General features: G+C 38.2%; 3 protein-coding genes across 4 annotated transcripts; all 3 read left to right on the top strand.

Moving 5' to 3' along the window:
- Positions 1-12,368: 12,368 nt before the first annotated feature.
- RGS17 (regulator of G protein signaling 17) lies at positions 12,369-39,905 on the top strand (the record flags this gene model as incomplete). 2 transcript variants are annotated; one of them, XM_079550217.1, is made up of 4 exons in its annotated part: positions 12,369-12,487; positions 33,388-33,465; positions 36,851-37,085; positions 39,717-39,905. In XM_079550217.1, 4 exons carry the CDS (start codon positions 12,369-12,371, stop codon positions 39,903-39,905), a joined length of 621 nt encoding a protein of 206 aa, XP_079406343.1. The 2 variants fall into 2 exon arrangements, with proteins under 2 accessions (XP_079406343.1, XP_079406342.1); XM_079550216.1 differs by having other exon boundaries at positions 33,376-33,465.
- A 5,210-nt stretch (positions 39,906-45,115) lies between these two features.
- On the top strand, positions 45,116-57,993 carry MTRF1L (mitochondrial translation release factor 1 like; the record flags this gene model as incomplete). The annotated part of the gene is made up of 7 exons (XM_079550718.1): positions 45,116-45,413; positions 47,840-47,919; positions 49,136-49,316; positions 54,457-54,620; positions 55,447-55,564; positions 57,407-57,543; positions 57,790-57,993. 7 exons carry the CDS (start codon positions 45,116-45,118, stop codon positions 57,991-57,993), a joined length of 1,182 nt encoding a protein of 393 aa, XP_079406844.1.
- Positions 57,994-63,570: 5,577 nt separating this feature from the next.
- FBXO5 (F-box protein 5) lies at positions 63,571-67,432 on the top strand (the record flags this gene model as incomplete). The annotated part of the gene is made up of 4 exons (XM_079532645.1): positions 63,571-64,286; positions 64,958-65,048; positions 66,105-66,266; positions 67,181-67,432. 4 exons carry the CDS (start codon positions 63,571-63,573, stop codon positions 67,430-67,432), a joined length of 1,221 nt encoding a protein of 406 aa, XP_079388771.1.
- Positions 67,433-72,089: the final 4,657 nt, after the last annotated feature.

The following is a 72,089-nucleotide window of genomic DNA, read 5'->3' as shown; positions in this document are numbered from 1 at the left end:
CCTGAAGTTCTGAATGAGAAATAGGAATTTAATACTGTAGACAGTGAAGAAAAATATAAAATGCATTTTAAATGTAGACTTGAAGCATTCAAAATTAATATGCAGTAGTGTACAAGTAATGCAGATGTGGTTGCCTAGCATGGAAAAAATGAAGGAGCTGTGTTAGAATATGCTGTTAGAGAGAATATGCAAACTTCAAGGAAAAAATGATGAATGCAAGGTGACAATCTGACTGAGTGCACAGGAGATAGTTTGCTATCAGTCCTGGACAGCACTGGAATAAAAGATGACCAGGTTATTGGCTGCAAATATATGGAATCTCAGCTGTCAGTTGAATGCTGATGTCACACTAGTGTAGTGCTGGAAGTGCTAGAAGTACCTCAGAAGGAGAAGCAGTAGACGGTAATGCGTAACTAGGAAACAGGGTTTGCATGTTGACCTTTTCCTCTGTTAAAGGACAACTAAACAATGAACAGAAAAGGTGATACTCGCAATACAGCTGGGGAAAACTGTTCCTGTTAGAGCTATCATCACTCATACCTTTTCTTGTACATCAGCTATCCTTCCTTCAGAAGAGGCTCCAGGTGGAGTTCCAGAGACCTCTGCCACAGAGGGTTCTGAGGGTGCCGCACTGGCTGCATCACCCCCATTAATTTCTATATCCATAAATTCTTCTGGGCACTGTATGGTAGTTCTTCTCCACCAGTTGTCTCCAAATATAATTGAGTAACTCTGCTGGGATTTATCATTCTTCTTGCCTTATAATGTGTTATGAAGCCACTTCAAGAGGTGTTTGTTAGAACAAGCAAGGACTAGGAGATTGGCATTAGGCATGCTGACATATGTCAAATGTGCTAAGAGGAAAAGCTGAGCTTTGTCTTTCCAGTTCTCCATTTACTGAATATGCCAAAACTTTGCAAAAGTCATAAGTCAAAAATAAAACAACATGAAAGCATCTTTAGTTTGAGAGCTCTTGAAACTAAGCAGTGTTCTCTCTTATTGAGAAATGTTGTCTTACGTGTCCCTGTGTGAAGTCTCTGTTCTTAGTTATCATTGCACTTAGTTGCACATCTCCTGTCAAGAAGTACATTGTAGAGATCTGAGGCTACACAATTGTGTTGAAAATTCATCTTTTGCCTCAAAGAATATTTTCATTTATTTGGCTGGAACAAACAGTGTTTTTTTGCTTAGTAAAAAAGTTAAAATGTCAAAGGAATCTGATTCACATCTTGCAACCTTAGAAACCATCCTCCCAAAACAACTTTGTCTAATACTAAAAATGTAGGTAGGTTTCCAGTAATTAAAATTAATTCCAGAGTTTCCCAGCACTCTTGCGCATATCTTTTAAATAATGGAAACAGTATATAGCCCTCTAATTACTCTAGATATAACTTTTTTATGGTTCAGACAGGAAACAACTTAAGTAGATTTCACTGTCTAGAGGAAATACAGTTCTTTATGCAATGCACTCTCATTTATTTAAACACTGTGCTACATGTGATGAAAAGGTGCTAAGGAACTTCTCTCATGGAATCTATAGTCTAGCAGTAAAAACAGGAGGGCATCAAATAGTCTGCGCTGCCAGTGAGCATGGAGTTGGTAGGAAGAGGAGTGATATACCAGACACTGCATCAAGCTTTGTTTAGACATCTGTGAAGACAGCGTTCCAAGAGATGTTATCTGTTGATCTTTCGGGTGCTATTTATCCAAATTAAATAATTCCACTCTACCTCTTTGCATACTCAAGTGCAAAAGGTATTTGAGTGTCTTACTGTACAGTAACATAGTTGGTGATTGTAAATCAGATAATGCTAAGCAAAAGATTAAAGTTTCTAAGTATTCAAATCTGGCTAGATGTGACACCTTCATACCAAAATTTGTATGTTCCCAGAGATTAGAAAGGTTTCAAGTTTTCATAGCATGTTTTTTTGTCCCATCCATTTGAGAATTAGGATTATTAATTTTTAATAATGGCGTGATAACTAGACTTGGGTTATGGTAAATCATGAAGGTTATAATAAATCATGAAAGCAGAGTAGCTTCAAGTTTAAATTTTCTAAAAATAAGGCGTTACATATCTTGTATACAACACATTTTTGAAGTTCCCTTATAAGTGGTCTTCAGAAGGGTTTTCTGGCTTTTTTTTTTTTTTTTTTTTTTTTTGCTCTTTTCTAAGCAGCAAATGATTTGCAATTCTTTTTCTCTTCTTCAGCTTTGAAACAAATACAATAGCTTCGCAGCATTTCCTTATCACACACTGCTTCAAGAATAGCATCGTACTCTGAGAGGGGGGAAAAAAATATCTTCTGGAAAATTACTTACTCTTGGTGCATGAATTCCAAATTCAAGTATCTTTTTCCAAGAGGGAAAATAGTGGATTCTTTCTGGATAAACCTATATTTAGCATTTGTACAGATGCTAAAATAGTAAACTAAAAAAAAAAAAAATATATCTATATTATTGTTGTTTTTCTTTTTTCTGAAATAATATGAATATTGTCCATACTGCACTAGCTATCAAATTCTACAGGAAGACATAATTTATTCTTTTCTGTTGGCAAACATGGAATAACATGTGGGTAGCTTGTTATGAAAACTTGTTTACTAGTATGGTTGGAAATCTGTAGTTTTTAAAACTGGTGTTTAAAAAGTGACCATAGGAAGATAAATGATGGGTGAGTAAATCATAATTGCTTTTGTTTTCTTTGTTTGTACTTCCATATATTCCTTCTGGCACACAGCATGCTAACTTACTCCCCATACTAGCTTCAGAATGTCTCAAGCTCCCTCAGTCTGGTATTTTGTGAATCTCTGAATTTAGAGATACCTGTTCAAATGTTAGGCCTTCTGTGTATCATTCAGACATTTATGCTGTACCATTCCATCACACCACTGTGATTAGGAAGAGTGATTGTGCTACAAGGGTCCACTATCTGACATACCAGCAGCCACATCAGTTTGTGGTGGTAGGAGAGTGAATTTAAGGGAATGGGGAAGCCCATCCTCCCAGATAAGCTAGCAAGTCAGAAGTTAATGGGGACTAAGGCAGTTAAGGCAAGTGCTCAAGCAATGAGACATTCAGAGGAGCTTGTCTTTTTCTATTTGTGAATCCTTCCAGCAAGGAAAGGGATTAAACAAGTATGCAAATAAAAAATAAATTTAAAAAAAAAAAAAAAGCTTGAAAAGCTTCATTACTGTGAAAGTCACCATTGTGTTCTTTTTTGCTGTCGGGAAAAATTGGAAGGAAACAGCTTCAGGGCTGTGACTGGTGGTTTCCACTGCCCAGAGATGTGTAAAAATGTGGAGTGTGCCTCAGCTTTTCCATGAGATCCAAGCAGAGCTTTTACATTTTTGACCAAAGTAAATGTTGTTGCTGAAATGTTTGTTTTGTTGACATATACATAGCTCAAGACACACGGAAATTGAAAGCTGTGCATCTATTTTTGTGTACCTCCATGCAAATACCAAAAAAGTCTCCCGTACAAGTAGTGGTGCTTTTCAAGTCAAATAGTTGATACTGCTCTAATTTTTTTGCTCCAAAGTGGTTCTAACCCAAGATTTAGTGAGATTAAATCCATGCTTTCTGTCAGATTTGTTCATTTTTCTCTCCATTTACCCATTGCCCTCAGCTCCCTTTTTTACTTCAGGCTGTTTGTTTGTTTGTTTTTGTGTTGTATTTGCTGACTGCCCACCAAGAGCAGAAAGAGAGAAAAGAACTCCTCTGAATGACTGCTCCCATGCTTGTGGCTGTGAGCTGGGGAGTGCATCTGTTTCAGAGATTTGGAGTAACCCTGAGGAAGTCTGAGGACACAGTGCTTGCTGCAGATTTGGCACATTCACAAACTGCTGTTTAATGAGGAAAAGACACTTTATAAGTGGGAAATCCTTGCATGTGATGCTGCATGTAGGACACAAAACTTGGAAGCAGCAGATGGTAAAGTGAGAGTTGTTAGGAGGAATGTGTGACTAACAGCAAGGGAAAGCATCATCCAACACAGAGCAAGATAGACCAGCACAAATGCAGGAGTTCAGGCAAGAAGCCTTCTCCAAGTATGGAAGTAAAAGCTGCTTCTCTGGAAAGAGATAAAGAAACTTTGTTGTATTTTTTGTGGGAAGAAAGAAAAGCAGATGGAAAGGGTCTAAGGCATCTATGTTAGGAATAGTGCCTGAAACATAAAAAGCTGATACTCAGCATTAGGAAAAAAAAAGAATCATGAGGTTTGTTTGTTTTACTTTCAGCCTAATATCTGGGCTCACAGGGAGCTGATACATTGCAAGACAAGACTGGCATAAGAACTTGTAATCTCAAAAATTACCATGGTTCTTATATGATTCCCTGATTTAAAAACACACAATTTATAGAACATCTGATTACAATTTATAGTGAAGATTTGGCTGACAATGGTAGGTTTCTTCCTAGAGCTTCAATCTAAAAAATTAATGGCAACAGAATCATTCAGAAAAAAATCAATGTCTTCCTAAATTGAGGATTAGTTATATGTATAAAAGCATAAAAATTAAGATGTATTTAGCATGTTGCAACCAATCTTGAAGGAAGTCTAGTAAAAAACCGTATTTTTAATGATATGAATGACTGTTAGTCCATATCCCAAAAATGAGTCAGCTATCTAGAATACACTCAGGTAAGGCTGTGATTATGATTTTGTTCTTTGCAAAGCACTCTTATCATATGCAGTGACATTGCACTGATGGTGTAGAACCAATCCTAGTACCAGTAAGCACAAATTATCTTTATCTAGACAGTCACAAAACAGCAGAAAGATCTTGTCAGCTGGAAAGGTAACTAAGAGATTGGCAGATGACAAGGAAGGGATGGAAGGAGATCCCTTCTATGTCATGCTGAATCATTCCTTGTACCTTATCAGATTCTAATTATAGACCCATGTTTTTCAATATATAAAGACCTGCCTATGACAGTCAAACACATAATGAAAGGCTTGACGTGACAGAGATGTAATTATAATAATGCTGAGGAATAGTAGTGCCAAAAATCTGAGCCTGTTGTGCAAGTGAGCAGGCAGTTACCCACACCAAGGGCTAGAAACCAAAAACCCAAGCTTCCAGGGACTGCAGCTACAGACTTAGGATGGTGGTGGGGCACACTATAGAGTAATACTAGACAGTGTCTTACACTATCACACAGATACAGCAGGTACTCTTAAAACAGAATTAACAGCTAAGGAAGAAGTCAGAAGAGAGAAGTTTGCTGTCTAGAGGAACAAGAAAGGTAAACGAGCAGAGAAAATAGCAAGGTGGAATCAAGGACAAGGTGGAATGCAATGAGAGAGTCAAGTCTTTAAACTTAGTTCTATGAATCTAAATACCAGCATGGTAAGAAAAAGCACATCCCCTGCTGTGAGCAGAAACTGGTTTCCTCTCCCTTTCTCTTTCTTCTGTCTAAAGTTGAAACTTCTATTTCTGGAAGGAATTTGGGGGGGAAGGGGGGGAAAGGAAAGTACTTGTATGAGGATGCAAATGTTCATTTTACAGTGAAGAATGATGATTTTCTTCATTTCAGAGACTAGAACCATGTCCGAAATGGTTTCATAAAATCCATTTTCACTCTAAAGCCATTTTTCTAATGCCTTCTTTGTTTTTCAGTTCATAGTAACATGTGCATTATAAATGAAATTTGTGTGCATTTATTTGATTAAATGCTGCATCATTTATGTACAGTTGCTGCTGTTTCTTGCCTGTGGAAATTTACCAGTGTAGTCTTAAGTGCAGAAAATGAAGTTCACCAGCATTGAAGCTTGTTGGATAATTTCCTTGCACATACGAATATTTTTCCTCCTACATTTGCTACAAATTCTACTGACCCTATAACTTTTCTTGATTTTTTTTTTTCTTTTTTTTTTTTTTTTTTTTTTTTCACTGAAACTTTACAAAATCTGTGCAGTTGATATCACCAAAAATGACTTCTGGCTTTCCATACAGAAAATTGGCTTTAAGCACAGATAAACTCATTTAGAAACCAGAACCCTAATGCTTGCAGTAAAGCTGTTTGTGTTCTCTAGTGTATCATAGTGTCCTTTTATGATGAATGTCATGGACTTTAACAAGCATCTATTTAATTTTTTAGCAACAAAGAAACTAATTATTTTCTCTCTGAGGAGAATATCTTTGCATCTTTCAAAAGCGTGGTGGCTTCATGTGTCTTAAGTCAGATGCAACCATGCCAGCTACAATCAATAGGTAGATATATGGCATAATAGGAGATTCTCAATAGCATAATAGGAGATTCATTTTTGAGATGTTAAAAACAATACATTTAAAAAAAAAAATATTAAAGCTTTCCTGATGAGTTTTCTTTATTTTTTTTTTTTTTTTTTAATGGAATCTTTCTGAAGGCTGTAGAGTGCTCTTAATCATTTTTTGGTCATAATTTTGATCACCTCATAATTTTGGTACAGCTCTTTAAAAAGCCCATACAGGCATCTCAAACTTTTCGATAATGTATATTACTGTCAGACTTAATGTTTTGTTTCTTAGCAGTAACATCTGATTCAGAAGTACAAATGCATATCTAGTTGATGAGTATTGTAGAAATTTCAGTTGGGCCTCCTAAGTTACTAAGTTCACCACAAAAATAATAAAAAGAACTCTCAGAAATCCTTTATGAGCACACAAGATGCCTAGAAAAGTCATAAAAAGAGTATTACAGTATGCAAGGAGAAGATTTCAAAATGTTAGCCAAAATTGCAGTTTTAAGTTAAATGAATGTTCATAGAGCAGTGCTCTATTCTAGTGACATGTTTAGTGTCTTTTTAGAACTTAGACTTGGTGCAAAATATCGTTGTTGTTTTTTTTTTTTCTTTTTTTTTTAAAGAACATGGGAAAGCAAGTCTGTTAAAATTTGGAGTTACATTTCAAAGTTCTGACATATCTGCTGTTAAACAGAGTGGTTTCTAGAAATCAACTTTGATCTTTCTTTATGAAATGCTTATTTTTCACAACAGAAATATTTAAAACTTTCCATATTGCTGTAATTAATTTAAATTTTACAAGTAAGATACGTTCAGAGTAATTAAGGAGCAATTAAGTTTCCATTGTTACCAGTAGTTTCTAATACTCTTTAATGGACTATAGGTACATTAAAATAAGTAAATGGAGCCCAAGGTAACTCAATTACATTGCTTCTTCTGGTAACCTTATTTTACTCTATTACTTTACATTTATTTATTTGTGAAATACTGAGTGGTTGTCAAAATCCAGTGCCACAACAGAGAATGTATCTGTGTTAAGGTATCTCAGATAGAGAACAAATGTCATTGCTTCATGAAGCATGTATAGGTAGTCAGTAGCACTTCAAAAGGTAACTGTCTGCTGTCTTGATTTCACTATTCACTCAGTATTGCCAGGAGCACATGGAAATCTTTATAGCTCATGGACATTTGATAAGATCTTTCAATAGTACCCCTTAGACACTCCCTTAAATGAATGGAGAGAGCACAGATAAAAGTGTGAACAGTCTTTATATTTCGTGTAACAACATAAGCATCTGTGAAGATCAGTAGAGTTGTATCTGGGGCACGTATCAACTGGTATAAGGTCTGAATTTATCTGAGCAACACAGATGATGTTTTGGTTCCTTAACTGGAAAAGTTAAAAGAAGCAAAGCAATGTAGAAGAGCTGATGTGCCAGATCACCTAAGAAAAGTATTTTAAGAGCTAAGTTTCTTGCCTGCAGACTAATTTACTCTCTATATCCTTGTAATTAACTGCTCCTTTCTGAGGTGAGGCGATTTTATTCTTTTATTGCAAAAGTTTGACAAAAGACAGATTGCTTTAACAAATTCTGCTCCATTTCTGTCCTGAAAACTAAGCTACTATGTGTCCTACCTGCAACAAAAGACATAATGTTACTTGCCTGCTGTACAGACATAGCGCATTTGTCTGCACCCTCATACGATATCCCTTTTTCAAAACAGACACTAGGGTATAGCTTGAGAAGATATGATTTAAAAAAAATAAAAAAATAAAAAAATAAAAAAGTCAGTCCCTAATGGAATTGCAAGAGGTTTCTATGACTTTCCAGAACCTGAGCTGTTCCAGTGAATGCTGTTTCAATCCTGAGAGGGGAACAGAAAAGGTTACAGAAGGGTCGTGTACGTAGGAAAGTTACAACGCTAGCAGATAGAGCTGGATGGGGCAGTGCCAATAGTAAAGTTCAGATAATTTGAAGGGCAGTAATGTCAGGCTGTTGAGGACACCAAACAAACAAATGTTCTTCTTTCATTAGATGATGGATATCAACAGAGCCACTGTAATGATGCTGCCTGTGCTTTATGCTGCATCTAGCATCTTGGGATTTTCCCAGGAAACCATTTTAAAACCTAAGTATAAAGAGATGGAGAGACAGAGGGGTGGAAACAGAAGAAAAAATACAGGTGGAATTCAGAAATTACCTTCTTTTCATTTACTAAAGGCAGTGTATAGAATTTGACTGCACTCATTATTCAGTGGGACTTCCCAGTTAAAAATGTAATAAACAAAAGTTTTTTGTCAATTTTTCAAGCTATCTTCCCAAGTTACACATTATTCTGTGCACAAGGGAATTTCTCTAGTAATTACTCCTGAGTACCCACAGGAATAAATGTTAATTACACCACTCAAACACAAAAATAGATCCTTGTGTCATCAGTTCCATGACTGACAGGAAGCCTTACTCCAAATTTCTAGGTGGTTGTTTTGTTTTTTGGTTTTTTTTTTGTTTGTTTTTGGTGTGTTGTTTTTTTTTTTTTTTTTTTTTTTTTTTTAGTTTTCATATTCCTCTTGCACTGCAATATTGAGGGTGCACAGAGAGCTGTAGGGACTTTCTTACTTTGAAGTTTATATGAGCTACCTGTCTCGTAACAAGTATAATAAGTGCTTGCTGTATCCTGGAGTTACTTTCCTCAGCTGAAGAGTAGAGGCAGCAGATGTTGTGTGAAATGAAATCCTCCATGACTACGGTGTTGCTCTGAGGGACGTAATATCCACTCATCCCCAAGAGAATAAATCAGTCAAGCAAAATGGAATACTGCTGTGATTTCTGATCAGCATAAATGGACATCGTAACACTACTAATACACCATGCCACCAAACAGGCTAAGAACCAGGTGCAAAATTGGCAGAAGAATCTTGAACCTGTGTTGTGATGGTCTGAGAAATCAGAAAGATTATCAAGGAGAAATACTGCCTCTACTAGATAAAGGTCCACCTTCACCACTAGGCAATATTGCCAAGCTAGAGAAGAATGAAAATGTTGAAAAACATAAAAAGCAAACTGATCTCTTGGTGACCTATATGTAATTTGTACCATTGTCCTAGAAGATCTGGTTAATATCTGGTCACAGTATTCTTTGTACTTTTGTACTAAATTTGGAATTGTTTTCATTAAAATAGTTTGTTTCATTAGACTGACTTGCTGAATTAAAGATTCTAAATGTATTTGTCATACCTTGGAACAAGGCGTCAAATAGAAATCCTCTGTCTGTGATTCAGTTCCTGAATATACTCAAGAATTAAGATATTCCTGCTTCTGCATCATAAATAATCTAACAGAATCAAATACAGTCTGGCATAGATGACATCTGATATTTGGAAATGTAACATGAAACCTAAATATTATGAAACTAAAGTTTCCGCTCAGCCTACTTCATCCACAGTAAATATATTTATTGTTTTGCACCATGGGGTGGAATTTTCACATTCCTGATAGCTTTAGATTAGAAGCTTTCCAAAAAGATGTAATGCTAGTTATAGCAAAGGGCTGATATGTGGTCAGGAACAGGATGCTTCATGGCTCATACTCAGAGGATAGCAAGGTAAGCAGTACCACTCTAATGACCAGCTAGCCTGTGTTCTGAGCATCCTTGGAGAACACCATGTGTCCAAAAATGCTTTGCACTGAAGGTCCATGATTCCTCACAGCACCATGTAGTGCCAGACTTGCAAGACTCTGTGAAGGTTGGATATGCAATCAATGGTAGAAGTTGCTGGGCAAGGCTGAGGACATGGACCACCCCTGTGAAAACACAATTCTCCCTCTGCCCCAATATATGCCTGGAAAGGTGTGTTGAGAATTACAGTTGTGGGTTCTATGTTTATGCAGCTGAATATCTCCTATCTGTTCCATTTGATGATCTGGATTAATTTTAAAATGTGTCTGCAGTTTTATCCCATTCGTCAAGTGCCTGCACGGGTGCTTCTGCCAGCACCCTCAGGTGAGGAAATGAGAGACTGTGGGCTCTGCAGAAGCAAAGGCAGAGGGTCATCTATCTCAGCAGCAGCTTGTGCTATGTTAAAGTTATTTTAAAAGTACTGCAGAGTCACAATTGTCATGAATATGTCTGAATGGATAACCTTTATCCTGCCACCTTGTATTTATAATGAAGCAGGTTTTAGCCATTTTTCAGCAATGGTAATAGTACTTTTTATATATCTAGCTAAAAATTTGTAATAAATCACAATAATCTCCCTGGTTTCTGAAACTTACACGTCTTTGTGATTATATAGTAATGTTGTGAGAACCTCTGTCTTACAAGAAGCAAATGTTCCCTGTGAAAATATCTGGCTTTAATTCCTTTACCCATAGTTATTGCACCTACTGAATTAAGTACTACTCACAGCATGGCACAGCTATCTATGAAATAAATTAAATGCATCATGCATAGTCAGCAGAAGTTCAGCACTGCAATTTAAAGAAAGTGGCTTTATGCTATCCTTATCTAAGTTATGCTTTGTGCTGCAGTACTTCTCCTTTGCTTCCTAACTACTGTAGAAATACAGGTGTTCTTCCAGTTGTGTCTAAGTATCTCATGTTAACAAAATGCAACGGATAGAAAAACAGGATTTTTTTAAAATGTAATTTCAATCTTTAGTAATTCAGGAACAGTAATAAATAACATCAATAACCTAAGTAGGTAGTGAATTCTGGAAGTATATCTGAATGATAGAAGTGCTGGGGGTTTGGTTCCACTTAAATAAAAACCATGTTGTGTGAAACAAATATAAACTGATTATTCACTGTTTAGTTTAACTAAAACACCATAGGAATGACTCAGCTTTTCAATATATGCTGAAATGTTAGCTGCGCAAGAAGTTGAAATGAGCACCAAACCTAAGTTATGTAGCATGGGTTCAAGTTCTAAGGCTTAGTGTTTTTTGCTACAAGCCATGTAGATGCAAACCCTCACAGCTGCTGTTTGAATGCATGTAGAAGGAGTACAGATGTACTGCTGTATGATATACCCCAGTGCCAAATTAACTTGAGCCCACCTTTCCTCAACACTCCTGGCTGCTGCAGAACGCCCATGGGTAGGAGCGGAGCATATGCTGCTGACACCATGTCCTCTCCTAACCACATTTGCTTAAAACTGAGCTGCTTCCTACAGAAAAAAATGTTTTGTTTTTTTTTTTTTTTTTTTTTTTTTTTTTTCCAAAGACAGAAGTACTACATTTATTCTAATTTGCATTTGCTTGTAGTAACTGTTACTCTGGGAAAGCAACAGTTGTTGTAGAAAGATGTGAACCATTTAGAACGACACTGGCATCTAAACTTTCCAAAGTAACATAACCTGGCAATGGATATTCTAGCTTAGTGATGCATGGAATACTACTTCCAGCTGTATAGTGCAGGTCACTGGAAAGAAAATTACCTTGGCCTAATGAAATCTGGGAAAGACCAGCAATGAGCAAAAGCAAATCTTCTGACACCAGAAATAGTGCCAAAGCTGGCAGAGTATATTGGAAATACATATTTATTTTTCCTTTTATTTACAGAAAATAATTCTCAAGTAGCAAACCTCTCAGACATGTTGTAATCTTGGCTCATTATTAACAGGCAGTCATTACTGCCCATGTCAATTTCATTGGTCTGACATAGACCAGTGAAGCCCATACTGACTTTAATTAATTAATTTTAAAAAAATCACTTTCTAACTCACGTTTAAAGTGAATAACCATCTTGCCAAAACTTTAGTACCATGGAAAAAGCTCTGATATTCATATTGTAATGAACAGCTCAGACTCTAGCAAGTGCTACCCAAGCTGTGTAACTTGGTGTTCAGCGGAGTGTAGCAGTTCTTTTAGTCCATCTGAAGTGATAAGAACAGATGTGATTGAAAGGCACAGTAGCATAAACTTATCACTGAAATGTGGTCTTCTGGAAACTGCTTTTCTGACAGAACTATGACCTGGATAGCAGAGTTGATGCTCACATGCTTCTGTTACCACAAGCTGTGAGAATTAATAAAATTAGAGGATATTATAGAAATGTGAATGTACTTTATGACGGTCTATAGTAATTCTGTACATCTCTTATGTCTGTGTTCTTATAGCCGCTTGGGCACTGAAGTAGCTGAAATGAGAAAGAGGCAGCAGTCACAAAATGAAGGAACATCAGCTGTGTCTCAAGCACCTGGAAACCAAAGGCCCAACAACACATGTTGCTTTTGTTGGTGCTGTTGCTGCAGCTGTTCATGGTATGTCCTGTAGTATATTTGGTTCCATATCCACAACAGGTAAACAATGAGGATGGCAAGTGCCAAGAACTGGGAGCATGCAAACTTTTGGGAGAGGATTGCTGCCAAGAGGCACAATTCAACATTTTACACAAACACACACAAAAAAACCCACATTAAATCATTCCCTAATTTGGCTGGACATCTTGTGAGGGGGAAGAGGAGAGAATAGTAAATTCAAGCTGTATTTACCCTACGTAAATCATTCTAAATGATAAAAAATCCATTAAAAAGCTAATATATGTGAGACTTCATACTGAATATTTTATATTTTGCATTCAAAATATGCAAGTTTTTTTTTTCTATCTTTATTTTCTGCTATTCCTTTTTTATATTGTAGTTCTCTGCATTCAGGAGGGAAAAAGGGAGGCCTGCATTACCAGTTAGTTGTTAAATAATTTATAATTTGGAAATTTGGAATCACAGGATTTAAATTCTACTTCTACCAGTGACTGGTATGTCAAAATTTTAGTGGAAAAAAAGGCTCAGGAATTATGTTTGCTTGTCTATTGCTGAACAAAGAATTGGCTTGGAAAGTCAAAGAATTAAACACAGTTTAAGAAATAGCCTTAAATTCTCAGTGTCTTGAGAGACATCAAGTCTTTACTTCTTACTGTTGTGAACATTTAATGTTGACAGATAAATTAATTCACTTGCACTGCTGCTCAGGGCCTGTGCATCCTATTACCTATGCAATTCAGTCTCTTTGGAGTGACCATTCCTCTGTGTATCTATATTATTTTCACTTGAAACAGCCCTCTTCCTCTAATATAAAATCAGAGCCTATTTGCTCCCAGTACATTTACATTTACAACATGTACAAGTAGATATTTGGAACAAAGATGAGCAAATACTCATGCTTTCATCAAGATATTTTGTTGTGTGTTAATTCCATACAGCAAAAAGGTAGAAGTGCTTTAATGGAAAGAAAAGGAAGAATGTTTTGCTTCTGTTGTTTTCTGCTTTGTGTTAAGTTTAGCTGTACTGTTACAGACCAAAAGTCCATTGAGCTCAGCATCTTACCTCAAGAAGTGACCCAAGGAGGCTAGATGGGAAGGGTAAAAGAAGTGAACATCCACCTCCTTGTCCTTATCCCAGCAAAGCTCGCAACTTCTGGGAATCAACAACTTAACGACTTCGTAACCCAGAAGTTTTATTGCCCTTGATGAATTATCCTTCATTAATTTTTTCTATGTTCTGAAGTGACTTCCTGAACTCGCCTAAAATTTTGGCATTTCAGGTTTTCCTTACCAATATATTCTACTTTTGACCTGTGCTCTGTATCATCAGTTAATTCCTTTTTTTTTTTTTTTTATCTACTATGAAATAATTTCATTTGATTCTTCTTTGCTATGATTCTGAGGAACAGGAAATAATTTTATTCCTAATGATCATTTTTTAAAATGTTCTGTTGTATCCCCTTTCATCTATCTTTTCTTCCATAGTCTTATCTATAATCTGTGGTACAGAAATTGACCCGGTTCTTTATACTTATCTATTTGCTGTCTATCCACCTACCTCATGTCTTTCTGCGTACATTTCCTATTCTACTGTCTCCCATTTGACATGTGACCAGAATTTTTGCAGTAGTGTAGATAAGAGTACAAAAAATGCTTTTGCTGTAACACAGCAATTTTTTGTTTGCTCTAGTTTTTTTATTGTTCCTAACATCTTGTTTGCTTTTTAATCATCCCTAAAATTACACTTTCATAGAATCATCCATCATGACTGCAAAATCCCTTTATTGAATAAAATAGAATTCAACCTTGTGCATGTATAGCTAGGGTTGGATTTTGCCTTACATACTGGAACACGAAAGATCGTAAAAGCATGTCTAGATTCTAAAATTTATAAACATTTGGTTATATTTTTTAAGCATGCTACAACTCAAGAACCCTTATTTGACAAATGTACTGTTTTGAAGCTTTCATGAGTTCTGTTACCCTTGAACTGCCTCTGCTACTGGGAATGCAATACCATTAAATATTTGAATGGATTATGCATACTAACCCTAAGAGCGTTTATTGCTTTAAAATATAGGATGTCCTTTCAGCTGCTTTGGTAACTGTTTCTGCTGTTGATATCCTATCTTTCAGGAGTTCAGGGGGAGTTGAGTGCTAGTTTGTTGTTGGGTTGGTTGGTTTGGTTTTGATAACATACATTAGTTTGAAAATGCAGAAATCCTGTCAATTTAAACTAATTTTTTGGATTAAGTCAAAACAATTAGTCAAATTGGATAATGACATTGCTTTTATTTTCTAAAATCAAAAAGATAAAATAGATAATCTCTTTCCCAATTCTGTCTACTATGATTCTATAGAGTAAACCCCAGAAGAGGGGAGATAGGACAAAACTTTGAAAAAGGCAATATGAAATGTTTCAGAATCAGAGTTAAAGCAAATTGGTTCTAGTTCCAAATTTGTTTGGTAAATGTGAACAATCCACGTGGTGTACAGATTACTGTTCTTTCTCCATCAACTTGCCTTAATAAAATAGAAAAAAAGTACAAAACAAACTTTGTTAGTCATTTGTTATACAGGTGATTCTCAATAGGTAATTCACCACAGTTACAATATAAGAAGTTTAATCAATCATTGTAACAGCTTCTCTGGGCCTATTGTAATTACTTGCTTTCTCTAGTTCCACAAGTATTTTGAGTAACCTGAATTTCTCTAGATACCAATCTGGAAGTGTAGCTGGGTTCACTAATGGTGATGATAATGCCCTTGCTGTCAGTATCAAGATAAGAAGGCTTTTCTTCTGTTTTTCCTTCAGCTTCTTTGGCTGTGGACAACTCTTATATCAATATTCTTCAGTGCTTCAACTTCCTCACTATTCACAGAAATGTGGGGAGAAGGGAGGCAGTTTATAGCAAGAATCATTCACTTATATCTATTTGAAAAGTTAGTCCAACAGTTTGTATCTCCATACAAATCACTGCAATTCTAAAAGTGTCTTCTGTAAATCATGTGATGTTTGTTTCCTTTTTTTCCCTACCCTGTGTTAAAATCAGAATAGACATTAAGTCTTCTGTTTGCATAACAGTATAGGCAAATATTGGCACCTTTGTTTGAGGAAATAATACCTTGCCTAATAGAGCAAGCAACAGTTTGGATCCAGAAACTTTCAGCACATCTTTTTATAAACAGTTTCCTCTCATAATTCCTTCTTAAAGGTAACAAGCAATTGGACCACACTACCATTTTTGTTAGTTAGCCCCACAGGCAACTGAAACTTGCCCTTCCTTCCTTCCCTCCAAGTGGGTTGGGAAGAGAATTGGAAAGGTGAAAGGGATAAAATTTGTGGGTTAATTGCAGTTTAATAAGTAAAGCAGAGCTGCTTACACAAGCATAGTAAAACAAGGAATTCATTCACTCCTTCCCATGGGCAGGCAGATGCTCAGTCATTTCCAGAAAAGCAGGGCTCATCATGCATAACACCAGAAAGATGAACATCTCCCTTCTTCCTTCTTTCCCCCAGTTTCTTTGCCATATGACATCATATGTAATGCGATACCATTTTGGTCATTTGGGGTCAGCTGTCATGGCTGGATCTCCTCCCAACTTATTGTGCACCCACAGCTTACTTGCTGGTGTGACAGTTCAAGAAACAGAGAAGACCTTGACCTTGCTAGTGTAAGCACTGTTCAACAACAACTAAAATTTTGGTATGTTTTCAACACTGTTCTGTCCACAAATCCTGAACACAGCAACATACCAGCTACTTTGAAGATAACCAGCTCCATCTTAGATAGACCTAGTAAATCCATTGTCACAGATAATTGTCAGTAGAATAAGTTGCTCCATTTACAGAGCAGATCTGATCATTAAGGTTTGCTCACATTGGCCAGATGGAGATAAGCAGACTCTTTAAGATGGCATTTAATTGTTATAGGCATGGTCGGAATGTTGCTCAACTAGATTAAGCTTTGAGCTGGTACCTTAGTGTCAGTAGCTAAGGTACATCCTTAATGGAGATAGTACAGTGTTTATAAAGTCATCAACAAGAAAAGGTTATCCAATCAATTGAGGCAAATATTTCCCTCTGGAGGTCCTCCTGTAACGCATTTCTCTCTGTTGATCAGATGTAGACTTTAGGTGTTTGCTTCAGAAAGGCTGCCTCATTAAAGCATCGAGAATTTTAGTACAAATCTCACCCTGTGTCTTAAACCCTACAAAACACCATTCCCATAAAGAAGAAAAGATTTCTTCACTAGGCATAATTGATTTAGGTAGTTTAAGAGTGGCAAAATTTGCCATAGCTCTCCTAGAAGGACTGTATAATTTTCTCAACTGCGCTGTCTCCAGAGAGCTAAACTATTAGTATTTAGTGCTATGGATTTAGTATTTAGTGCTATGGACTGCTTTGAGCTCAGCCCAGTGAATGAAGGGTGGAAGCCCATTATTTCACCCTCTTTAGTGATTTGCCAGTTCTCAGAAACTCAAGGCACTAAAATGGGGACATTGTGTATTTTTATTTTGCTCCCTCTTTTGTTTCTCACCTAGACAAGGAAATACAGCTGTTTGTCCTCTTCATTTCATAAGGTGCTCAATGAATTTCAAAGCTTTGAAACACTCATACCTGGTAATCTCTCTCTTCTTTCACCACACACAGGAAGGTTCAGGAGATGTCCAGCATCTGCCCTGCAAGAGACTTTTTCAATGCAGGAGCCTGGGAACATCAAAAAGCTTCCTTGGAATAAGTGAAGCTTATCACACAACCATACCTGGTTCTGTAGCTTGTTTCAGAGGTCTGAGCTGCAAAGTCTTTTCCTTAAAAAGAGCCATTAAAGCAGTTGCTGAGGGCTCTTGTGGAAGAGGTGCTCATATGCCTAACAGTCTCTGAGCTGTGCCCGCAGAAAAGTTATGGCTGCCATTTGACTTCTTGTGACCCTTTTGTAACTGGTTTCCCACACACAAGAGATCTCAAAGAAGATAGGGTATTTGCCAGCTTGGAAGAAAACAGGAGTTACTGTTGGCTAGAAACCTTCCCCTTCTAGCTCTTAAAACTTGCCCATAACTTCTGTGGGTTAGATCTGTAACTTCTTCCTGAAGGCTTTGCTACAGAAACATTTTTCTTTATTAAAGGGAACATTTTCCTTGCATGGGTTTAGTAGTTGACTTAGAACTACAAAAAGATATTTGTCACTTATGCCATGAATGCAAGGTGGCAGATGCAGTTTTAAGGACTTATTTTAAATTATATTAATATATTTTTTTCTCTATGGGGTTCAATGTTTTCTTCCTTCCAACTAATAGACAGCATGAATGGTACTCTAAGTAAAATAAAATAAATGAATAAATGAATAAAATCCTTCACATCTCTAGTACTTTGAGATGAATAATAGATTTCCAGCATGTTCAGCGTTTAGTTTGCTATTGAAAAATTAAGTCTAAGCTTTGCATGACTCTATACAAGGTAATCCTTGGGGTTATAGTTGTTGCTGCTTCATTTTGTTTAACTATGGTAGAAAGACTGTAGGGGAAGGAAATAAAAGCAAACAACAACAGCAACAAAAACTCCCGGCAATTTAATGCATTAAATTATACCCACATGTTCTGAAAGATGTGGAAAACAAAATCCGTATTCTGCTTCTGTCTGCAGCAGTTTTATGCCAGGAGCAAACTGGAGGGGGTGGGAGGGACATGACGGGCTGGTACACCAAGGCTTCGGGGTTTTGTTTAAGCTTTTAGCAGGGAAAAAAAAAAATCTTTATATTTGAAGCAAAAAGCACTCATTTTGAAGAACATTTTTTGCTTTTTTTTTTTTTTTTTTAATGTATCTAATTTTTAAATTCTTCTTTTCCTCCCTGAATGCATAGGCTAACATATCTCAAACAGATGTACTCTACTCTCTGCATTCTATTTTCTTTTTTTTTTTTCCAAAACATCAGAGCTGAGAAAAGCAAATGTATAAAGGTGCACTGGGAATTAGTGTACACTGCAGAACATGAGAGTGTAGATTACTGCACTCTATTTTACGGAAACAGGTGTCATCTTTTAAAGTATTTAACAGAAAAAAAATGTTTCACTCTAAGTGTTTTTATTCTTTCAAATATTCCAGGACTTCCTTCAGTTTTTATAATTTGTGGTTACAGAGGTAAAAAATGAAAACATTCCCCTTCTCTCATGGAGTATAATTTATCTTGAGGGATAGTGGGCTTAACTTGCTTGGGAACTTGTGCTTTGTGCCTCTATGGGCAGCCTAGCTTGCTTTGCCCCAGGTTATCACATTGCAGTGGGCAGCACTGGTGCTTCCTGAGGATAAAAGCACTAGGTTTCCTGACAGGTAGAATTTAACGCTGGAAAAAATCCATTACATAACCTGTCACACACAGTATAAAGCAATATTTTAGAAAACTGGTTTTAAATCACCTTGTCTTTAAGTCCACTGATCCTGAGTGGCAAGGCCATGAGAGAAAGCTGCCCTGCAGACATTTCTTTTGTCACAGGAATGCACCATGGGGTGAGCTTGGGGCAAAGACTTAAATGCATAGTGCTCAGAAATGAGCCTCTCAGTGATCCTTCAGCTACTTTAAAATAAGAAATCTAAATTCTTAGCATTTGGAAAAACAAGCAGAAGACACTCTAAAAATAAATAGCTTGTCAAGTGTTCTTTTCATACTTTTGTAGACTGTGTTAGTAAGTAAAGCATTTCTTTTATCTTTAAAGCAAAAGAAAGAGATGATCTCTAGAGCTAAAACATCAGGGAGGAGAATCCTGTATTCCTAAAGAGTATGATATTTAATAGGCTCTCTCTTCTTTATAATTGAGACAGGGCCCTTCCTGCAACTCTGTGAAGCGGATGCGAAATGATACTGTTTGAAAGAGGGGAGCGTTTTTCTTCTACATGAATAATGCCACAAAGTGCAGACATATGACAGAGGGGTTTTCAGGTATGCTAACGGCAGCAAATTTCTCCAATACATTTTTTTCCTGCATCCACTTCTAGAGAGTAACATTCCTCTGCAAGAAATCAAAAGACCAGCAGCAAACAAAAAAGACAGCAGAAATAAAATTTACAAAGTAGAATTGAATGTAAAATCATCTAAAGGAGGTTAAAAATTCAGCAGTAAAATCTTATGAGAACCTGCCTCTGTCACTTTGGAGCCCTGTTCTAAAATGCCCAAGTTTGTCTTATCTCCCCTAGTCAAAAAGTAGTCTAGAAATCCCTATTTTCAATACCATCCATTGTCTTTTGTCTTTCTGCGTGTTCTTCTCAGTCCCCTGACATCTACCTCCAAAGACCACTGCAGAATGCCTTGTGCAGCTCTGGACCAGTCAGTGGCTCACAGCAAAAACAAGTCTCATAGGTCACTTGCTACAGAGGTGCAGAATCATTGCTGTGATGAGACACATAAAGTAAATCTGAGTCAAGAACTTCTATAGGATAAAGCATTAAGCTACACACTGCATGTATTTTGGCAAATGTTTGCAAAGGGATAGTCACTAAGATGCTGCTGGTCTACTATAAAATCATAGCGGAAGCATAAAGATATGTAAGGCATCGCACTGAAGTTCAGCACATAAAAATTATTCTAAATTAGTTTTCAGTCAGGAACCCTGGTTTGAAAAAACCTTTACCATCATAACTGAGTCTAACTCCATGTGTTAAGAGTTTCTATTTTCAAAGGTATTATGTTCCTCACCATTACAAAATAGAAGTCTAATCTGAGGAACAGAGCTGTAGCTTATCATGGCTCTCAAGCCAGTGATAGAATTCTCATTAACATCAAAACCAGTACTGGGCTCTCTTCAACAAGCACCACAGTGTCAGGATTAGATTCTTAATATTTTAAACTGTGAAGTTTATTTCATATTGAGAAATAGAGGCTCAAGTATTTAGTAGCATTTTACCTGTCTGTGCTAACACAAGCGGGTTAGAGAAGGGGTAGAACATAACCATAATATATTAGTAACTTTTTAATAAATTTCTCCAACTTCACAAACCAAATGCATATATTTTCATGTATAATACTGCTAAGATTATTCAAAAAGCAGAGTCTAACTGCATATAAATAGTCCTATTTCATGAAAATAATTCTGCAAAGAAAATTGGAATGCAAGAAAAAAAAAATCAGAACCACAATCTTCCTAACTGAAGAATAAATACATGCTCAGAAGGGATTTGGGATTACACAAGGCTCATTTTAATTCAGCCATACATAAGATGCTGACAGTAGCTCCTTAGAAGGAGAACGCAGACTAAATCTAGTTAACTTTAGAAAATGATCTTGATTTTGTCCTGGCACAGAGTGCAGGGTGTATTCAGGGACACCTGCTATGAGGAGAATAGGGGGAGAGGAGGCAGTGGCTGAATCACCATCAGTGGGCTACAGCAATTTGATGAGGCTCTTTCAGAGATGGATAGCTTCAGAACATCAGCATCTTGGCTCTCCCTTGCCACTCATACCCATTTCCCACCTGCCTGAGCCCAAATGCTGTTCACCCTGATAATGTCTGCAGATTGTGAGCTGAAGGAGGATTCATAATGTCAGGACAGATTTTCTGTCACTGATACATAGCTTGACTGTTGCTGTGAGAAAAAAAAAAAAAAAAAAAAAAAGAAAAATAAGAAAAGAAAAAACAACCCATAATAAAGACAAGAGTGCTGAGGATGCTTGAGTCCAGTTTGTGCTACAGTTTGAATGATTTTCAGCTGTTAGGAGTTCGGAGCTTTTGACATCTCCCCAGATGGGGATCAGTCTTCTTTTCTTTCACTCTCACTCTTGTTTTTCCCTTTCTTGAAAACTGGACAATAATGTATTTACTCAAGAAGGCATTAACTTAGGAGTCTATGGAAGACAGAAATGAAGATGTGGATCAAAATGGGTCTGACATCAAAATCTGAGCTCAACTGAGGCATGTTCATAGACGGTGTCATTTTAAAGGATCAAAAGTAACCTTGCAAATTCTCAGAACTTCTATCATCATGCAGTGTAAGAAGGACTTGAATATTTAAAAAATGCAGAACAACAACAACAAAATCTTATTTAAATTAAAAACACTGGCTGCATCTGTGTTAGCAAACTAAAGGAGGCCAGCATATAGTAGGAGTCCAGGCAATCATATGGTACTGTTAAACTGTTAAAAGTTGTTAACTCCTTGGTGAACTTCTGGCACAGTTTCAGCCACCTGTCACAGGTGCAGAAACCAACCCTGTTTTGGGTATAGGCTTTATGGACTAGAGACACGGGGTGCCAGTCAGCTTCAGGGCCAGAAAACTTTCCCAGCCCAGGAAGAATAAATGCAGTCTGCAGTTTCAAGCTGAAAGAGGAAAAAAATAGGCTACTTAAATCTGTTAGTAGCAAAACTTCCATCTTCTGAAGGCTTATTTTTTAACCATGTATCATTCCAAATCGGTTTAAAATGTCAGTTAAAACAGGAATAAATGCCTAGTGCTTTTAAGGGAAAAAATGAGAGAATGTATTATGGAAATAAGACTGCACCCCTAGCAGATAACACTTACGTGATGGAGATCCTCTCAGTAGAAAGTGGGTCAGATATTCATTATGGGAGGCAGAAAGGCAAGATGAGAATCTTCTCTAGTCATTCATGATAGCTCCATAGCATGCATATACCATGCATATTGGTCTAGATGGCAACTCCAATTTTGCTGAAGGAGCTGATTTACGGCCTGATACCAGCAAGTGCTGAGCATGTGCTTTGGAGTCTTCATAGATATCTTCAATTCCTTTTGATATCCATGTTGAAAGTGCTTTTCAGCTCATGGCCTTGTCTAACAATTTGAAAACCATCTGTTAATGCCCATGCTAGGATGTTAAATGGAAGATCTCTATCTTACTTGGCCCAAGTTAATTTCATCTGATAAAGTGTTCATAAACATCATGGTAGGAATTATGCTTTCCGAACATGTAAAGCCCTCTTTAAATGAGGAACTTCGCAACACCTTTTAAAAGGTATGAATTTAGTATGAATGCTCCCATGTATCTTCTCCCATTTGAAAATGAACACTAAATCTTCAATTCTTGACTGTTTCTGCTATTCTCATTTCTTTAAGAACAATCAAAACTGCTATGGAAATCAAGACTCCATAGGTCCATTTATCTCAATAAACTGAGACAATTAGGCTTGCTTGCTACAGGATTGGAGGTCTTTTATTCATCCAGTTACATTTTCAAATAATATATGTAATTTCTATTTCTTCGAACACTAGGCAACTGTCACTTTTCATTTTCGTAAATATATGAAGGAATTGCTTGCAAAATAGCTGTAGCCAAGAGTACAGATAATGTAGATTCACTAGTAATTGGATATATCTATTGTACAGGACAGAATGTGAATGGTAATCTTATTCAGAAGGAAGGAAAGAAACTGACAGCCAAGCTAGTGATCTGTTGGGTGACCTGACAAGAAAAATACAAGCTGATGTTGAATTCAGCCTAAAGCTGAAACTAGCCCTACTGTAACAAAACAAACCAGAGTAATTCCATTACGAATCAATGGCAAGATAACTTATTAATATTATAGCAAAGTATTTCTTACCTATACAGAAAATACATTCTGTAAGTGAGACAAAAAAAAAAAAAAAAAAGAAGAATTAACCTAGATGAGACTCAAAGTTTCCAAAAGATGTAATACCTTCTGGTGTGGCTATCATTATGAAAAAGTAATCTAGCCTCCTTGCAGTGGAATCTAACATAGCATATTTTTCTTACAGATTTTCAGAATAACAAAATACTTCTGAGAAAAAAATAGCAAGTTTAGGAAAGTCAGACTGCTCTAAGTCACCAGTTCTTTCCTCTCTTGACAGTAACAGTGAAAGTCTAAGTTTGAGGGAGATACTGTCCTTTATTTCCGGAGTTCAAGTACAGTGCACGCTGGTAGATTCCATCTGCTTTTGGATGCCTGCTGAGCTGCAGTGTCTGTAGCCAGGTAGATTAAATCAGTCACACAAGGAGAGAGGAGAAAAGCAAGTTCAGCAAGCCTTGGCTTTCTGAAAGGCTGTCCATTAAAAGGACAAGTCTACTTTCACATGCCCTTTAGCCTTCATTTATTCTCACTGGCCTTGAGAACATTTCCCTCTTCCATCCAGAAAAAATAAGACATTCCAAAATGTAAATATTGTTACATTTTTTTACATAGCCCCTAAGTATATTTTCAGTTGCAGTCTTTCTGTAAATGCAATTCTAATAAATATGATGTTTTTGGCACTGGTGGTCATGCTTGGAGTGCAGTGCTCAGTTCTTGGCTTCCCAGTGCAAGAGAGACACAGAGCTGCTGGAGAGAGTCCAGTGAAGGACCACTGAAATCATTATAGGACTGGAGCATCTTTTCTCCGAGGGAAAGCTGAGGGAGTAGGGGCTGTACACAAAGACCTAAAGGGAGGGTACAAAAAAGACGGAGACAGGATCTTTTCAGTGGTATCCATGCCAGCAGAAGAGGCAATGGGAACAAACTGGAATACAGGAAATTCCAGCCAAACACCAGGAAACACTTCCTTACTGTGCAGATGGTGGAGCACTGGGACATGCTGGTCAGAGAAGCTGTGCTGTCTCCTCCTTGGAGATCTCCAAACTCTGCCTGGACATGGCCCCGGTCACCCTGCTCTGGGTGTCCCTTCTTGAGCAGGGGTTGGGTCAGGTCCCAGCCAGCCTCAGCCAGTCTGTGATATTTTGATTTTGGCTTGAGTGGGCAAAAACTAATCCCAGATTTTGAATGTTTGCAAAACAGTTGTTGTTGTGGATATATATATATATATATATATATATATGTGGGTATCTCAGGAGAATGTCCCTTCTGCTAAGGTTCATTTCTCCACTGCTAAGCTGCTTCTTCACATTTTCTAAAAGAGGAAAGTCAGTTGAAAAATTGCATCAGTGATCAAATTGCAAATATCTGTCTGCGATGGAAGATACATCAACACTTGAATTATTGATTCTACAAGGTCTTGCTTTCAAATTCTTCTTTGGGTTCAAAAGGAAAATGCAGAATTTGGACAAATTTGAAAGCTTGTCTGCCAAATTTACAGAGTTCAACTTTTATGGAAAATACAGCAGGATGATATAGCTCATGGCATTGAAAAGAGTCTGTTAGTCCAGCTGTCCCTTAAGAAGAGAAGAGATTACCGTATTATAGATCTGTTCCATTTAAAATCGTTAAATATGTTAGAGAGTAGAGTAGAACACTGCAGATTTGTTAAAACCTTCTTTATGCTTTACTGAGCCCCTATGACTTACTTTAGCTTAGCATTCATATTTCAGTAAGGATAATTTACTTTCACAGAGGCATGTGGCATGCAATTTAATAACCTTATATAATGATCTTACATAAACTCAAAAATCTTGTCCAAGACTTCTCATTAACAAAGAGATTATTATACTCTTAAGCACTAGATCATTTGGGTTTAATTCTGCTTTTACTTGGGCTGAGGAGTAGTACAACACAAATAAGAATATCCGAACAGAGCTAAATGCCTTAACTGATCAGAGTCTAATACAGTGAGATGATCCAGATAGTTTAAACATTAATTTTCTCTGATCTCATTTTTCTATTATGGTTTGTAGTCACATCTGTAATGACTTTGACCAATTACCCTGAATCCAGCACAATATTAAGGAGCCACTGCTTTTGAAAAGCAAATAGCAATTCAGCCTGCTCTCCCCCACATTCAAAGCATGTCAGAAACGTACAGTCTCAGATAAACAGAGAAGTTTCTTATTTATCAGGAGGAAGTTAACGGTTCTGAATTACAGTAGGATTAATTTTGTCATCATCCTATGAACAAAATAATCTGCAGACCTTAGTTCAGATTTTCACAATGAAGAAAGGTAAGACCCCCTGACCTGCCTTAATCTGCCATGTTTTTAAAGTGTTTTTTTAAACTCTCACATTTCTCATAGGACTAGAAGCTAGCTCTTCACACAGAAAAGTCCAAAGTGCAAATGCAGCAGTATGGAACAAGTACAGAAGAATTGTCAGCAATTCCTTATCACATCTTCATTACTGCTGCAGTGTAGGTGTTAGAAACACTGCAACAAACAGAACAACATACTAGAGTGTGTAGGCACAGGATTTTTTGACCACATCTGTTTACTCCTGTCTCCACATTTCACAGCTATACATACCATCAGTGCCACTCATCTAGTTCAGGTAAGTAACAGTATTAAAAAGGAAAAAAAGATCAGAAAAAAATTAGGTTTTGTTGTGTTTCGGAATTTTGATGCTTTAAGATATTGCTCTTCAAGCTTCTCTCCACATTGCTTAGCATAAACATGATTCTGAATGAAAGGTGAAAAAGTATTTGCAGGAGAGATAGTAAACTAATAAATCTGAAGTATTTTGAAGTTAAGAGTTGTACCTTCTGGATTTTCTGGTTAATTGTTTTCTTACTAGAAAATAACTTATAATCAGAAATCTTACTGGGGAGAACATCTGCTATGACAGAATGTAACTTTTTGAGTTTTCTAAAGTTAAGCTATTTAATAAAGCTAAGCACAATATTTCATTTAAATATATCTTGGATCTTATTACCTGGAAATAAATATAAGCAGTTAAAATAACAGTTACTAACAATGAATGAAACCAAAACTATAGGTTGTTTTACTGCATAATCAGAGCATTGATTTTAAAAGCATCAAACAAATCACAAAATTTGAGGAGTCTGAAATTTTTTCAGAAACACCGTTCTGTGGGAAATCTGGTGTTTAAAATTGAATTCAGAACTCTAAGTGTCTTTGACTGTCAAATTTGTATCCAACACAAACTTGTTTGCAGTCATCTGCTTTCTCTACCACATCACAGCAGAAGGGTCTGTGAAATAACTTCTGTACTCATTAGCAAAAATCAGAGCAGGAAATTTCCACCTTAAGCTCCCCATTGGCCTACAGGATTTACAGTATGCAGAAAGATTCATATGGGAGCCAGAAGACTGCCTGCATTTACAATTACTGGATCTTGAGCACTCAGCTTTTCAGTTGAAAGGACATTCACAGCACATGTAAGTGCTCAACTGTCTGTTACACATTGTTTCTCAGCTCTGTGCTCTTCAAAAAAAGAGATGGGAAAAGGGGAAAATTCTGAAGTACACCACATTACAATGCAGAAAACTGAATTGAAAAGAAATAATACCACCAAGGAAAACTGGAAAGGGAGAAATTGAATGTGTCCCAGCCATTGGAAGAAACAAAGTGTCTGTTTTTATTATCTGTCTCATTTTTATTTTACCTTTTGTGATCTAGGAGAAAAAAAAAAAAATCAGAAGCCAGTTATCATCTAGTTATCATTGTGGCTTTTATGGTTGCAGGTCAGAGTGATGTGATCACAGAAAAAGCTGACCACGTGAGCTGGAAGGTTTATGAGTACACATTCTTTCCACCTTCTGAAGCTTTAAAATACTGGAGGATTTTTAGCTGCAACATAAAATCTCCAGGATGCTAAACTTGCAAATACTTGCTTTATTTAAAAACAGAAGAAGCCAAAACAGAATGTTTTCATTTTTTTTCTTACATGAAGTAAACCTTGCAGACATTTTTTTAATACATTTTTTAGCTGAGTCCAAGGTGGACTCCAGGTTTGTTTCCTTTTTTTTTTTTCTTGTAGAAACAATTTGGATTATAAATGTCTCTTGCACAATTTTTTCATGTAGCGCAAATGTTACTCTGGCACTTAGGAAACTTAGCACCACAGGTACCTGGACCTTTTGAAATGACATTCTAGTTTCAGTGGAAGCTTCCAAGTAGGCTGATTATAGCCTTATAGCCTTATGGTAATTATTGGCTTTTCCCCAGCAGGCATCCTTCCTATGACAGTCTACTAAATATACTCTCCATCATTTAGTTTTAAACATGAGACAGTTCACTGCCTCCAAGAGGGATGTAGCTATTTTTACACTAGGATTCTAACATGTTTTCAACAAAATTTTACATCCTGTATTTCTTCACTGAATTCAGTGAAGATCTGTTAATCTTATTAAAGAATTAGAATGGACAAAAACTGTACGACAAATGCATTATTTTATTTTATTTTTTAATCTGTTTCACCTTTGCAACGAAGATGATGATGTTCTGTTGAATCAGATAAGGTCAGATTCTGATCACCTTAAGTAAGTGATTCCCAAGGCTCTTGACTGCTATTTCCCCTTCAAAGATTCTCACAGGCAACCAATGAAAATATATTGAAATACCAAATTTGCAGTTTTTACTGGTTCACATCTTTCAGTGAGCTAAATATTCATAACTTACGCTGACCTTGTCACCAGGATCTCTGCTCTAGACCACCACACATGCCAGACTTTAACACTACTAATTTGGTGAAGGTTGCTCTGCACTTATAAGATTTGCATATATTAAAATTACAACAATCTAAGTGATTTAGTCTGTCTTTCTATTCTTATTGACAAAGTTGGATATTAGGAAAAAATTCTTTTCAGAAAAATCAGTGAAGTATTGGAACAGGCTGAGCAGGCAATTGGTGAAGTTACTGTCCCTGTTCAATAAAAAGGGGTAAATGTCACAGTGAGTGAGATGATCTTATAAGAATCTGCAATATGTGGTTTTGAAGTCTGATGCATCCCCTTTCTCTCTATTACAGCCAGTAGCACACAAGATATAATGTAACCTGAGCCTATGAAAATATCTACTGCAAGACTTCACTTCTTCATAAAAAATATTACTCTAGTTGAAGTTTTTTTCTTATTCATTTATTGTAACAAAAATGAACCCTTGGAAGCATCCTTCACTCAGCTAGCAATTAAAAAAAAAAGTTATCTTTGGATGATATTGCTCAGGTAAAATTTGTATTTGATGGATGCCTATTTTTACAACATTAGATGTGAGATAGAAGATAGCATTACTGACTAGACTCTGCCTAAGTAATTTTGAGATTGACATAGCTGTGTTGTTCTTTACAAATGGATCATGAAGATATTGCTGTTATTTCTCATCATTATTAATGTATACAATATAGCAAATTCACACTCTGGTCGTAAGCACAGCCATGCCTTCAATGCCTTCAGGCTTCAGTTTCCATCTACTAGAAAAACAAGGTGTCGGAAAGAAAAAATTCTGTTTCATAAAGAAATTAAAGAGTGCCAGTATAGTTGTCTGCTTTAGTGCTACACAGCATCACAGGGCAACATCTATCTCTGACTTCCACTGGATCATGCTGCAGCACAGAATCACACAGAATCACAGAATTGTAGGGGTTGGAAGGGACCTCCAGAGATCATCGAGTGCAACCCCCCTGCCAAAGCAGGTTCCCTACAGCAGGTCGCACAAGTAGGCGTCCAGGCAAGACGAATATCTTCAGAGAAGGAGACTCCACAACCGCCCTGGGCAGCCTGTTCCAGTGCTCCGTCACCCTCACCATAAAGAAGTTCTTGCACACATTTGTGCGGGACTTCCTATGCTGCAGCACATGAACAGAGCTGTGCAAACAGCTGATTTTTCAGTGACCAAAGTATTGAACCAAAGTGTTGAAGAAAGTCTGATCAAGGTGATCCACAACCAAAAATAACAGGAGATACCAGTCTGAACTTCTTCTCCATCTAAATTAAAAATGGGAAAAATATGTTTCTGTTCATATAACATATTTTATGTCAGATGCTTATAATAGAAGTAAAGGAATCAAAGATCTGGAGATGAAGCTAAAAAATTCAGCAAAAGAATAAACTAAAAACTTCAACAAACAACTAGGAATTGAACAAAGATCTCCTGAATAGCAACTCAATAGCCTACCACACGTCCCGGTTTGATTTCTACTGCATATCTTCATGGCAGCACAGTAAAGGCTACTAAGGGTATGGGCTTTCATCGTGACAGTGTTTTCAGTGCCAGAAAAGTTTTGGTTCATTAGTTTGTTGCAAAAATGTTGTGATAATACACTGCATATGATGCATATAATGAGTAAATAGTAACTGTTGGTAGCCATACACATCTAATATCAGCCTTAGCATCTGTCACTATGGAAGTTTTCTTGCCATAACAGCAATTTCACTGATTCACTAGATATAGGCACTAATGTGTGCCACACTGAGCTTTGGGAAGCAATGAAGAATTATTAATATACTAGATACACAGTAAATGGAAGATGAGGTCCAGCATCTAAATAATTCTTAGTTTCCTATTGACAGTAGAGGTAAGTGCAGCAGCAGGGAAGCTAGGCAACTTTTAATGTTCTACCCATGGATGGAAATGCCTTGAGGACAGGTAATGAGATCTTTGCTCTTAGCTTGGCTTTTATTACTTACCATACATCAATGGGCTCATGATTTAGTGAAATAATTATTCAACAGAACAACTGTTCAATTGCTGAACATGAATATGAACAGGTGAATAATCCCAATAGTTTAACCTTATATGTGGTTATGTTTTCAATTTGTATACTTCTTCAATCTGTCTCTGTTCAAAAACATTTTTACTTACAAAGTTTCTAAAGTAGCACAATACAAAGGCACTGACTTCAAACAGAAATTACTCACAATGATACATCTGCAGAAGTTAAAACATGTACTGCTTTTATAAAAGTCAGGAACCCAAGATATATTTGAAAGCTACATAAAGATCAGGTCACCTGGGCTTACTGAAATAATTCTTTCCACACTCTCCAGAGCAATAAAACAAGCATAAAATTGGGTAAAAGACACCTTCCAAAGGAACAGAAAACAAACCATTGCTTGTGCTTTCTACTTATTCTCTTCCTTTAGACATCTCAAATTTTCACTTTTTAAGGCCTCATTAGTTTTGTTTTAGTTTTATCATGGACATTTTAGGTCTCTAAATTCTAAAGATATCTGTTGGATATACTATAAATAATAACAGACACCGTGTAAGTTATTTTAAAACAGATGTGTTAAAATAACTAAAACACCTTCCTTTTATTTGACTACTTTTTTTATAAGATAAATCAACTATTTCCTCTTCTTAAATCCTTAAATATCCAAGATCATTTTTTAATCTCTATCCTGTTACTTTTAATATTTAGTTACTATGCTAGACAGCATAATTCTTCTGCTATAGTCAGCTAGCTTCCATGATGGAACTGTGTGTGAAGGATATGCAGAGTGCCTTTCCCACTGAGGACTGCTTGAATTCCACAGGGGAATGTGAGCAGATGGGCTATTTTCAACTGAAGATAGCAACTTAGCAAATAACAATGCCATGTTGTCATTTTGATGTGAAAGGTAGCAGTGTGTTACTGTGAGTAGTATTATTTAAGGGCTGCTTTCAAGTTAGCTTTACAGACATAAATGTGTAAATATTTAATTTTTTTTCTAAGCAAACACAAACCAGTTCCTTGAGTGGAAACAGAACATGTCTGAATTGAATGTACTACTGAGTTAAAATGATGGTTTCTTTCACAGGAAAAACATATCAAAAGAAATGTATCCGATGGAACTCCAGTCTTGACAGATGTAGATAAATAGGAATTAAAATACAGGACTAGTGGTTGTCACTGGAAACATAACTCAGAATTTAGTCCGTGGTGTATTATAAATTTAGCACAGTTTTAGCTACAATACCTGAATTTGAAAAATTGCTCCAACCAAATATAACACCTCTTTAGAGTCTTCCCTGTTTCACAGCACTGTCTAACCAACCTTTGGCCTTCAGTGTAAATGCTGAGATAAAGGAATCAGATCCATCTACCAGAAAACTGTATTATGCATTCTGGACCCACTATCTGAACTTTTTACCAACATGTAACCCTACAGACAATCCAGATGCACAAGACTGTTCCATTACTCCTGTGATAAAAAGTACAATGAGGTCAACGTGGATTTCCTGTCTATTTATCTATTTTTCTTTCTTGTTTACCACTCACTACTTGTCTTCCCCTTTCATCCACCCATATTGGTTTTCCAAAGTTTTGCAGAGATTCTGCATGAGCACAACAATCAGCATCTGACCCCAGATATCAAATTAAATTAGGAGGGTAGATTTACTGCTCTCACATGAGTCACACTCTACTTCCAGTAAGACTCTGCATTCAAACCTTGAGATAAGTCTACTGTGCAGTAGCAACAATCATCTCAGCACAGTTTAGCTGCTGTTTATGTGATAGGAGAAGGAAAACAGGCAGCCACTTCTAAGACTCAAGTAAACACCCTGTTACATTCCCAAAGAACACAAGCTGTTTCCTGCTTCCTTCCACTGTCTCTCTTTTCCAGGGACTAAAGGACTGACAGTTCTTCCAACCCAGCAGAAAACACAAATGAGGCTCTACTGGAGACTGCAAAGGAGGGAGTGAGAGTAGCTTTGTGACTTCTCTGCTTTTCTCTCAGCCCTACTTTGCGCTCCACCGAGACACAAAGTGAACCCTAAGCAGTTACATGTCTGGACTTAAAGATTACAAGACAGAAAGCAAATGGCTCCTTTTGCTCTCCTTCTATATATGGAACTCCCATCGCTTTCCATGGGTGCTCCCTTTATAGACAGACAAACATCAGGTCAGAGGAGATCGAAGAGCTTTTTACCTGCCAATCCCAGAGTTCAGGATGTGTTGTTTCTCCTGCAGCAGTTGATGACATCCTAAAACCTTAGCAGCACTGGAGCTGCATTCCTACGCTGTAACAGGGGAAGCAGGACCAAAGGCCTGAACTAAGGTCTTGGCAGGTAAGTGAAGGAACAGCAAGCATCAAACAGCTTTATTTAGAAGTTTACATCTTTGTAATGTTTAAGTCTTAATATGTGCTCTGCTTTACCTGGGAGCTTAAACTGACAATTTTCAAAAAGTAGTTGAGATCACCCATTAACTCTGCCAGATGCTTGAAAACATATTGATAAAACTCAGAAATGCAAGGGTGCTAGAAGAAAAGTCATTTGTACTAAAAATGTCCCAAAGTTGGGATTTTTTAGAACTGAGTGCAAATTACTCTGATTAATGCAGGATGGAAAGCTTTACAGTATCAGCATACTTTTGCATATCTCTGCTTAGAATGATTGAGAGCATCACTGTATGATAGAACCTAGATATTAAAAATTAGAGCATCCTTGGGTCTGAGAGGGAGAATTTTTTTTTGCTTGGCTGCTTGTTTTCTCTCAATTGAACACCTGGGGAATACCCAGTTAAGGGAAGTTACCTTCTTACTACTTTCCACTTCTTAAGCTTTATTATTGGAACCACGGTTCCTATATGAATACGTAAGTTATTCAAAATGCACATTATTTCAGTAATCATTAGGGACTGTATTTTTTCTCTGTCAGTACCATGGTACAGAACACGCATAGAGAGCATTCATAGAAAAGTGATGCAAATTACCAGCTCAAAATCGGCAACAACAAAACAAGAAACACCTCATATTAAGGAAGTCTCTCTTCTTGTAAGATTTGCTTCTAATAACATGAGGACAACAGAAGCCTTTCATTTGAAAGGATGGAAACTTTTATATTTTGGAATGAAAAAGAAATTTGAATTAGATGAAATTGTAAGGAAATGCCACATGTTAAGTTCTGTATCCAAGCCATCTACTGACTCCATATCCAAGAGACAAAAAAGGACTTCATAAAGAACGGGTGGAATAGCAATATCTCATCAGTTCAGATATTCTTATCCCCCTTATCCTTATTGTTACTAACATTATTCACGATTTACTAAGTAAACTCACTCCAAACATGATCTCTGACTTTTTGTCCAACTTTCAGTGGATAAACTGTCAGTTTAAAAAAAAATCATACATTCTAATAACACATGTTAATTAATATTCACCATTATTACAGGAAAAAATTGTTGTCGAAAAATTTCTCTCCAAAAGTTGGGTATAAATTTTAGGGGTAAGAGTGAAAAATTACATTTGAAATATGTTTATATCTTTTGAAAGTTTGCATTATTGTAGTCGTTGTTTTAAACTAACATTCTCTAGACAAAATAAAGTGTTGTACTACATTGCAGCCTCACTGTTAGGAATGAAGATAGAGGAGACAATGCAGGAAGGCCAACACATACAACCAAAATGGAAAGCATCCAAGTTATTGAAGAATGGTAAGTTGCTGAAACTTTGTTCAGTTAATTTTTTTTTTAATTTACCTGTAACTAATTTGCCTTGTGTTTTTTAGACTTCTAAAATGATTCAAAATCATTTTACATTATCATGTAATGCTAACAGTGCCTTACTGACAGTTTCATATTTATGAGTACAAAGCAATGGAGAGAAACAGAAGATGTGTGAAAACAGTTAAATTGATCCATGGGCCTCTGCTGTTTGTGGAATTGTTTTCTTCTACTTACCCAGTCAAGAAGGAAAAATAACTTGGGCAAAAGTGTATTTTACAGTCAGAATTTTTAACATGCTTAATTTTTGTACATCAGCTTGGTTTATGGTTTTACATGAATTGCCTAAGGAAACACACATCTTGAGAGACAGGCATACATATTCTGAAAGTCTGAGATTCTGTTTCTGTTTGAAGGTTGTGCAAATATTTGTTGTGTTGGGAAAAAAGCTGAACTTGTGGCTTTAAGTTCTTTAATCCCATAAAAAGTAAATTAAAACTTAATTCAGGAGGATATGATTGAATCTAAAAGCAACACAAACAAAATATCTCAGTACCACCATTGTTTTTCATGTTTTGAAAGGATAAATAAAAACTTCCACAAAATACAAAAGCACTATAGACTTCTCCCCTTACTGACAGAGAACATGTAGTGAACTGACTTGACAGATTTTTTTTCTTTATATGAGAATGTCTTAATTGTTTATATCCTCCAGTTGTTTTATGCTGAACTTTAGTGCAGTTGAGCACCCTGGAATTCAGGTCACCTGCAAAGAATTTACAGAAGCACTCCATCATGATGAATCTGTTTACTTCATGACATTCCCTGCTGGGATTAAATGTTTCGCAGATTTTAACGCTGCAGCTTTGTAGCTTTGCTATGCAAAGGAAGTACAAAGCTTAGTGAAAGAGCTCACTAATGGTCCAGATCTTGAATTCTGGGGAGTTTATCAACATCATTGTTGGTGTTAGGCAGAAGAAAGGAAGACTGAATGGTCTGTCAGTGGAATATTAAGAGTGCAGGGGTGTGGCTTCACATGAAGAAGTCGTGGTTAATTCAAAACTGTGAATTAACAGCTCCCTGCCTTCAGAGATTTGCCTTCTGTGCTGTCCTTCTGCTCCCTCCTCTTCTGCCTCCCCACCACTAACTGTACCCCAGCTGATACTTATCTGAGCTGATTCAGCTCAAAAGAAAGAGGTGGAGGTAGCAGGTAAAGAGATTGTTTAGGTAAAAATTAATCCTAAATAATTTAATTCACCTCGACCATGTTATAAAACTGCATCTTGCATAACTTAAGGTACTGGAGAAACCAGTAACTCTAGATCATAACATAGGCTAGCTGAATTTAGTCTATGGCAAAACCTATAGTTTCCTATCGACTGCTAGTGAAACTTATATGAACTTATTAGGTAAAATTCAAACAAGGGCCAAGTATAACCTCAGCAGTGCAGCTGCTCACAGATCCACTTCAAAGGCTTTGGGGGTAAAGAGAAGTATTTATACCTTGTTTTGTCTATACCAGCTCTTAAGTTAATAGGTTCTGCAGAAACTGCCAGTTTTTGTTGCAAAAAATGGAGGAAGTGTGAGCAGAAGGGTGCAAGGACTGCAGAATGGCCCTTGTCCTGTCCTCAGTGTCCCATTTTATATGATGTACTCCAGTTGTAACAGACTGGCGCTGCTCTCAGCACACATCAGGCCTGTTCTGTGTGTCATGGCTATACCTGAGCAGCAGGTGAGAGAACATCCATAGGTTTAAATATCCTATCTCAGTGCTAACCTCTTCTTTCATGTACCTAGGAACAAGGAACATTTAGACACTGCCCTGGTGCATTATTTAGGCTGCCTTTCATGTCTAACAAATTTAAGACTTCAACAAAGGAGTTTTCTCCTATTTCCCAAGATCAAGATAAGTTATTTAGACATAAATGAGACTTAGTTTATCAAATTGGAGATTCTGCATGATTCTCTTTTTAAGCTAATCTAGTTGTATACCACAGGGCTGTTATTCACAAATCTCCTTAGGAAACTGGCATTTTGGAGGGGAAACAGGAAATCAGTTTTTAATGAAATGATATACCTTACAGATGTTTTACATCTTAATAGATGAAACTCGATCAAAATGGCCTTATTCTGTATTTTTTCATGTATTTTTATATTCATCCAATTGCAGTAAAGATATTTTCCAAACTGATAACTAGGCAACATGGATTGCTTGCCAGCTCCACCCTTTCCGGCAGGTTCATTTCACTTTCCTCAGAGAGAGGACTTTTCACCATAAAATCTGCATGTTTATACTTTTTTGTTTTGCTGTTTAGTTTAAATGTTAAATCCTTTCTCATTTATTAGATCTTTTAGTCTGCCAAAAAAGTGTCATAAATAGCTTCCTGACACCCACTCTGTCTTGCGTGCAGACTACCAGTTGAAAAATGAACTTAAAATTGTATGGACAAATGTCACTTATTGTGCAACATGATTACAAAGACAGTGTTAACAGCAGACTGTAAAATTCTTGTGTTGTATTCTATCAGGAATGGGAGGATGAGCACTCAAAGTGTGAAACCATGCTTAGCTGTTGTTAAGTAACTTGAGTATGACCTTCTCAGACTTTTCATTTGTACCTTATGGATTGGTGGCAAAGACTGGTCTTCTGTTCATTCACTCTTCCTGTGCATCCGCTGTTATGAGCTGTAAATAGCCTCCTTCAGAAAATGGGAATAAGGATTTTTTCCCATTTCTTCTCTCTCCAGTTTTGCCAGAAACATCCATCACATCTTGTGCCAGTAAATCATCATTCAGGTCAATAGCACAAGAGAGAAGCTTAGCAACCCTTAGGTACAAGCACAGAGAAATATGCTAATTTATAAGCTCTCTGAATTACTATTTTGTTGGCCCTCATTAGTATGCTCCTGACTGCCGAGAACCTTTTGTTTTTCCCGTCTTTGCTGAACCAAATTGTGTGGCAGGCAGAGATTGGTCAAATCTTATCAGAAGCAGGCAGAGACATGAGGTGTCCCTCAAGCCTGACAGGACAGAGAACCTACTGTCAGCTGCCTGAATTCACATATCCTTTAACTGCAGAGCAGGAATTCACTTCTGTCACTGGATTTTTCTTTAGTCTGATAGTGAACAACACAAGTAGAAAACTTGCAGAAAGCCAAGTGCATGTCTCTTAATATTAAACACATTTAGTGGGCTATTGAGATAATGAATGAGCAAGTGAAGAGTGAACAAATTTCTCCTGTCACTGCTGAAGCCTTGTTGATTCTGGTTTTCACTTTGGACTGAAGTGCAGCAGAAAGGATAAATTTTGGACAAATGTATGAAAACACTGTTACAAAAATAGAAACATATTTGTAATGATATTTTGCTTTTGCAGCCAAAACCCTACTGCAGATGAAATTTTGTCTTGGGCTCAGAATTTTGACAAGATGATGAAAACACCAGCTGGGAGGAACCTTTTTAGAGAGTTTCTTCGAACAGAGTATAGTGAAGAGAACCTGCTTTTCTGGCTTGCATGTGAAGATCTAAAGAAGGAACAGAACAAGAAAGTTATTGAAGAAAAAGCAAGACTTATATATGAAGATTACATTTCTATACTTTCACCAAAAGAGGTAAAGCCGTAAATGTTTGATTGGCTTCTCCTATTCCATAGCAGACATGCTAAATCTGGATTGCCAGAAAGGGTCGAAAAGTCTGCCTGATCTGTCAGATGAGAGCAATTCTCAGTATAGGAGATTAAATGAGAAAGAGAGGGATGGAACAAGTGCTGACATAAGGACTGAGCTGTTTAGAATCACTGGCCACAACTCCTCAAAGCTCTCTGTACAAGAGGAATGAAAGGGAAATTCCAGAAACAGAAGGGTGAGAAACAGGAAAGCTTCTTTAGTAATGCAACTTGCCTGCCAAAGACACGAAGTACATCATGAAAATGGATTTCTGGAGAAATGACGCCAAAATATTCAGCAACATATGACAAATAAAATAATATTTAACATGGTATTTAAATCATGGAATAGATTCACAATTAGTGTCTTGTACAACACAGGGGGATATAAGTCAGAATAATAACAGATTTATCTGGTGCAACAGCTGTCTGGGGAAAGAAGCAAAATTTATTTTGGTTATTCCTAGATACAATCAAATAGTCTAAGAATTGTGATCACATATTTCCTCTAATGAAAAGTGTGATAATATCCAGGAAATTATAAACAGTTTTCTTCAGTCCTCCAACTGAAATGATTTTCAAATGGAGTGGAGTAAAAGCATCAAATCACAGTTTGGAACAGACAAATATGTAGATATACAAAAGACAGATAAATAAATATGCAGGCATTGTAGAAGAGTTTCTTAGGCTATGTCACGTTTAGCAACTCTTCTTTGTTTCTGTGTGTGTTAATTTATGCTTACTTGTGGACCTTGCTTGCTACATTTTACCTTTGTACTGTTTTTAGTAATAATTTGCAATTTCATCCTTATGAAGGAAACCCACAGCCATTTAAAACTCCCTTACATTCTCTGTGAAATAGTGTATGTTTTAACTTTGAAGTGAGATAACTGCAAGTACAGCAAGCTGCTGTATTTCTGACAGTATATATGTGTATCTAGTATACATATATTTACTATATGCCCTGTTGTCTTCCAAAGCCAATAGGAACCAGCAGCTAAGACTAAAAAACTCTTTTTGGACTTAGGATTTAAGAAAACTGCTCACAAACTTCATTCCCTGTACACACAAGGATGTCATCAACCCAACTGCTCCTGCCCCTACTGGAAACCATATGAAGCAAATGAGAACAGTTTGCAATGCTTTAGATCAGAATGGGAGCTTTAAAGTTCTCAGTCATTCCAGCATCCTATTCCAGATGAAACTTTGGCATAGGACCTGAAATATTCAGCCTTGTTCAGTGATGAAATCACTGAGGCAGGATGTGCTAAACAAATACCTTGTACACATCTATGTACCAAAGAGATAACTTTAATAATTGCAATTAGTATTGCCATATGGCTTTAGTGAGTCACTGAAAAACTACAATGTGAATTAAGAGATCCATAATTAATTTGTTTCATTCTATAATGGCAATTAATTTTTACAGTATTCAATAGCAAAGAAACACCACTATCCTGCCAAATGTGAGCTTTCTTGTCTGAGCCATTTTGCTTGGTAATGAGGAATCAATTGGCTAGCCTCATGAACTGGTCTCGCTAAGATATGTGCCTGCATGTGCATGTCAGAGGGAAGCAATTGCTTAAATCTTAATGTGTATTTTCCTCATAATCAAGTTTAAATCATAGTAGCTTAGCTCATCCTTGCTCAGTATTTCTATAGTAGGTGTTCTATTGTTTTACTTAGATGAGAAAACCCTTGCTGGTTCCAGTGCTGGTCCCTGCTATAGCCATTCTGCTTAATCCAGAAAGCACTAATTTTATTGTTTGCAGAGCATTTTCTTACTACATTTTTTTTACTAGAGCTTAATAAGCTGTATATCCACTCCAACTTCTAAATGATAATCTAAAATCATCTGTGCATTCTTCCCAAGCATAATATGCCATTTTCTGACTAGGAAATTAAATCAGAAGTTAAAACTGAAACTTTCTAACAACTTCAGTGTGGACACATGACAACCTGTAAGTATAAATTCCCAGACGAAAAGAAGAGCAAATCTGAAATATCTAATATTAATGGGGAGATTAATTAAAAAAAAAAAAAAAATCTGGCTAACTTGTGAGTTATAAGTGTAGCAAATGAAAAAAAAAATGGAAAAAAAATAGTCTGTGACACATTCAGAGGAGAATGCTGAATAGGAAGCTTCTACATATTGAAGCACTACTGATCAGAAAAAACAACAACAACATTTCAGCTCTCCAAAAAAGGGTCATTCAACATTCCTTTTGAGAAATATTTCTAAATATGTAAAAAGTAAAATGTTTCAATGTATAATAACTTATTTTGGGAAATCCAGGTTACTGCAAAACTTTATTTAGTAGCACTGTATTGTTAAATAGAGGTATTTCATCTTACAGCTATTAAGATAGATGCAAAGACCACGTCAAAACTGAAATAAAGTCAATCATCTGAGTTTGAAATCACGTGTGTGCATTTTAGAACAGTGGCTCTGAAAGTCAGAATATACCTTGAATAAAGCAATGAACCTGACATGTTCAATGAACCATATGAAATAAAGAGATTTATACAACCTTTCCAACATTACTATATAATATCCATCTGTTCTCGTCTTCTTCAGGTTAGTCTTGACTCCCGGGTGAGAGAAGTGATCAACAGAAACTTGCTGGATCCCAGTCCTCATATGTATGAAGATGCCCAACTCCAGATATACACCTTAATGCATAGAGACTCTTTCCCAAGGTTCTTGAACTCTCAAATTTATAAGTCTCTTGTTGAAAGTATTACAGGCTCTACTTCTGAAACTTAGTTTTAATTTTAATTTTCAAATAAAATAACTTGATCTTTTCGGGGGTGGGCGGGACAGAAGAAAAGTAGTTTATTAACATCTGGAGCTGGGTTCCTGGAGAACTACACTTTAGCTCTACTCAGGCTACTGTGAAGAAAACAAATACATACTATGGTCTCTGTCTACGTTTTTACCAAGGTCCTCCTTGCCTGAAATAGCATGGGAGGCAAACAACGGATTTGCCAAAATACATTTGTTTCACAACCCTTTCACCCAATGCAGTCAAGATTGCAATGATGTATTTGTAGTTTTATGAACAGTCTCCTTGTGTATCCTCACACTGCATGTGCAAGGTAAAACTGCTTCACTTACCACTTAGTTGTTGCAATATTTAGTCCAATAACATAAATTATATCTGTATTTAAGAACTTTTTTGTGCAATACAGTCTAATGGTACATAGAAACAACTGCAGCAAACCAGAAAGAGGCTTGCATTTTTTAACATCACTAACTGAAAAAAGCCAATTTTTAAGGTGTAGCATTACTCAACATGCTCTACTGAGTACAATACACTGACTTTTCGAAGCCAATATTTCTGTATAGAAAAAGAAAGAGCTATTTATCACTGTTTATTTAAAATAAATCACATGGAGGATTCCTCTGGTTGTTCACTGCCAAAACTGTGGCATTTTCATTACAGAGTTTGCAATGTCAAAAAAAAAAAAAAAAAAAAAAAAAAAAAAAAAAAAAAAGCACAAACCACTAAAAGGGATCCGTATCTGGGTGACACAATCTATGCGCTGATATTGTTTAATTGTTAAAAGAACAAAAATTTTCAATGTACATTTCAGATGTCAGATACTGTAATTGATTTATTAAAGACTGGCTATCCAGTTCTAACACTGTTGTATAATGTTATGTACTTCAGCAAAAAAAAAAAAAAAAAAAAAAAAAAGAAAAAAGAAAAAAGAAAACAAAAAGAACAAACACAGAAAGCTTGATAATTTAGTTTTTTTTTTTTTAATAAAGAAATTTAATAAAAAATTGCCTACATGTAGCATTTTAGAGCATTTTAGAACATTTTGATGAATTGCATTTGTCCTGTAAGATTCTTTTTTTATTTCTTTTTTTTTTTTTTTAAGGCTAAATCCAGTCAAAAAATGTTTTTAAGCAAAGTAATGTTTTACAAGGTGGTCGGTTAAAGAAGACTTAGCTTCTGGCCTCATTGATTTTGAGTAACTCCTTGAGAACAAGGAGTTTGGAATGTAATATTAAACCAAATTTCAAGGGCTCCTAAATCTGCAGTTCTTACCCAAGCAAAATGCCTACTGAAACTCAGTGGGTATCTTTCCTGGGTAGAGAGTCCTGTATTGAGCCCTAAATGAGAGCTAATGCAGCGCAGTTCTCCAATCACTTTTCTGCCATGGTGGTTTTAGTAAGTGTTTGCTTGGCCTTTTTATCCAAAAATGTCCAATTTTAGGATGCATTTTGATGTTTAAAGAGAGAGTGACTTGGAACTTAAAAAAAACCAACATCGTCATACCTACCATATATGAGACAAATGAGTGTTCACATCCCTCACAAACTGCTGAAGATAAACCATGAGATTGTTCTGAACGCTAGTTAAATATATATATGTATGTATGTTTGTATATATATATATTTAACACTGTCAGCTCTGGTCTTGTACTAATACTTTAGAGGCAAGGTTCTTCTCACTTTCCTAGGACTAAACACAACATACTCCCATTGCTTTTGATGGGTCCAAAAGGTCTTACAGTTGTGTAACTAAGTGGAATCTAGCCCCAGCAAACTTGGCTCCAACCAGCAAGCTACTCCTTGGTGCCAGCTCTTGCTGAAATCGCTGCTACCGAGGCTGCTCTGGCTCTACACAGTAGCTGGTAGGAAACAGGTATTAGTTTATTTCCTGGGGCTTATTTTTTCCTTTATTTTACTACCTCTCTCTCTCTCTCTCTCTTTTTTTTCCTCTTAATTTATTGAACATGCTTCAAATAGCAAGTTGGGGAATTTTTTAGTCATTCTTTTTACTTGAAACCTGTGTGCTTTTTTTGGATATATAAGAACAATTTAACAAACTGTTTCTTAAACTCATTTGGTTTTGTAATTTATATAGAATTCAGGAGATGATTAAAAGGGCTATTCTCTATTCCCTATGCAACTATTTTAACTGTTGTAGTGTTTGACAGAATGGGATCTAAAAAAAAAATCTACAAAGTGGAAAACAAATCTGTTTACAGTGGCGTTGCTGACTATCCTACCATATTCAGCACTTTTAAATATTGTTATTTATGAAAAATGTAGTTTAAAATGCAAGACAAAGTATTTATAAATGTTTCTTTTAATAAATAACTGTTTTGTCTGAAAGTGTTATTGTGTTATGACAACTTTATTCATGTTGGTTAGTTACTTACCATTATGAATAAAATATTCAATTATTATACTGATAGAGTAATAGCTATGATGTTTACAAATCCTGAGGGGGGAGAAGTCAGTGAGAAAGGACTGCCTCCTTCTACTGTGAAATACTGTTAGAAGAATGATTTTTTCTGGCTTTTTTTCTTAACTGGAATTTAACTATGGTCCTACATATGTCTAGTATCATTTAATACCAGTTATATTTACTGTGATACTAAACATATACAGCATCATATATGTATATACTTACATAGTGTAATTTCAAGTTGGTTGGTGTTTGAGGCACAAACATTTGGTTCACACATCTAAACAATGTGTAAGACAAAACTGCATGCAAAAACCTTTACGAATGTAGACTTACATATTCTTAATGTTACTATTTGATGGTGACCTGCTAGTCATAATCTATCTTTATAAGATATTTCACATAGGGTAGAAGTTCTTGTCAGAAAAGACAAGTCATCCTTTCAAGGACATTTTTAAAGCTAACTGTGTGGGCCCTAAAATATTACCTGGATTTCTAGCTAAAGATTCCAAAACCTGTATTTGGAAACTGTTACATCATTTTGACAAATATTACACCAGTCTTCAGTGTAATACTGCAATGAAATCACGTTCAAAATTTCTTGTCTTAAATCCTCTATTTGGAGGGGTTTATAAACTGAACATAACTTGTATGAAGTTTCTTTCTTGGAGCAAATGCTCATATTAAAATGATTAATAGACATTTCATCTATCAGTTTGGGTTTCCCAAAATTTTATGAAAAAATGAATATAGTCCGAATGGACAACAACTTGTGCCATAACATGATCTCATTGCCTGTCATGCAGTTCTTTGAACACAAAATGTAAAACAGTCAAGCTATTAAACTGATTAATTGTGCATGCAGTGTACAATACACTTTGAAAAACTGCCTAAATACACTTATTCTATAGCCTGGAATAAAATAAGTATGTATTTAACTTGTATTTCAGTTTTTCATGAGAATGTATATAGCACTATGGAATGTGAGTTACGTTTTTTGTCATTTTTGTCTGGTGTTCGAGCTTTTCCGTCAAGCAGAGCACAATGCCAAATAGACACAAATAAGCAGATCATCAGTGTCATGTGGGTACACTCGTAAGACCCTCAGGTTTTGAAGATACTTGAGTATATGTTGTATTTTGCACACATTCAACTTAGTGATGTGCATCTGAGCTGAAAGTGGTTTGAAATGCCCAGGATAAAATAAAACCACAGAAAACGCCAGAAGTATCTAAGTTAGCTTGAAGACACATATGTATGGAAGAGACCTCAGTGTCCGCTGGCCAGACCAGGCAGGGCAGAATGCCCTGGAAATGCGTCCACACTGTCTCAGACTCATCCAAGCATCAGTGGAACCCACAAAACCCTTCACAGCACTACAGAATCAGTGACTCACAGAGAGTTGATAGAAATCACACATTAATTATATCCTGTTTTAAATTAAAAGTATGCAGAAGTGTCTGCTAGGCTGTGATCTAAACCAACAATATACAGTAGACCTTCATCAAGGTCATCAAATAAATGGGGTTTGAACTGTCATTTGATGCCAGACTTGCATCAGTAGTGAACACAACAACCACTTGCCCGTGAATAGTATATAAAAGAGGTGAGAAGGCCTTTGTAAGTAGCTGGCTGGTCTTACTGCATTAAGGAGCAGGAAGTTTTCCATACTCAAACTATTGCTGCAAAAGCCCTTTATGTGTCTTCCACACATTGCTTTGAATCATGTTTAACTTTCAACTCCAAAACACTGCTTTGTTTGTAGAAGCACCCCTTTGGAGCAGCTTGGGATACAGCTGCAGCTGCCCAGTCCTGTTCACCTCTGTCCTGAGCACACATTGCAGAGATGAAACCTCAGTCCTCCTTGCACATCTCAGACCTCGGGGCTTTGGCAGCAGGTGTGTCTTTTGCAATACAAAAGAACAATGCAGCAGTGGCACCAATGTGAGCTAGAAAAAGGATTACACGAATTGCACTTTTGGGAAACAACTACTCTCATGTTATGCCAAGAGTCAGGTTTTGCCCCTTCCTTTATCCATAACCTGTCACTCAGTGGAATTACATCTTTCCCATTTAAAACAGGGTCACAATCCACCTGTTACAGCTTTGGGTGCTGCATGGGTGGGTGGCAATCATTTGCGGTCACTGGGACCCACAATAACCAGGCTGCACTATGCACCACTGCCCAGCTTACTTCCACATTTACTTCAAGTAAGTTAATTCTACACTACTGTTATAACTTTTGTCATAGAGCTTTATTCAAAGTGGTGCATTAACACTCATGACCATGACGATTTATTCATGTACAACGATGCGGTTATTGCTATCCCACCAGGGTAGTTCACTTGTGAAGTATGGTTATGTCCTTCTGTTAAGACACAAACAAGAATGGAAGAATGGCAAAGATGTGACTTTGACATCCGGAACATAAACTACTGCCTAATAAAGTTTTATGCCAGTTGCATATTTTTACAATAACCTATATTATTCTTCAGTACACTTTCCGAGCCCAGCTCAACGCCACCCAGCCCCCACTGCACGCACTGTCAGCGCCGGCCAATCAGAGAGCACCGCCCCCCTCCACGAGACGAAGAGAGCCGAAACCCTTCGTTCGTTTCCGCCACGGGAGCCCCAATGGCTGATATCGGGGCCGAGCCTCTTCGGCAGCTTCCGGAAACCCGGAAGGGAAACAGCCGAGCGCCTTCGGTTACCTCCGGCGCGATGGGCTGCCGAAAGAAGAGCTGACTGCACGGAGCAGTCCTCAGCCGGTATGGGACTATTCTCGCGAGCTCTCTGCGCGGCCCGAAGCTGCCGGGCAATCGCGCTGCCTGCCTGCAACTACCAAGCCGTGTCCGGCAGGGGCAGCGCGGCGGCAATACGTCCGCAACAGCCGCGGCGTGGGCTGAGCGCCCGGCCTCGCTTAGACGAACTGTTTGCCATCCCTTCCTTAAGCCGCCTCCTGGAGGCGCGGGTGCAGGGCGAGGCCGGAACGGAGCTGGCGGCGAGAATCCAGCAGCTACGTGACAAGGAACGGGAGCTGCGAGACACGCGGGAGATGGCACTGCAAGGTGAGGCGCGCCGAAAGGCCTGTGCCCGGTCCCGCCTCAGGCCGCCGCGACGGGGAGGGGAGGGCAGAGCAGAGATCTGCATGGGCAGGGCGTGCTGGAGTCCATGAGGCCTTATGGGCGGTGCGGGGTGTAATTTGCATAACCCGACGTGATTGGGTGGCCTCCTGGAGGGGGCGGGTGCAGGCGAATGAGTGGCACTGCCGACCTGTAAGGGTATCGGCTGCGCATGCGTGGGATGCGTGCCGTTCCGCGGGGGCGCGCTCGGGGCTGCACGGTAGTGCTAAAATCTCTCGTTGCTTTGGCTGGAGGAGATGTCAAACGTTGTTCGAAAGGAAAGTGTTTTTCCTTTTTTCTCCCCAGTTCATTTTCTTCCGACGTGGAGTGAAAAAAAGAGAAATGCTTCAGTTGGAAAAGTTATTAGTTGGCCCAAAGCTGTTAGTTTCTGTTATGTGGAGATAGAGTGAAGGATTTTTGTCTCCCTTTTGAACCCTTCCCTTCAACCTGATGTTGATCTTAAGCAAAGTGGCCATAAGGGTTTGGTCGGTCACTGTGACCACTTTTGCAGCTCATCCTTAAAAATATTTCTATGTAATAGGATCATAGAATATGCAAAATTGAAAGGGCCCCACGTGGATCATATAATCGTCATAGAATAGCCTGGGTTGAAAAGGACCACGATGATCATCTAGTTTCAACCCCCCTGCTGTGTGCAGGGTTGCCAACCACCAGACCAGGCTGCCCAGAGCCACATCCAGCCTGGCCTTGAATGCCTCCAGGGATGGGGCATCCCCAACCTCCTTGGGCAACATGTTCCAGTGTATTACCACCCTCTCTGTAAAAAACTTCCTCCTAATATCTAACCTAAACCTCCCATCATGGTTTAAAACCATTCCCCCTTTTCCTATCACTGCCCAAGGATCATCGATTCCAACTCTTGGCTCCGCACAGGGCCACCCAAAAATCAGACCATATGTCTCTTAAGTGATTTTAGAGCTTGTTTTACATTTCTATATTAAGATATGCAATTGTGCTATGAAATAGGTTTGTTCTTCACAATTACTTAGCGAATATCTGATTCTGTTGGCCTTAATGCTAGACCTTGATCAGACAGTAGTCAGTCTAAAATAAAGAAGTAGATGGATGCAGGTGATCAATTTAATGCGTTTAAGGTATCACAGTTCAGCAGCCACTCAGCCATGTGTGCTTCTTGCCAGCTGTAAATAAAGCATACTTTTTATTGAAACCAGTTTACACATGCTTTTTTTCTTTTCCTTCCCTTTTTGCAGAAGTGATTTGGAAAAAAATAATCCCCAGATGTTGAATGTGATCTTTAAAGACAACAAAAGTTATTTTAAAATGTAGTTAATTGCTAACATGAATCACAGTACTGAAAAGGTGTGTATTTGCTGTGAGGGTACCTCCCAGACTCAGCTGTGCACAAAGAGATGGTGGCTGGCATCTTTTGTTTTGGTCTTGTGCCATTGACTATGCAGTTCTGTCCTTGTGTTCCACGCCTTTTCATTATGTATGTAATTTACTCCTTTTGGAGGGTTTATTTTGTTTTCTTTTGGGCAAGTGAGCTGAATTACTACAGGTCAGAGGTGGTTTAAGCTGTATTTTGTTTAAGTCTGAAATTTGATAGTGACCAGAGAGTGGGAGGAAGGGACATCTTAACATTTAAACAGTAGCACAGGAAAACAAGTCTAACTGTAAATTATGAGTGTTGATCAGTCAAGTATCATCTTAAAATTACAAGTTCCTCTTATGTGAGAACTCTTGAATATTTGTGTCTTTCAGCAGTGTGTTAGAAATTCTGCAGCTGCCTTACAGTAACTTGTTACAGATAGAGTACTTGAAGTTACTGCTACTGATGTGCAATTTTTACATACAGAGTCCTTTTAATGAAATGTTAATCGTGGGACTCTACACTTTGATCCTTGATGTCCCTATCACAGTGAAATACAGGAGGGTGTTCCCCAGGATCCTGGGGTGACTGAGGTTGGAAGGCCCCTCAGGGAATGGCTCAGCCCACTGCCCAGAGCAGTCACACATAGCCCACGGCCATGTCCAGTTTGGGTCTGGCTGTCTGCAGGGGTGAGACCCCTGAACATCCCTGGGCAGCCTTCTCCATATTTTGGCCACCATTACAGTTTGTTTCAAGAAAACATACAGTTATGTTTTCTTTCTTATGCCGAAGTGGGATTGCTTGTGTTTCAGGTGTAGAAACATCTCACTGGAACAATTCTTGTTCCAGTGAACACTGTTTGTCATTGTTCTAGATCGTAACATTAATCACATGTTCTGACAGATTTGATGTGATTTTGTTTATTTTGTAGAGTAAGTTCTTCAGATGGTTTTTTTTCAGAAGGTTTTCTGAGAGTGCCACTGGTTTAAGTCTGAGGATTAACCATACTCAAATATTCCAGATGAAAGTGAAGATCTGCGGAAACTTGCAGAAAGGGAAATCGTTTCCTGTGAAGAAGAGATCGCTGAACTGAAACACCAGGTTAGATTGCCTCTGAAAGCTTGTTGTTTCCTTGCCATTCCTAAGTTAACAAAGCCAAGTTGTCCTCTCATTAAATAAGATATGTATGATGAACTCTTCTCCTTTCCCCCCTCCTGACCTCTGCCATCTGTACTCCTCAACCAGTGTCTGTTACCTAAAGAAAATGGAAAATGCAGATTGCATATAGATAGTCTGTGGCTGAATTTTTTTTGTCAGTTCATCCTGATAGGTGGGTGCTGTAGTTGGTCTCTTCTGGTTGTACCTTTGTGGGTGTTCAGCTTGTTATTGGTTAGGAACTTTCAACTTGCGTGATGTGGTTTTGAAAAAAATAGTGTAATACTATGTAACTGCTTTAGACTGCTACCTTGTATAGGTTCTACATAGTATCTATGGGTATTTGTATCAAATAGTTACCTTTATGTAAACTGCTAACATGTTCCTAATGCTACTGGCAAACTAGAAGCTGGCTGGCTGTTAGTAGAAATAGACTGTAACTCACATTCTTTGTTCTTTTGGCAGCAATGGAACAGTCATATTATTATAAATATCTATAAAAAATAGATATTTATTTATTAGTAGATATTTATGATATATGCTAAAAGAAGAAAGGGAAAGCTGAAGTAGAAAGAGACATCACCTAGTACTAGTAAAGAAGGATGATTGAAAATTATTTATAAGTCATACAGAGTTTTAATCAATCCTTCAGAACTATTATATAGTTTTTGGTTCTAATATTCTGGTATATCTTTATCCAACAGATCAATAAAGCCATCTCACCTTTAAATAAATAAAAATAATATAGCTGAATTGGTGTTGAAATGTAATCCAGAGCATCTTCTTAGTTCTGAAGTTGATGCTGGTTTAAAGAGGAATGTAATGAGAATGGAGAAGTTTTGTTTTCTTGCAAGAATCATTATATATCCTATGGTGTGCAACTGGTGCAGTGCTTCTAATTGATGAAAAGTTCTATGAAGTTTTGTGGGTCTTGGAATAAATCTTTTGTTTCTGCAAACAGACCCAGGGAGGCTTTTGGCAATGCAGCATCCTCCCCTCCCAGTTCCTGTGTATTAATTCAAGGGTTGTCAAAGCAGATTCTGGAGAGTCTGTGAGTTAATGCAGGAGAATGCAGAGTAGATAAATTATTGCATGGCATTTTATACAGTATCAGTTCTGGATTGAAGGGGGAGATCTTAGATGAGTGTTTTTGCATTCACAGATAGTATTGCTTTTGATTCCTTCAGAAGAAACAAACAGTGGTCTGGTCATGGAAGTAACTGCTGGAGTTGGAGGACAAGAAGCGATGCTGTTCACTTCAGAGATATTTGATATGTATCGACGATACGCTGCCTATAAAAAGTGGAAATTTGAAATACTAGAATATTTTCCCAGTGAAATAGGTCAGTATCTTACCAAAAAAAAAAAAAGGTTAATTGTTTATAACATTCTAATTTAAGCTGAAAAATTCATTCTTATGCCATATGAATTTCCTGACTACAGGAAACGAATTTCTGGGAAATTATATTTAGAAGCAGAGATTGAATGTCTGGGTACAATTTTCTTCAGCTTCTGTATTTGAGAGTGATATCCCACTTGAGAAGCGCTATTGAAATAGTAACATACTAAAAAAAAAAATATTTCAGTAGTTTCAAAAAAACAGAAATGAAACTAAGGGCTTGCAGATAAGAAATTCAGAAGGTCATGCTGTTATGTTTTAGTTTTATATAACCTGTGTTTGTAAAAAGAAATATATATATATATATTTTTGTTTTATCTTGATATGCTGTTCTATTTACTTAAAAATGCAAGCACCTTTTGTTTATAGGTTGGTTTAAAGGCGGATTGAAAGTCCATTTATTGTTATGGCTTTTTTTGGCAGAGAGGAAAACATTTTTATTAAAAGGGTTCTTTGCATTTAATCCAAAATATCTTGAATTTTTTAAAGTAATGTCAGTTGAGGATTGTACATGGAAAGGAGATGTTTGGATATAGCTAATGTAACAGCTAATGGATACATGAAGTGAGGGAGTTGCCGAAACTTTGAGAGGAGAACTAAAACATATGATCACCTAAAAAAGCCTTTGAGTAAAATTTAACTTATCAGTTTTTCACCTTACTGATGCTAGTGAAAAGAGGTGCCTTTATAAAAATAAATAGCATAAAATAAAGAGCAACTTGTAGCTGAATGCAAGAAGATTAGAAACTGTTGTATTTGGTGATGGAGCTGTTAAGTTGATTCTCTGCATCTCTGGGAGCAGTGTGTTTACAGAAAGAGAGCATGGTAGGTTTACATAACAAACAGAGGCAGGAACATTAATTTACTGATTGTACCAGCTGGTGTGTAAATTTGTTTCACAAAAATCAGGCTGCTGTCTCTGCATGACTTTTCTGCACTGACACTTCCATCATTGCTGAAAGCCTCATTACCAAGTTAATTCAGCAGACAAACATCATACAAAAATTAATCAGTTTTCAGGTGATCCAGTACAACAGAGGGAAAGAGAAATAATCGTGGAGAGAGTGGAAGCAGAAAAATGTGACTTCATGTCCTTCCAGCAGTCGAAGGTTCAGTGAGCTCAGGTTAACTGCAGTCTGAAATATGATGGTGTGCATGAGTGGTGGTAGGGACCACATTTTGACAGATAGCTAGTCACAGTTCTCAGCAGGCTGGACCTGCTAAGTCTGTGTTGACAGATCTGCAGCCTTGCTGTTATGTATAGTGTGGTAAGTAAAGCTAGTGTATTTTGGTAACCTATATTTTGCTGTGGCAGTAATGTGTATTTTACAGTGGGAATGGATTGGTAGTTGGGTGCTCACGCATTTTGCATCTAGTACTTGAAACTATTTGTATTTTCATCAGCATCCTTTTTTCTTTTTTATAGCTACAAACAGTTCATAGTTATAATTATGTTTTTATTAACTCTTCTGATGGATAGGTATTGATAAAAAGTAACGAACAGCATGAAAAATAATCATTTAAAATTTTTGTTTTAATTGAGGAAAGAAAAACAAGGAAAACAGCTTGCTTGAGAAACGTTGAAGATGTAGTTGGAAGAGCTGGGAAATTACAGGATGTAATCCATCAGAACAGCTAATCTCTCTTCAGTCAGTACTTCACCAGAAACTGAACTAGATTCTGCAATGACAAACTTACTTGCTTTTAAAAGCAAATTGAATCAGCATTGTACAGGTTAGATGAGTATAAACGATATGAGGGAAAGGGAGGAGTTTTCTTTATTTCATACCTCAAGAAGAGGGACTTACGGAAGAAGTCAGCTTTAATAGGGACAGTCCCACTTTATAGCCAGCTGCCAACTTTACATCTCTTCTGTGTCTCTCCATTAGCGGTTTTGAGGCTGCAGTGCTAATTGCATCAATCTGCTGATTTGGCTTAAAAGCTACCTATTGTTAGTGGATAGTTCAGGCAGATCTGACTCAACTAGCAGCCCTGAGATTACAAGAGAAAGGGAGCTGTGCTTGACTACCTTTTTGGTGAATTCTTAGATAACGAACACAAACCTGCAGAAGTATCCTTTTCAGTGCTTGAAATTGGAAATGAGAGTCATAAATTAATACATATCTAGCCTTTTTTTTCTTATTGATGCTTCTTTTTTAATGGGGTTAGATACGTGTCAGAACTACTTTGACTTGCTGAGGACTTGCCTATAGAATGAGATGAATATTTAGAGAAGGAGGATATAAATTTGCAATAAAAAAAAATAGCCTTATTCTTTCTTTGCCTCTTAAATGCATTTCCTCACCATACTCATTTTTATGACCACTCACACATCCAAAACTTGAGATGCTGGGAGTAAGTTGTAAGGTAGAACCACTGTAGGTGGCACAGACACCACATTCCTATACAGGTCCAGTGTTTATTTAGAAGCAAGTTAAAGATATTCACTGATATGGCTGGTGGTTATATCCCATCCACACTGAATTCTTATGGACTGCATGAGCAAAAAGAAGGTCCTATACTAAAAGATCAAGCTTCCTCATTTCAAAGAGCTCCAGAATCTAAACGCAAACAGGTTAATGAGGTGAATGTTAAGCACTGCTGCAGCTAAGAATTATTCTGAATCCACTCCTAATTTACATTATGGACACACCACCAGAAATGACTCTGAGAAATAGCACATTTGAGGTTTAACATGCACAGTAAAGCACAGTCGCATGTGGTGTTATTTATCCTCTACTCCTTGCTCTATAGCAGCAGGTGGAAACATAGATATCAAACTTTGTTGCGGTCTGAATATAAGGTGACATAAGGAAACTAACAGAGCTCAAGCTCCTTGTTTGTTGCACCTTGGCCTTACAGAATGGAGAGGACGCTTTTAGTTAGAGGCAAACAATAGGTAGTAGGAGCTAGCTGTGTTTGACAGGCCTAAGTAATGTTTGCAATATTAAAAAAATTAAAAAAAATTTAAAAAATGGATAGAAGGTTTGTTTGAATTTTCTTGGATTTGACTGTGTTTCTTGATAAACCTGAAGTTACTGTGTATTGGTAATAGTGTATCTGAAGTGTAATAACGTATCTGAATATGACCTAAATAAATACCTGTTTTAAGCTAGTTTCTTGGTCATCTTATACTAAGCTCCACATTACCACAGTTGCACAATCATTGCTACAGACTTAAAGTCTCCTCAACATATCACAGATGTAACTGCAGCTCACATAGGCAGACTGTACCTGTTGTAGATGTACTAATGCCAGGACAAGTGAGGGAGAAAAGACAGAACATTAGCTATTGCAATGAACTGCTTATTACATAATTAATTTTGCCTAGAGTGCCATTCAAGTTATTTTTACATTGAATTTGGCTTGGCTTTTTCCTCATGTGCAGAAAATGCTTCTTATATCTTTTTGTTGTTGTGATTTTTTTTTTTTTTTTTTTTTTTTTTACTATTATTATTGTTTAGTACTTTTACATCTGAAGGAGCAACTATGTTTTAATTCTAGCACTGCAAACACAAATACACAGTGTGCTTAGGTTACGTATATCTTCTTCTACAAGTAGGGTTATTTTGTTTATTTGAATACTGTTTGCATAATAATTAAGATTTCGTGGCGCCTGTTAGAGAGTATTGATTTAAACTGAAGTGTTTGATGCATTTTCTTATTAGTTAAAATACATGCTTTTGAGTCATATTTATCATGATGGTTTTGTCTTACAGAATTGGTTGTAGATAATGACTATAAATCAAGAACTGCTTGTGTTGAGTGATGCATTTGATTGGAAAGTAATATAGATCTCTACAGATGGGAGTAAAATTTTAGAATTCACAGGGACAAAAATGAGGTGAAAGTAAGGAAAAAAGGCAATTTCAGCTGATTTTGACAAACCTAACTGTAAAAAGTAATATGTTTCAGTAAAGTCAGGAGGGAGCATTACATTTCTGTAGAACAAAAACATTTGCAGTAGTAGTGAAAAACCTCGCCTGCATTCTGGCTGATGACTGACTTCTGTACTGTGCAGTGATATCACATTCTATGTTCTCTTCATCTTTCATTTTATAAAGCTGTTACCTTGTCCCTTAACCTAGAGAGCCTAAAATGGTATTTCTGAGAAGTATGTATGTGCCTCTCATTTTCCTGGGCTGTGCTTTTACGTTCAAAGACTTCATGCAGCAATATTCTTTCAAGGTTTTCTCTTTTTCAGTATCTCCCTTGGCACACCACCTGTTCTGCTGAGAATGGGATCTGGGAACTGATTTGAATAAAAAAAACAAAGCAGTTAAAATAATAATAATAATAATTACATTCACTTAAAGTGCCATCAGTTCTCTAATCTTTGAAACAGTTCTACTAGCACAGTTGAAAGGATTGCACTCTGGCAAATGAGGAGGAAGAATGCCATCAACTAGTATTGCAACAAACTTTCTGTCTTGATTGTATTGGGTCTTAGTTCGAAAGTTCCAATTCTGAACTTTCTATGCTAACTTTCAGTGTGTTGCTGTCAAACATTTTGCTTAATATGCGGGTAAGGGGGCAGGAACTCTGCTAATTCTGATGGAGTAAAAACTTGAAATGGAAGAACAAACATGAGGCGTAAAAGAGAATGGGGAAGAATAATTTAAAAAAAAAAAACAGATGTCCCACAGTAAGTCCATGGACTTACTGTGATGGTTTTTTTCTGTATCCATTACATGTTGAGGTTCTCAAATACTACTCAAAAGAAATTGATATAGTTACTGAAAGTGGCTCTCAAAACTTGATCTTTACATAAACTTACAATTGGTGTCAGTTTTCTGCTATAGTTGAAGTATTGTATGTGTGCATGGCTCATAAACAACCTTTTATGTATGTATAAAAAATTTAATTGGATTCTGTGAGAAGATCTTGACTGTCCTTTACTTGATATATTGTGTGAGAATGTATGTTTTGGAGTTCTCTTGCATTTTTGATGTAATCCTACTCAAGCATCAAAATGATCAATATGTAGTTTTAAGAAATAAACAACAATGATGCCTCAGTATGCTTGAAATGTAATAACATGTAGCCAATATTGTTTACACTTCTACAACTGTTTTTTATTTAAGGTGGCCTAAGACATGCAGTTGCCAGTATAGCAGGCCTTGATGCTTACAAGTACATGAAATTTGAAGGAGGAGTGCATCGTGTTCAGCGTGTGCCAAAGACAGAAAAACAAGGGCGCATTCACACCAGCACAATGACTGTTGCAATATTACCCCAACCCACTGAGGTAACATTTATTTTTAGTATAACAGGTATTACCATAAGCAATGCTTTTTCTTGCCTTATTGCTTGTACCAAAGTCTTTTCTGTCTGTCTAGTTGTTCTCTCTTAATTATGATTTTGCTTTTTGAACTAAAAGTTTTAAGTTGTATTTGATTGCTTATTTTTGCCTAAGGGAATAAAATAAATAATTTCTATATTTCATCATAGTTGTTATCTCAAACTCACTGGCAGTTTACTTCACTGTCACTTGAAAATATACTGTAACTGTGCCTTGCATGTTCAGTGGATGCAGTGGCAAAAGACTTATTTAGTTTAGAGAGGACATAGATATTTGTTTTAGCATCCCTCTTACTTATTTTTATAGTATCCTCATTTTCCCCTTCCAAATTGCATAAGTGACAATTCATCCTTAGCAAATTTGCTTGGTTTTAAATAACTGGCTAATAATTAAAACCTTGAATGTTCGTCCTAGCAAACTGCCAAAATATTTTATTCCTTCTTCTTGTCCCTAAGCTGTTTCATTACTTCCTCCCAGAGATCACCACCCCATTCCAGAGCCAACAAAGTCAGCATGTTCTCTTTTATGTGAAACCCATCTAGTCAAGTTCAAATACTGTTTAACTTGTCTGAGGGAGAGTGCAGAACTTTCAGAAGAGGGAGGAGATAAGTGCTCATGGATGGTTATCTTTGATTTCCCCGCTTTTTGTAAGTGGGTCTGAGCTACCACTCAAACTTTAGGAAAAAAAATTTGTTTGATCTTGCCTGAATATGTTTTATAAAATAAACCAATTGTGCAATTTGACTTCTTTTCTTTTTGTCTCCCATGACAGATGGAGCTGAAAATTAATCCAAAAGATTTGCGAATAGAAACGAAGAGAGCTAGTGGAGCTGGAGGGCAGCATGTCAATACCACAGACAGTGCTGTACGGATAGTTCATATTCCAACAGGTGCTTCAATTTTCCTTACTATAAGAACTACACTGTAAAAATACGGTCATAATTTCCTTTGTACTATGTTATTTGAAAGAACAGTTTCAAACCCGGGTAACTGAAGAGCAAAGTTTTTGTGTTATTTTTGCGTGTGCAGAAAATCTCTATAACGTTGTAAAGGCGGTGTCTTGTGCTTACCCTTATTTGTAATAGTTAAGGCCTTAGTAGGTAAGCTGTCAGTTTTTCCATTAAGTGTGACACTCATGAAGTATTAAAATCAATTTATAAAAAAAGTTTTATATTAAGCTTTCAACTAACAGAAAAGAAATTGAAAAACAGAAGTTAAAATCTTAGGATGTACTTTTTCTTGACTGTTCTCTGAAAGAGAGGTTGCTCTTTTTCCTTATTGAGTAAGTAAGTAAGTTTTAAGTGTCATCCGTTGCAGAGTGTGCTTAGGTTGCCAGCTTCCATTTGTCTTCTGGCTCCTTTCCTATGGATTGCAGACATAATTACAACACCCATCCCCAGGGCTCAGGTTAGGAAGTGTAAGAGGGATAAGATACACCCTGAAATGCTACCTGATGTCAGCTATCCTATCTTTTATTGCTGTTTCTAAGCTTTTAACCTCCTTTTGAGCAATCCACAACATCTGCCTTTGACTTTCATTGCTTTTTAACTTTTCCTCTTCTCCTCCACAAACATTAGTCAGGCTTTACAGCCTCAGGGTAATCCTGAGTACACTTTATCTTTGCATATCCAGGTTTTTGCCACCCATTTCTTTGCATTTATTGAATACATAAATCCACTCTACACTTGTTGCATCACCTCAGTAAAGTGGAGGGTAAATAGTGAAGATAATAGAATTCTATTTAAGACACAGTGACAAAAAAGTACTCAGATTAGAAAAATTTGGTATTGTTTTTTTTTTTTCCAAATGTGCAGACAAGCAGCAGCAAATGGTCTTAGCTTTTGCTGAAGGCAGTTATTAGGTTTTTTTTTTAATAAAAATATTAAAACGTATTGCAATTGTTTTTCGTGTTTATGTGCTAGGAGTAGTGCATAGGGGTATTCGTGGGGTCTTCTTTTTTTTTTTTTTTTTTTTTTTTTTTGCATTTCACCTAATCTGAAATTTTCTTATTTATCTTCATAATCTCTCTTGCTTTTCAAGTATTCTTTCACTTTCAATTTCTGTCATCCCAACTCCATTTACAAGTCTTCACTGTGACCCCAAAAGTTGTTCTTAAAGTTTGCTTTAAGACAACAAAACTTGTATTTCATACATTAATGCTAAGTAATTATGTATCAGTGTACTGTAATCTTACCAGAGTTACTTATAGCATTTCCAAATAGAAACTTAGGTTGTACCATCTTCTTCCTGTGTTTATTTTTCCTGCTCTTTTCTTAGGTTGTTCATTTACTGTCTTAGCTTGAATTGTATATTTTTTAGAAGAGACCATACTTTTTTTTTGTATGTTCTGTATAGCCACTATCTAGTGTACATTCCTGCTGTTTTACTGCTAAATTTCCTAGAACTGCGGTAAAAAAAAATTATATATTAATATATCATATCATATATAATTATATAAACTATATATTAGATATCTTTAGAAGTTTATAACTTATTTCATTGTTCAATATACCAAAATAAATTTATTTTCTTCTGCCATAAAGCTCAAAACACAACTCAGCCTGCAGTTAGCAGTTCTGTCCCCAAAGTATCATCAGACATGAAGGAGCCTGGACTTTCACCTTCCTTGTCCAAATATACATTTTTTTTCCACATAATAAAAATCTCTAGAAATTGCAAACTCTTTTTTATATGTTCCAGTTTAGTGTTAATTCTCATTATGTTTTTGGCAGGGGTCACATCTGAATGTCAGCAAGAAAGATCTCAAATTAGAAACAAAGAGAAGGCTATGCAAATGCTCTGTGCTAAACTGTACAACATCAAACTAGAAGAAGAAACCAGAAAGAGAAACAGTGTTCGAAAGATTCAAGTAAGTTTCATTTTGTGAAGATTTAATTCTATATGAGCATACGTTCTTGGGGGTTAACTCCTGTGTTCTTTCGCATGTTTAAGTGCAATTAGTGTGACTACCGATCTAGTCCAAGCACTACATAACAGATACTATGTATTTATAAGAAAGAGAAAAATTTCATTTTAAATGCTTAATCAGTATTTCACTCTTCCTACAAGAAGGCTTTTAATCAGTGTTGTAAACTTGATTCTTCTTGTTTGATAGATTGGAACTAAAGGAAGATCGGAGAAGATCAGAACATACAACTTTCCACAGGACCGGATTACTGACCACAGGATAAGCAGATCAGTGCATCATACAGAGTGCTTCATGTTAGGGGAAGAAATGCTAGATGAAATGATACAAACTCTGAAGGAATACGCTGATTATGAATCTTTAATGGAAATTATTTCAGGACATGAAAAATGAATCTTTGTCAAGCCATGTCTACAGGTAGAGATACTCACCTGCAAAAGAACTCCTTGGAGCACTATTCAGACAACAGAACTGCTTTTCAGATAATGAAAGCTGGTTTCCTCGTGGCTGATAAACAGTATTTTTACTTGTTGAGTAAAACACCTTGTTGCTGCTGCAGTGTGCTTAAAGTAAATTTGACTGGGCCAGATGTAACTGCAGTTTTTAACTTCTCCACTGAGAAGATACTGATACACCACTCTCAAAAGGTATGCATTAAAAATGAGTTTTTTCCAGTTCCAAGTCTTGTTCAAACAATAATTTCAATGTCACCACAGTGTCAAATAGCTTAGTCAAGATAACAAAAAAAAAATCCTATTTTGTTTAGTAATACAAAGAAAGTGATAGATGAACACACTACTAATCTGCAGATTTGTTAATGACTTATACGTGGTATGGGAGAGGGAGTTCTTGTAAATCAAGCAGAAGGAATTGTATTAGGAAGATTCCTTGTTCCAGCAAGAGTTCTAGAAGAAAAGTCACTAGTTATGTGAATTCTTTTTAAAAAGAATGTTTCTGTTCTTGTGTCAGAACAAAAAAAAAACCAACAACAAAATAGGGTGGCTGTCTTGAAGGCTGATACAATTTCAGTCTCTATTTCTATACAGTTTATTGTTTTTAATTGGATCTGCACTTTACTGATTTTTTTTTTCCTCTCAAGTTTACATAATATGAGTGACTGCTCACTGTTTTAAACTGTTCAGTTTAACAGCGTCTTAAAACATTTGTTCAAAGCATAAGAACTGCCTTTTTCATGTACTAACATAGGTACAAATTCCCATCTGAGGTTAAATAAGACTGCATTTTATAATCTTAAGTATTTGTGATAATACAAAACTCCATGCTACGTTAGCCCATCATTCATTGTAGATATGTGTGTATACACACACAGAATGTATTCAAAGTACCAGTAAATAAGAAGTGAGAACCTAAGCAAAATATGACCTTGAATACAGTTGTTTACTTTGAGACTTACTAGCATAAGAAATTAGAGTAAGAAAGAAGTAAATGCAGGAGTTTGCTACAGTTAGCTTATAGAAACATGGCTAAGCATGCTATATATAATGTAACAAGGAATGAAAAATCAAAACTGATCATTATCAGTTTATCATATCAAAGAATAGCTTAAGTTGGAGGGGACCTTAAAGATTGTCTAGCTCCAACCCCCTGCCATGGCAGTGTTGCCAGCCACTAGACCAGGCCACCCAAGGTCCCATCCCACCTGGCCTTGAACCCCTCCAAAGATGGAGCATCCAGAACCTCTCTGGGCAACCCATTCCAGCTTGTCACCATCCTCTGAGTAAAAAAACTTCTTCCTAACATCTAACCTAAATGAACCTTCATTTAGTTTAAAGCCATTCCTTCTTGTCCTATCACTGTCAGACCATATAAAATGTCAGTCCAGGTCCTGCTTGTAAGCTTTCTTCAAGTACTGGAAAGCCACAGTAAGATCTTCCCAAGCCTACTCCAAGCTAAACAAGCTCAACTCCCTTGACCTTTCTTCATAAGAGAGGTGCTCCAGCCCTTTTTTGTCTTCATGGCCTCCTCTGGACCTGCTCTGACAGTTCCACATCCCTACTGTGCTCCGCAGTACTCCAGATGGAGCCTCACAAAGGCAGAGTAGAGGGAGACAATCACTGCTCTTTGCCTGCTGGCCGTCCCTCTTTTGGTGCAGCCACCTTTCTGAGCTCCAAGAGCACACTGCTGTCTCATGTACAGCTTTTTGTCCATCAGAATCCCCAAATCCTCCACTGAGCTGCTTTTGAGTTTGTCTCCCAGTCTGTTCTCATATCTGGGATTGCCTCAACCCAAGCAAAACAACTTGGACTTGGCTTTGTTGAACCTCATCAGATTCTTGAGTGCCTGCTTTTTTTGCTTGTCCAAGTCCCTCTGGATGGTGTCCCTCCCTTCTATTGTTTGAACTGTGCCACTCAGCATGCTATCATCAGTGAACTTGCTGAGAGCACACTCAATCCCACTGTGTTGTTCATTTCATTTTAAGATTGCAGTTTGAATGGATGTATTTCAGAAACAAGTATCGACTCTGTCAGCTTTGTTTTCTAGCAAACGTAGCATGGTAAGAAAGACCAAGTTCCAAATATTTAAATTCGAGGGGTTGTATATATTACCTTAAGATGTTGATGTGCCTGTGTATGTTAGGTGAGGTACACATTTCCTGTTGATAAGTGTGAAACCTTACCTATGTCTAGATTTACCAGCAGATCTGCTGGTACACTCTTTGTATTTAAAATATTTAGAGATTGATGGGATCAGCATCTAAGACTGAAGTCTTTATTCCTACCACATCAGTGCTGCAAACAGAGCCATTACTGCACTCTTCCTGATTTAAAGCCAGGTTCTATTCTACCAGATGATGAAAGGAGTGTGAGATTCCTTCTCTCTTAGCTTTGTATTTTTCTAGGTGCGTAAGGGACATCAGCCTGGCTTAGCTCTGGGACTAATGCATGAACCCCATGAATGTTAGTTAAGGTCTTTGCCACCATAAGGTTTCCTTTCATATCCCGTGTGGGGCCTTGTTGGTCCAGCCCTGCCAGGCCCACAATCTCCCTGCTTTTTTCTGTCTCCTAAGCAGATTCTGTGTGCTTCATTGCTTGGCCAGGGGCTAGCATGAGAAAAGTCAGGGACCCAGGGACCCTGTGATTCTGGCAGGCGGCTGACTGGCATCTAAAAATGAACACACCTGAGTGCTGTACAGGGTGTGCTTATAACATAGTGTAGGGATCTCTCTGGTCTGCCAGTACAGACTTTATGCCATAAAGGTTTGAAGTCTCTTTTATGTGCTGTATTAGTTTTAATGCAAGATTTGTATGTAGGTTGCTCCGAAAGTTATGCCTCCTGTTTATTTCCAGGGCAACTATGACAGATGCAAAGTACACAATGACAATATTTGATAGAGCAAATTCTGAGCTACAAAGAGTTTTTCAACATAGTCACCGCCATTAACTGTGCACATTTGGCAGCAGCGAACAGAAGCCTGTATGCTGCATTTGTAAAAGTCATCAGCAGAGGTTGACCCGCTGTTGCCGCTGCTGAAACACACTCCTCAACCCTCACTGTGCTCACATCCACTGGTTGATGGCTATCAATGTTCAGCAAGCATCATTGAATGTCAGTGGGTGCTATTTTTTTCTGGGTGCCATGGAGGCATTACTTGAGGAGTAGCCCCCGTAGTCTCACTGCACGTGTGGCCTTCCTGAGCTGTGAGATGCACTGTAAGGGTAGTAGGGTACCTTCTTACTTCCAGTCTGTTCTCAGGATGCCAACAACTACTAGTGCCCGTTATACTTAAAAAGAAATCCTCCTCCCTGTGTCAGCGGTGGGGAAGAGAAGTGATGAGGTATGCAGTCCATGCAACACGTTCTTCCCTGGAACTCTTGTTCACTGATGATGAATTCATACCGCATGCATGCAGAGAGATGCTGTGACTGTCCCATACACATCCACTTGAAAATGAATGGAGATGGAGGAAGGCGGCAGTAGCATTCAGACGCATCACAGCATTGCTGTAGCGACTCATTCTTTTAAACAAGCAGTAGGAGACCCTCCACGCGGGCAGGGCGGGGGAGGAGCGCAGCAGCGCCCGGAAGCAGGGTCTGCTCGCACAGACAGGGCGATACGCGGCTCCCGCGCTGCCGAGACCGAGGGGCGAGCGCGGCCGGGCGGGAGATGCTCGCGGCCACACCTCCGCGGAGCGCGCGCGCGCCACCGCCCGACCACTCTTCTCTCTCCCCGCCTGCCGAGGAGGGAAAATGGGAAGGCGGCCAGCTCCGCTCGCCGCGCCTCGGATTGGCCCCCGCCTCCTGCCCTCCTCCCCATTGGCCGCTTGGCCGGAACCGGCGGCGTCCGATTGGCTGGCGCTCTTTTGGTACCAAATTCAAAGTTTTTAAAAGTACCCGGCAAGGGCGGCCGCGCACTTTCAGCTTGCGGGACGCGGCGGCTGCAGCGCTGCAGGTGAGCGCCGGCTGCGCCGCGCCGTGCGGGGATGCTCGGGGTGGGGTGGCGCCGGACTCGGAGCTGCACGGGGAGTTCTGCGGTGCGAACTCCTGGGCAGCGAGGACGGATAGGGCGGTGGGGTGGGGAGCACCGGCCGAAATGCGCGGGGATGAGTCAGGGGCACTGGGAATGGGGGTTCTTGAGCCTTGCCTGCTCTCTCCCTACCGACGGCGCTGCGATGGGATAGCGATGAATGGAAACCACGGGACGCTCCGGTCCTTCTGCCGCGCCGCATGCGGGACGCTGCCTGCCCCAAGCCCGCCTCTCTGGGACCGGGCTGTGCCGTGCGGCGGGGCGCCCATCCCAGCGGCGGGCAGAGCCCGCTTCTGTCTCCCTTCCGCCCGCGGGGCCGCGCCGTCGATGGGAGGTATCCACCGCCGCCCCGTTACCACCATCTGGGGGGGAAAGCAACCGGTTAGGGGAAAGCGCGGTTCCCTGCCCCCGGGTCCTTGACCCCAGCCGAGCGGGAGCCGCTTGCTGACAGCGCGGGCTGTGGGCCCGGTTCTGGGGTTCCGGTACTCGCTGTGGGGGAAGGGGTGAGGGAGCCGCGTATCCTGCCTCTGGCTTTAGTTGTACAAAGGCAGAGGTGGATTCGTTCCATATTTCCTCGGCACGTAGGTACGGAGGAGTGGGCTTTTCTCCGAAGTGCATTGAAGGAGCTCCATTTTCTTTATAGTTTTTGTCAATCTGTTGAAATTACCTGAATTCCCTAAATTAAACATCAGCTCGGATGGAGGAGCCTGTCTTTCATAACAATTCCGAAGCATAAGGGAAATGCTTTCCCCGCAGGTTTGGGCAGCAGTGCTGGCTCCCCGTGCCCATCCCCCCGCAGTCTCGGCACGGAAGAGCCCCGCACTTGGCGGGCGGGAGGGAACGGGCAGCGCGGGCCCCATTTCCTCCAGCACTCACCAGTCCCCGCGCCTCTGCCTCTCACCCGCCAAAACCACGCCTGTAACCTTACTTCACCTTGAGCACTACTACTGCCCCCACGCTTCCACGTGGTCTGGCTCATTTCTGCTGTGCCTTTCGCCCCCTTCCCTTCCCAAAATTGCGTGGTGCCTGCCTGCATCAGTAGCATTGCCTCTGGCCTTGGGGTGCCAGTCTTTTGGGCAGCCCTGGGCTGGCTCTGCTCCTTACTGGGCCACTGTGCTGTCTCTTATGGCCTTCAGAGCCGCTGCTACCAAGGAGCAAGTGTCTCCATCATATCATTGCGCAATGGCAGGAATGGGAGGCACTGGTGCGTAAAACCAGTGGAATGATGGCAGGGTAAATCACAGGGTAAATCATTCTCTGTCACTGTTCCCTCGTTCCACCTATATTGCAGCATCAAGCTCTAGCTTTGAGTGGTTGATCAAGCTTTTAGTTCCACTCCTTGTATGTGCTTTAGGCTCTAGAGGGTTAGTTGGATTTAAGCTAAATTCACTCTTCCCAGAGACGGCAACAGAAAGACTTTGTGATGCAGTTTAGGATGTGCACTAATATGTTCCCTTTTATTACCTGCAGAATACAAACAGAGCAATGAAATCGAACCTTAATCACTCTTTCAAAATGAAATGTGATTTCGATCGAACGGCTCTTCATGGAGGGTTCACACCTGTAAAATCTGCAGAGAAAACAAAACCAGAGGAACCCTGTCCTTTGAAATCTGGGGAAAAGCTTTACAGAAGCTGTGATGAAAAGCATCAGAAAATACTGAGTGAACTGTACCATGCAGCCCCCAGAAAGCTAGATCCTGAAGATGAAGGAAAGCCTGTACATAACAAAGAAAACAAACATGTAACCCAAAGATTTGATGAAGGGGTCTATGAAATGGAGGCACTGGAAAATAGTAAACTTAATGAGGACAGTGGTTATTCCTCTATGTTAAGTAGCCAATACAGTGATGCAACAGAACAAGAGGACAGCCTGCCCTTGGCTGGAAATCTCTGTAGCACACCACAGCACTGCCTTGAGAAGAATGAGTTCCAAGTACAGTTGTCCAAGAAGACTTTGTTACCTGTAAGCCATTATGAAGAAATGATTTGCTCAACTTTGAAAAAAAGTGGTAAAAGAAATCTCAAATCTTGGACTGATTTTGACAGAATTGTTTTCAGGGAACATTTTGAACTTCGTAATTTAATTGGAAAGAAAATGGGATTAGATAGAATAGACATTCTTGCTGAACTCTTCCAAAAGAACCTGAAGCATATATTAGCAAGCATCTTAAGACATCTTGCTGAGATGGACTTAATAAAGTAAGTATATCAATCTTGGTATTTCATTGGGAAAGTAAACTACCTATTCTCACATAACACATGTATTGTCTGGCAAAGTTACAGAGATTAGTGTGAGAGTTATTAAAAGTACTTGGAAGACAATGCAGTCAGTCATTAGCCACAGCAAGCATGGGTTCGTTCGCAAAGGGAGCCTGGGGGACTTAAAGGCAGCTCAAGTGCTTAAAGGAGGGAGACCAATGTTTTATACAGCCTGATAGTGACAGGGCAAAGGGAAATGGCTTTAAGCTAAAAGAGGGGAGGTTGAGCCTAGTGCTTGGAAGACATTTTGTATTCAGAGGGCAGTGAGGCCCTGGCACAGGCTGCATGGAGAGATGGTGGGTGTCCTGTCCCTGGAGCCCTTCAAGGTCAGATTGGATGGGACTCCAGGCAGCGTGATCCAGTGGATGGCAGTCCTGCCCATGGCAGAGGGATTGAAACTAGATTATCTTTAAGATCCCTTCCATGTCATTAATTCAAGAATTGTTGTATATGTAGACAGTATGTCTTCCTAGAAAGACAAGACAATTATTGTTGACGTTTCCCATTTGTGTATGGAAAAAATAAATGTATGGATAGTTATCCCTGCTATTAAATAATGAGTATTCCAGCTTTCTTAGAAGGTAATTGATATGTTTGTATTGTCATTACAGTTTTGCCAAAGTCAGCGCAACATGGAAGAAGATTTTGCAAGAAGATAAATGGGGTTTCCAAATGTATAGTAAAGCTTTGGATAACCTTTCTGTAAGTTTCTGCACTTATATTTTAAACATAAAACAGTGGTGTGTCTTTGTTATTCCAGGAATCTTCCCAGACCTAAGCAATCAAAGAGATTCTTAGTTTGGAAAGAGTTTCACTGGTGTGCTGGAGTTTGTGCTGTTAGGATTCCCTATTATCTCACACATTGATGGTCACTTCACTTGTAGTGTATAAACTGTTTTTGCAGCCCAAAGGGTATTGGCTGAGAAAGTTGCCCCAAGAGATGTAGATGTTCTTCCACAAGTCCTGTTTAGAGAAGAAAGGAGTGTTGGTTCCAGCACTACTCACTAGGAGCCTCCATAGAGGTTTGCTGCTTTAGCATCCCCACTGATTCAGGAAAAAGAGACTCAGAGATGCTCATTTTCAAGCAACAGTCTGAAGTGGTCAACCACAAATAACAAAAAAAAAAAAACAACCTTTTTGCACTTTGAGCTACTATCAATGTATGTTTTTTGGATGAAACAATAGATGCAAGACCTAGTTATAGAACTGTACAGAGCTATATCTATCACTCTACCAAGGCAGAACTCTTCCAGAACACCAGAAGCATTTTGTGTTTTTCCCTGAGAGGTGAAAAGATAGTAAAACAAGGCTTGGTGTCTGCCGCAGAATGAGGTACTCAACAACTGAGCTTTTGGTAGTACTTATTGACGCCAGCCTGTTGTAGAGGAACAGTTGGACACTTCTGATAGAAACATTCATCCCACAAATCTTGATTTTCCCCCTACCATTGTACCTTTAAAAAAAAAAAAAAAAAAAGGACAATAGAAATGCAAACAAAATCAGAGGAAGGGAGGAGTTCACTTTTCAGAAAGAAAATGTAAAAGCATTCCCGTTCTCTGCAAATATGTGGAAATATTGCTTTGTGCTTTAAAACACTGCAGTACCTAAATTGAATTTTCTGCTTAAATATTTATGATGTATTAATAAGAAAGTAAACTGTAAAGTTCTTGATTTCTATTGAACGAAAAGTTGATTTATAGCATATAAACAGTTACCAGATACATCTCTTAAATGTTTCTTTTGTTTTCTCTTTGTTAGAGTGGCACTAAGACGTCAGAACATGCTGCAACAAGGGAGTACGTTCTCTCCCGAGCGGCTTTAGCTTCAGTTCAGAAAGCAACCCCACCAAACAGCCTGAGTAAAAAAGGCAACAGATCCAAAGCGTCTAAAAATTACAGCAGGCTCATGGAGTTCTCTGAGGTAAATGGGGGTTTTTGTTCAACTTGTAAAGCATCTCCAACTTGAAGTGCTTGTAACTGCCCTGTTCCTGGATATATTAAAGGCCAAGCTGGATGTGGCTCTGGGAAGCCTGATCTGGTGGTTGGTGGCCCTGTCTGTGGCAAGGGCGTTGAAACTAGATGATCATGGTCCTTTTCAACCCAGGTCGTGCTATGACTGTAAGCTGCCCAATTTTGCTTTTTGAACCTATTTGAAGACAGTAACAGAAACAAAATGGAGAACATTAATACACTGGGATGTTTTACATCACTTTTTTCCTCCCTGTAATTAGTATCATCAAAATGGCTCAATGGTTTGGTTTTCGGGGTTTTTTTTGGCTTCAGTATTGGCCTCCATTGGTCATAACAAGTGTAGTCATTTCCTCTTATTTCCCATGGGTTTATAATGAATCACGTTTTCAAATTATGCAATCCAAGACAATCTGTCAATTTTACTTCAATTCCAGTGGGCAATTTGTTGTTTCAAACACTAAGCAACCAGTTCATTTTTTGAAAAGTGAAATTAATACTTTCAGTAGGATTCAGGATTTTTTTTTCTTTTTGAAGTTAGCTAAAAATCACTATTCTCGGATGAGGTTTGGAGGTTTCAGAACTTGGATTTGGGCTGCTTTTCTTACAGCTTTGCATTCAGTCTTACTGTCCTTCAAGCTGAAATAATGAAAATCTGCATACTTCTCATCCTGTCCAAAGTACCTGAAGACTGTCCAGTCTCCCATGAAAATCTGGTGCAACCAGAATTAAACTTAGTATGTGTGTAATTTCTTTCTCTAGAGTGAGAGCAATCATGATTTATTTTGTGGCACATTAATTATGTCGGGGAATGTTTGCAGTGTGTGTTTACCCTCCGTTTATGACTTTATGTATTTTTTCCATTAGGCAGCCAAGACCTTGAAAAACACTGAAAGCTTCAAAGTCTGCAATCGCTGTGGCTCACCTGCAAAGTACGACTCCTATCTGCAAAGAGCAATGTGCAATCGTGAAAGTTGTGGCTTTGACTTCTGTACAAAATGCATGTGCAGCTACCACAGCTCCAGTGACTGTATGACTGGCAAACCAGTGAAATCAAGCTTTAAGCTGGGAACCCTCCCTGGGACTAAGAAAAGCAAGCAGAATCTGCGTCGATTGTGATCCATCCTGACATATATATTGTCAGATGTGCCACAAAGGGTTTTTAGGACGTTAATCCTTCCATGAAGAAAACCAAACCAAAACATGCTTTCTGCTATTGTGCTATTTGTTTAAAAAAAAAAAAAAAAAAAAAGGTTAATTTTATGATTCCCTTGTGCTATTTGGTCATTTCTGCATTCCTAGGAGTTTTCAGAAATAACTATTTTGAAGTGTCTTAATTTCAAATTTAAAAGAAAACTCTGGATGTGGGTTCTAATAACATTTTAAATATTGTCCCTGATGACTTCTATCCTCAGTGTTTGAAGACTTCCAAACTTCCTCACCGAAGTACTGAATTTAAAGAAAATGGTTTTGGCAAGTTATCTTCCTAGCCCAGTATGAGCCATTCTTGAATTGTTAACAGGAGGAAGCCTAAACTGTGTTTTATTTAAATACTTACTCTTGTTCTTCCAGATTTTTAACAACACTTCTAGTGAAAATGTCAGATGAGGTGAGTGAAGTCTCTTTTAAAACAAAATTGTGTAGGACTCGAAATTTTATTAATTTTTCAAGGTTTTCCCTGAGTTTTAAACTGTGAATGTTAATAATACCATATTCTTTGATGGCTTGCATTACTTGAATCTTAAATTTTCTTTTCCTTCATTCAGGATCTACAGATGTTTTGTTAGAAATGTGGTGAAACACTTTATTATCTTTTTTATTTTTGAAAAAAAAAAAAAAAGGGAAGTACTGTGTCTTGGCAATACTGCTAAAAAAATACTGCCAGTTTATTTCAAAATAATAAGATGCATTTTAGTATTTGTATATATTTGTAAATAAGTTAAATATTTTTTTGTCTTGTAAATGTGAAAATAAATGACAGTTTTCCACAAGTTGATTAGTAACTCTGGACTTCTTGTTTTTAATCTTAAACCGTAATTTTTCATGCTCATTTTTCATCACTGCTAGTAATATTTCCTAAAAATGCTGGTTTTACAACAGTCAAATCTCCTGCCTTTGTGTAAAACCTACTGAATCCCTTTCTCTCTTCCTGCCTCCTTACTGAAGGGCCCTTGTAACTGCTACTATTTTTCTGATCTAATACACTGTAGCAGATTTTCAATTGACGGAATCTGTTGTGCTGTTGCAGGGTGATGACAACTGGAGTAGGTTGCCCAAGGAGGTTGTGGATGCCCCATCCCTGGAGGCATTCAGGGACAGGCTGGATGTGGCTCTGGGCAGCCTGGTCTGGTGGTTGGTGACCCTACACATAGCAGGGGGGTTAAAACTGGGTATCTTTGAGGTCCTTTTCTACCCAGGCCATTCTGATTCATCCTGTAATCTACCTTGCTGCTAGTAAACTCATTCTAACCATTCCACAGCAAAGGAATGCAAGCTTTCAAGAAAGCACTGATTGACTGATTGGTTGATGGAAATGACTGCTGTTTTCTCTTGCTTGTTTTTTAGTTAGCAAGCAAACAACTCACTGGGATAGCAGCATAGTGTCCTACTTGAGCTTCTGGTTTAACCGCAATCAAATATTGCAGTTGAGCCCTCCTGCACTTGAGTTTTTCATTTCTGGCAGCTGGGGTAGAAATAGGCAGAATTCTTTAATTTCTGCATTTATGTGGTAAACTTAATCTCCTAACCTAAATCTGAGACTTATCCTAGGAGTTTGAGTGACTTGTGTCAATAACTTTATGTAAAACTTCTCCAAGTTAGTTTAGAATGGAAGCTAGAAGCTCTCCACCCCACTATACAAATGCATCCTATTTAGTGTCAGTCCATGACATCAGAGGCAGATGGTGGTATGGCAGTAGAGGTTGAACCTTTCCTGACAACATTTCGTGACTTTGGCGAGCAACAGGTGGCAGCAGAGGGGCAGTCTGACAATACTGTGTTTGACTTGGAAGTCTGGGTGATGCAAAGTTGTGTCACTGAATTCCTTCATGTGGAAAAAAATGTACTCATTGACATTCATCAATGCTTGATGAACGTTTGTGGAGACCAAACAGTGGATATGAACTCAGTGATGTGGTGTGTTTCAGCAGTGGGGACAGTGACAATAGGTCACTTCTGCAAGTGCAGATTGTTAAGAACGTGGCAAGCAGACTCTTGATCATTGCTGGCAAAAATGCATAGCTAACAGTGGTCACTGTGTTGAAAACCTGTTTTCTAGCTGAGACTGAATCAGAGAGAGGCACAGCTCATGATAAATTTTCCATAGAGCTGTGGCATCTGCAGCACAACGTGTTCTGCAGGCTGATTCTGGGAGAGGCCAGGTTGAGAGGGAAGGGAAGAAGAAGGGAAAGTCATAATTTCCCCTTTGAGGACAGATTGGAAAGGTGCTGCTTGTCCCAGGCTGAGCAGGACAAGCTCTCTGTGTGTTTGGCACATCTCTCAGCTGTGATAAGAAGGCTTCAACACCACACTGCTTCTTATAATCAGAATGTTCAATTAAAACTCACTCCGAATGGTATGAGGGGTGAGGCTACGTAGTGAAAGGTGAGCCAAATTTCTCCAGAATTAAACACAGTGCCAAAAAAGCACCAGCAGCTACTGGGCAGGGGAAGGGAGGGTGCTGACACTGGGGGTGTGTGGTGGGTGTACCCAGAGATGTGGGACACAGAATGGAAAAGCCTGAAAGTAAAAGAAAAGTATTTTCAAGGGTTAAAAAAATAAAATAAAATAAAATAAAATAAAATAAAAAAGAAAAAGGAGAGATGTGGACAGACAGTGATGCTATATAGAAAGCAGAGGTGGCACAGTTGGGTAATGGAAATAGGGCAAACTGGGGAGCTGGGAAAGGAGGAGAACTAAATTGCTCGAAATGAGTCTCTCCTGTGTTATGTCCTGAACTGCCATTTCCATCTGTGTGGAGCGCTGAATATAAGCAAATGGATTTACACCGAACAGAGATAGGAGTAAAGGCCTGGAAAGGAAGAGTAAAGCACAGAGCAATTCTCTTCCTTGGAGCCTCGGTGAGTTTTATATTTGGGTCTAATAGGCCCCAAACCTATTTGGAGTTGAATTATATCATCCCTGCTCTATGCAATAATCTCTTTTCTGGTGGGGGAGAGCTGGGAAATCAAGCAGCTTCTCCAGAAGTCAATTTTGGTTCTCAAAATGGAGCCAGCTTGAGAAATAGTCATTGATCCACTTCTCAACTTGGAGCAAATTTCCATACAAATAATCAGATGCTCCCAGCTGCCAGAGTTTGTAATGCTGCATGTTTCCCTGTGTGGGGTGGGAGGACTGGGAGAACTGGAGCTGAGCGGGCATTCTTGCTGCTTTGGGTTCCACCTCTTTGCCATGCAAATCCTGAACTGGGAGTTTCATGGGGGATGGGATGGGAGAGGATGCCTTGCCTACTCTCTTGGCAAAAACAAATGAGCTAATGAAAGCAAGTTGTTTGGCCTCATCCTCAGCAGATGGAAACTGGAGCTGCCCTATTAGCCTTAAAAAAATCTTGATCCGTTTAGGCTCCTGAGAAAGCATCCGTGAATAACCCAGGGAATGTGGCTTGATCAGGCGCCCTGGAAACTTGGGGAGCTCTGACAGCAGGGCAGCTGATTCCATTTATACACATGTGCAAAGGGGTCTGTGCCCCCCCAGCACCTGGCTGCCCTGGGGGGTAAAGCTCCAGTCCTTCTGCTTCAATGGCTGTGGAGTGGCAGAAAGTGCCAATGGGTGCAGGGGAGAGAGATGGGGCAGGACCAGGCACATAAAGGGATGTACCAGAGGGGGGACTTTGCTCAAGGGATAAATAAAATTAAACAGGAGGAATGTGGCAATGCTGTATGAAGTGTAAGGGTAATAATGAACCTGATAGAAAAAATTACTTAAAACATTTTGGATCCATCCAGAAACCCAAATAGGATATTATTTAATTATTAGTACATTTAATTGTATTTCAGGCCACCTTTGCTTTTTCTCTCTGTTGTGGAGTAAAATGCAAGCATGTGTCAGTTCCTGCCCCCCAGAACTTGGGGAGGACTTTGCTGTTTGCTGCTCTATGGTAGAAAGAGACCTTTGTGGTCTTTCCTCTCCAAGGACAGCACTGGTTGCCTGAGCAAGTGATGGTCACCTGTATTCACAGGTATATAATGTATTTTTAGCACCTGCAATAAATTACTGCTTCTTTTCTTACAGCTTCTGGAAACATTCCTAGTCCTTGGTGTATTCATCAGGATTGTTACAATTCTGCTGCCACAAAGAGGGAAGTATTTTGTTCTCCTGTTATTTATTAGCATATGCTGTAGTGTGAGGGGCCGTGGTGGGGAAGTGAGCCCTGCTGTGAGGGGCACTGGGTAAACACAGCCAAAATGACAGCAGCAGTCCTCATCACAGAGCGTTAGCAATTCTAACAGCCACGTCAGGCAGAGAATTTGTGAGACGGATGTAACACAAGCAAAGGAAGAACGTGGCAGTTTGCAAACAGTGAGTTGCATGTTTTTTTTATATGTGTGTTCATTCTTGAAGCACCTCGAAAGAAATGCAAATGAAATGTATGATGGACGTGTGTACGTGCAAGCAAGGCCTGTTGGAGCTTCACATTGGAGATGTAGAAACTTCTTTGTCTCATAGAAAGACATAACAAGAGGGCTTTTTGAAAATGTGAGAAAAGCATTGGAAACCTGTTTTTGCCTGAAAGCACAGTGGGATAGATCATGGAGTC

This window comes from Tetrao urogallus (genome assembly GCF_951394365.1).
Source record: "Tetrao urogallus genome assembly, chromosome: 2".
In the NCBI taxonomy this organism is placed as follows: domain Eukaryota; kingdom Metazoa; phylum Chordata; class Aves; order Galliformes; family Phasianidae; genus Tetrao; species Tetrao urogallus.
The sequence above is the reverse complement of the archived record's forward strand: the minus strand, read 5'-3'. Positions and strand labels throughout refer to the sequence as shown.